The sequence below is a fragment of the Anthonomus grandis genome, chromosome 17, assembly GCF_022605725.1.
Source record: "Anthonomus grandis grandis chromosome 17, icAntGran1.3, whole genome shotgun sequence".
NCBI lineage: Eukaryota > Metazoa > Arthropoda > Insecta > Coleoptera > Curculionidae > Anthonomus > Anthonomus grandis.
Window position 1 is genome coordinate 709,270 of NC_065562.1, and position 72,089 is coordinate 781,358.

General features: G+C 32.0%; 3 protein-coding genes across 3 annotated transcripts; 2 read left to right on the plus strand and 1 right to left on the minus strand.

Moving 5' to 3' along the window:
• The first annotated feature begins 6,956 nt into the window (after window positions 1-6,956).
• Window positions 6,957-7,647, plus strand: LOC126746422 (uncharacterized). Its single transcript, XM_050454681.1, has 2 exons — window positions 6,957-7,099; window positions 7,219-7,647. Exons 1-2 carry the CDS (start codon window positions 7,008-7,010, stop codon window positions 7,631-7,633), a joined length of 507 nt encoding a protein of 168 aa, XP_050310638.1. The 5' UTR covers window positions 6,957-7,007; the 3' UTR covers window positions 7,634-7,647.
• Window positions 7,648-7,921: 274 nt separating this feature from the next.
• Window positions 7,922-11,105, minus strand: LOC126746417 (uncharacterized). Its single transcript, XM_050454677.1, has one exon. It carries the CDS (start codon window positions 10,287-10,289, stop codon window positions 9,048-9,050), a length of 1,242 nt encoding a protein of 413 aa, XP_050310634.1. The 5' UTR covers window positions 10,290-11,105; the 3' UTR covers window positions 7,922-9,047.
• A 1-nt stretch (window position 11,106) lies between these two features.
• LOC126746568 (uncharacterized) lies at window positions 11,107-14,285 on the plus strand. Its single transcript, XM_050454872.1, has one exon. The coding sequence runs from the start codon at window positions 13,131-13,133 to the stop codon at window positions 14,283-14,285; it is 1,155 nt and encodes a 384-aa protein (XP_050310829.1). The 5' UTR covers window positions 11,107-13,130.
• Window positions 14,286-72,089: the final 57,804 nt, after the last annotated feature.

Genomic DNA, 72,089 nt, shown 5'->3' on the forward strand with positions numbered 1-72,089 from the left:
ATTTCATAGAAAAGATCGGTTTAAAAGTCATGTTAAATGTATCCATAATGAAATATTCCTTACTCAATCCTGTTCTAATATAAAAGAGAACAATAATTTAAACGAAACAACTGACAATTTATCTACCTATAATACACACAACGTGGACAACCTCGACAATAGCGAAGTTCTGTCGAATCCAAATAATAATTTCAATTCACAAGTAGTACAGTCAATCTGTAATTTTTTTTAAAACTATCCAAGTCGCTAATTTTTTGAGGGTCGATTCTATTTCCGAAGAAAAGCTTAAGTCCTCGGAATTGAGAGTCTCACCCGCCCCCTTTTTTGGGAAACTCAAAAAGTTTTTCAAATCGATTTTCCAGCTAAACAGCGAGTCATACAGAAAAACTTATTGAACATAAAATGTAGAGCTTTTTGTGCTCTACAATTCATCTCATGGGCCCGAAGCTGTAGAACCAAAATTCGAAAATTAGAGGGCGCCAAAGTCACCAAAAATTACTTTTTTCATTTTTTCACTGAGAAACAATTTTTTTTTTACTATCGCAACGATTGCAAAAATGTAGAGGACAAAAATACCTACAAAATGCCTTTTTTTTTTCGATTTACCGTTTTCGAGATACAAGGATTAAAATGTCGTGTAGTGCTTCGCGAGGATGAAAAAAAAGCAGCTGCTTGCTGGACCGCTGTCCCCCTTTCCACTCCCACTCTCCCCGCATCTACTCTCCTCCATCAGCTGATCCGGCAGTGGCTAATTTACAGTTTTTAAGAAACGAAAAGTTTATCCGGAAGACATAGAAAATGCAGGACAAATAATTTTTGTGGGTCTGTATCTTGGGAATACTCAAACAGATAAGCTGTCAGAGTTACGCTACAAGAAATTTGTGCAGGCAAAAACTAAGAGCAAGGTAAATCTATGTGCGCTACCACCATCCGTCGAAGCGGCAAACCTCCACAGTCGCAGAGCCTACTTGCAGGTGCAGTCGTGGTTGGGCCACACTATGGATCCACTGGAATGGGGGTGGGAGAAGACAAATCAAGGACTGAAACCGGCAGCGAATTCGAAAGATCCAGCGCCAGAATCGATACTTAAAGAAAATTTCTTGTGGATGCAAGACGAATGACTGCGGGGCAGCCTGCGGATGTCGCAAAGCAGGTCTTATATGCTCTGTTGCTTGTAAGTACTGTGCAGGAGAAAACTGCAGCAACGTTGCCCCAATATATTTGGAAGAGAATGACGTTGATGATTTACCTTCACAAGTTTTCAAATTGCCAAAATACCCAAGCCCATCAGAGAACCGAAATGCAATGGACGAAGAAGGAACATCACTGTCGGATACATCTTCCAACTGCTCTTTAGAATTAGATGAAGTTAAAGAACCACCAAAAAAGAAATCAAAAAGAAGAGGAAGACCGAAAAAAAATTTAAACGAATTTTGTATGCTTTCGAACTATTTATTGTAGTAGTTATCTTACCACGTTTCTGTGACACATGCCATCCACATCTGAAGAAGTTGATGACACATGCCATCCGCATCTGAAGAAGTGGATGGTATTTGTTCTTGAGCTGTGCCGTCGAGGTCATGCAGATCTGAAGAAGACACAATATGTCGTCGACAGAAGTGCCCTTTAGGTGTAGCCGAAGAAGTGATGACGTAACGCTGAAGAAGTAGTAATAAGAAGAAGAAGAAGTTATGACTAATTGCCAAAGAAGTAATTATCTAAAGAAGTCATCAGCGTGTCTCATCAATTTCTTCAGATGTGGATGGCGTTCCGTAGCCGAAGAAGTTATGACGCAACGCCGAAGAAGTAATTAGCATAGGGTGTGGTCGGTGAGGGTGCCTGAGGCAACATATCACCTAACTTAATATGAAAACTCTTTGTGGCAAAGCCACTTTTTTTACTATTTGCGCATATTTCTGTTAATTGCCAAGGTTAAAAAAACCAATTTTGGTCTACCGCGCACCTACCAAAACGTCCGTACCGTTTTAGTATAATATTATTACAATCATATTTTACCGTCGAGTGCGAGCAACAAAGCGGTATCGGTAACCGAGACGACGACGACCTTGCTTAAATGTTAATTACTAATTTATATATGTGAATAGTAATACTACTAATAGGTACATACTTATTTATTGATGAACACGTTTAATAAAACACATTGTTGTAGAAATAAATATATTTTTATTTAATTTAAGTAAAAGAATTTAGATATTTAAAAAATATATTTTTAAGTTATATCTATAATTTTAAATAAAATAATAATAACAACAATTTTATTTACTTTTATAAAAATCATTTCTTAAAAATTAAAACAAATCACTTTATTTGTTTTACATATTTTTTTCTGTGGAGCCGAATCCTTTTTCTCCACGTTCTGTGCTGGACATGTTGTTGACTTCTTGAAGTTCTGGATAGAAGATCCTTTCACATATTATTTGAGCTATCATGTCGCCAGTTCTAACGTGAAAATCCTCATCCGAGTGATTGAACAGTAGGATCTTAATTTCACCTCGATAGTCCTCATCGATAACGCCAGCTAATTAAAAAAAATTTCATTATTACAATATATTTTTGTAAAAAAAAAAAAAATAAAACTTACCGCCTACATCAATAAAGTGGTTTACAGCTAAACCAGACCTTGGAGCAATCCTGCCATAGCAGTTTTTCGGTAGCTCAAATTTAAGTCCAGTTGATATTAGAGTTTTTCCTTTAGTTGGTATTATTGTGTCATGATTACTTTTTAAATCATATCCAGCAGCCAGTCTACTACCCTTTTCGGGTGTATATGCGTGAGGTGTGATTTTTGTATATTTTAAAATTGGACTTACTTCTTGATCGGCTTAAATGTATAAAAAAATTTTATTGAAAATGGATAAAATAAATTTATTGATTATAACCCCAAGGTAGTGTATCGGTATATATATAATTAATAATTCTTTTATCATCGTATGGAGTAAGAGCAACTTTTCTCTGGTTTATTGTGTAGACCTCATGTTTTTTACTTCGAATTAAATGTTCTTGTGTATAAAATGTGTCTTTATGAAATAAACAGTTATAATAGTCATCAAATGTTATTGTTTTCATTGAAGTATTAGTAATACCTTTAGCCTTTTTAACAACTTTATCTGAATCAAACAGTTTTAATGCATACATTTTTGATTTAAGACCTACAAATTCACTCATAATTTTGCCATTATTCTCATCTTTCATTAATCCTAATACTTTCTTATTAACTAAAGGAATATTATAAATGTTGTCTACAGGATAATCAGAAGTGTCAAATCTATCTGTATCATTTCTAATAAATTCATAGATATCTTCCACGTGAAAATGGTAAATTAAAGAATCAGTGTCAGTATATAATAGTTTGGCATCTGTATTAAATTTAGGTTTAATATAATTATAATGAAAATCATATAAAAAAAGTTTAGAAATTTCTAAAATACTAAAACCCGCATATATAGGTTTATTAAATTTAATATTTAACCTTGACATTTCAATTATAACCATGTCATCATCAAAAATGGTTAAACTATGGAAATTAGGTTTTGAAATGTAATTTTTTGCTCCATATCGACCGAGCCAAGTAGTTACTACTTTAACATCTTTGTATTTCCTCACGTTTTCCATAGTTTTTCCGAAAACTGCATTATTCATTAACTTAAAAAAGTTTTTTTCAAATTCATTTTGGCTTTGTTTTCTCAAATTTGTATTTAAATCAATGTAAGTTTTTAGCCAAGGTGATTGTTTAAATTTTAAAATTTTATAAACTTTAGTAAGTTGTAAACCAAGAGATAAAGCTTGTTTTAAACTTCTGTAATGAATAACATAGTTTTTCTTATTAAAAAGTGTTGTCAATAATTTAGGTTGTTTTGATGATGTGACAGGTGGTATTAAGCGTTCTGGACATAGAGGTAAATCCTTGTGTAGATCGTGGAGTTCCTTAGGATATTCCAAATCTACTTCAAGTATATACCCTACATCTGAATCGTCTGGTGTATTAATAATATTTTCCGAATAGTAGACACTTATGTCAACCCACTTAAAATCACCAGTAGGAAGCGATTCACTCATTGCTGTTCCATATAAATTGTTAATGTCAAAGTACATTAAATATGATGATGGCAGATCGGGGTTAAACTCATTCTCCATATATTTATTGTTAGCTTTACCATAACGATTACTACACTGAGATACTCCACCTCTAATTCCGCTTTCAATCATCATTATTTGATCAATATCGGTAATTAATTCTAATGTAACTTTTGAAATTAAAAGGCAAGAATCGTAGGCCAATCCAGGGGCAGTAAAATATTTTAGACATTCTAAACCATATGTTTTATAACAAACTTTTCGGAAATTTTCAAAAACATCTGCCAAAAGTAAAATATCAGTCTTTAAGTATAACTCTAAATATTCTTGTAAATTTTGAATTTGAAATGATTCCCAAATTTTAACAGCAAAGTTATAATCAGTCTGTGTTACATTAGATTTTTTAAGTTTGGAGTAAAAAGCATCAATCGATGGTAAGCTATTTTCCTTTAGTTTTTCCCAACAATCAAGATAATCATATGGAAATATACCTTTTCTTAATATAAGATTAAATTCAGTCTCATTTTTGCAAAAACTTTTAGTAATATATTTTTCAGAAGAACTTAGGTAGGAACTCAATCGATCTAAGCTGCTAGACATAAATCGAAAAGAATCCAAAAATCTAAATTGAATACTTGTATTTTCTATATATTTTGAAAAAGATATAAATTTTTCCTTGTTAACAGGTAATAAGGTAACCGAGCCCGGTATTTCGGTTGTCAATTTCCGTATAATAAAGTGACTATCGTAGCCAGAAAGGTTGTGAAATATTACAGGTATAATATGATCATCTTTATAATTGAGATTACATAAAAAGTGAGCACTACCCCTATATTTACCCGTAAAATGACAATGATCTTTAACTTTTATATCATCTTCACTAAAAGGCTTTTGACAAATATGACACATAGTAGATGTGTTAAATGATTCTTGCTCTGATGTCGACAAGGGTAACATTGAAACAATATTATAAAATATAGGATTTAATTGATGTGCTAATTTTTGTAGTTTTAAGCAAAACCAACTTATACAGTCTTGCCCCGTATATAGCTCAAATTTTGATAGAGAATTATCATAGCTACATAATAAATAATAAGCAATACTGCATGGAATATGTTTTTGATATTTATTTACATTAACATTTAAATCCTCATATTTTTCTAATATACTCTCAATATCGGCATAAATGACAAATGGAACTTTTTCTTTATTTTTAAAATGTGAAAATGATATATTCTTTTCCCTTTCAGATGGAAGTGATACTTTAATTTTATTCATTTTTTTACAGGCAAACATATGCTTATTTAAAACTTGTTCAGAATAGAAATAATTTAAACATCTGTCACAATAAACTTTTTTATTAGTAATATCACCAATTTGCTTATTTAATAATCTTGATAAATTTTTAATTAATACAAAATTATATGTTCTATGAAATTGTAAGATATGCTGACCTAAACCATTATTATCATCATCATCATCGTCATCTGTATTAAAATTATCCTCTTGATTTATAGAAAGTATTAATAAATTAACCTTAACTAAAAAGTCATATTGACTCAGACATACAGGTACAACTTCTTTTTTCTCCAAACTAAATACATTCACTCCGATATTATTCATTTTCTCAAATTTACTTATATCTTTTATTCTAATTGGAAAACTAATATTGTCATATTTTAAAATTTCACTAAAATGAGGATATGAAGATGTTCTACATGGATTTTGATTTGTATTACAGGGATTAAGAGCGGCCACAATACACCAGAGAAAACAGTATTTATCATTATTTTTAATATTAAGAACCCCCTTAGTATTTTGAATAAATTTCGGCACCGTAATGTAAGTAGAATAGCCAATATTTATAGGGGTATAATTATTAAAATTAATTTTTAATTGTAAAATTTCATACAGTGCCCAACCGGAATCTCTCTCTTGAAACTCCTCTAACTTTGTTAAAATATTAGTTTTTATGTAATCATTATAAAATTTTCTCAAATCGGTGTTACGATCAACTATTTGATTTTTGGTGGTAAAATGTTTTAATTCAATTTCACCAGTTTGAGGTTTAATAAAATTACATAAAAATATAACATTTATTTTTAACAAAGATTTTTTGAGTTCCTTTCGTACTTGACATAAAAATGATCTAAGAGCTTTTTTGAAAAATATCAGCGGGTCCTTAATATTAAAGTTAACAATTGCTCCAGTTCTTATACGATTATTAAAACATGATTCCAATGCAGTCCAAACTAATTGTTTCCCCTTTTTATTATTATTCTTTTTGTATTTAAATTGTTATCGATAATTTTTAAAAATACTTAAATTTGATTCTAATTTAATCATAGATTTTCTATCTATTTTTTCCTGACTTCTTAAAAATTTTTTTAAAATTAAAATATTTTTATTTAAAAATTTTATCCACTTGCAATAATCATTTTTATTTTTTATAAGCTTACCAAGTTCGCCAATTTTTAACAACATTTTTTCACTCAACTCGCTAACTTCTTTTGTAGTAGACATTATGATGAGAATAAGTGTTATAAGTTTACGTTGTAGAATTAAATTGAATCAGATATTTTCATATGTCTCGTATAAATATACTAATATCATGTATTCCATTTACATTTTTTTTTCGCATTTAACAAGACGGGTATTATTTTATTACACACCTATTATAATAATTGCATCACGTTGCTAAATGTTAAGGTCATTTTGCAAACATAAATAAATCTGCAATAATTATAAATTCCAATTATCTTTAAGATGCATAAATGTTGTTTAACATGTAAAACCTTATTAGAATAATTACCAATTACTCGCTTAGGCAAATTTTCTAGTATAAAAGCACCATCGTCTTATACATAAAGTTAATCTTAACAACTCATCAACTTCATCAACTAACTACTACAATGAATGTAGAATCAACCTTCATTTTCGAATCTGTTGATCGAAAAAAGTTATCCAATAAACTATTAGTGGTGATGTTAAAAAATTTGTTCAAGTAAGTATTTTTTTAATTTAAAATTTCGAAAATGTTTAGCCATTATTATTATTATTATTATTATTGAAAGTTAATATTTTTATTTTTGTAAATAAAAATTTTGATTTTTTTTTTCATAGATTTGGAAAGAAGGATATTAAAATAGTACAGGGTAGAGTTCACCTCTACCTCTCTTACTCGCCCCGCAACGAAACAGTTGCACAAAAAGTGAAGGGCTTACCCGTAAAATATTTACGGGTGGCAGCTAGTGATGAAGAGGAGCTACAACTGTTCCTCAAGGCTATGCGGGAGTTTACAGAGGTAAACTTTTACCGAGCTGTGGAACTGGAAGAGGATGAACGTCACGCTTTAACGGACGGTAGAGATAAAGAGGAACCGAATAAAAAAAAAATTAAAATTTTGGAAAACCGAACATTCCGAGACTCTACTACTACTACAGCTGGACCATCCCAATTAATTGAAATACCTGATGAAGGTGCAGATGAGTTTGAGACGCAAAAATACTCTGTATTTGACTTAAATGAATATAAATAAAATATATTTTAAAATCAGTTTTTTATTTTAAATGGTTGAGTTTCTAAAAATAAATTCTTATTAATCTAACTAGTAAAGATATCCAATATCGAGATATTAAATTCATTGTTTTATTTTTTTAAAATGGCTTGACGTAAAACCAATAAAAAAAAAAAAACAAAAATTTTCTTATGTACTTATTTGATTAGTAATAAAACAAGTGTACCTATATTAACTATTATTTTAAACAGCAAGTGATTAAAAACGTTTTTAATTTTACATTTAAAATTAATAAATAAAACAAGTATATAATTGAAATTTAATCAATTTTATTCATATACCAATCCCTTAAAATATAAACATTTTCCTTGGCGCACCTTAAATTATTATAAATATGTTTTTTGCAGTGGTATTTACGACCACTTTGACTAATAAGACAATTTAAATTTAAACAACCCAACTCTAACAAGTCTATAATATTATTTGGAATTATACTACTTAACCACATTTTTTTTGTCAAACCTTTAACATTCACTGTCCTATTTGGTTTAATAGTGTCTTTTAAAAATGCATAAAGACCTTCCAAGGGTAAATAGTTGACGTCAGTAAAGTCCCAAGGCAATCCATGTAGATTTCTTGTTATCCAATCCATTTGTTTCCCTTCAAAACTGGCATTATCATCAAACCGTTGAAACCAGTGAAATGGAAATGGAAATTTAACAAAATGATGAAAAACGTCACCATTTTCCATATCAATTATAGCAATCTCCTTACAAAGAAATGGACTTTTTTTATATTGAAATCCTTGAACGTCTAAAATATACATGATGCTAGTTGTTTACCTTGGACAACGTGCGTGTATCTTTCACTATAACTTTTAGCAAACTAAAGTTAGAAATTATACAACATGCATTATTTAAATCATAAAATCTATTTTTAATAACACATAGGCTTTAGTTTGTTATATAAAGAATATACATTAACAAGTGCACAAAAACAATGTGATCGAGAGTGATAAAAGCATAGAGGTTCAGTTTTTTCCATCTCCACTTCTTTTTCCTTCTCCTCGACATTCTCTTTAATTTCGATAACAGGTTTCAGTGAATACTTTTCTACATATTTGCATGCATCTTTTCCTTTTACATATATCCTATGTATATTTTCTTTATCTGTAAGATTTTTCAATATTTCAGAAAATTCATAAACTGGGGTATATCCTTCGTACCAAGGAATGCAGTGTTGATTTATCATTGCCCATTTGGCTTCTTTAATAATTTCATTTGATAATTGATCCAATGCAAATGGTGGCTTAAACACAAAATGGCTTATTTTTTCTCCATCATAGACAGCCAATTCTTTAGGAAGAAACTTTTGGTTTTCAAGTTTAAAACCTTGAACATCCACTATTAAAAAATTCATATTTTTTTTTAAACAATTATATTTGCCTCACTATTTTTGTAAGAGGGTTATAGGTAAATACGCGATCGTATATCACCAAACAGTAAGCTGAAGTATCTTTGTCTAAATCACTATTTAACTCAAACTCGACTCGCATAACTACCGGACCTGACTGAAGCAATTCTTTTTGATGAATACAATTTATATAAGAGATTGGTGCTATGGTTTTAAACTGTTCGGGATTAAACATCGGTTCATCGGTCTTTGAATAATAGGTGGATTGAAATTGTGAATACATTTCATAGAGGGTTGCAAATTTGTTTTGTTTGATATCTAAATTAAGGTCTATATAAGGGTACCGTTCAGAGTTTAGAAATACTCTTATAGACCTTAAATTAATATCATGAAATTTACTCATATCTTCCTTAAGCTGATCTCGTTTACCACTTTGGAATGCAATAATTACGTGACGGGGTGTTTCTATCTTAGTTGATGTTTTCACTGGCCAATTATGTCTATTAGTTTTAAGAAGCTCTGGGTATTCAATTAATTCCCAACATCTAAACCCAACTTCGATGTCGACATTCTTATCAATAATTTTTGTAAGAAGCAATTCTTGTGATATTCCTACAGAAATATGAGGTACATTCCAGGATACCTTACTCAGGGTTACCTTTAATGATTCATTTGCTTCCGTAGTCGTAACAGCATTATTATCAGTATGATCTCTAACTAGAATCAGTTCTTGTTTAGAATTTATTATCACTTTTTTATAATCTTCAAAAAATCCCATGAGAGTTTTTAATGGAATGCTTACATTAAAAAAACCCGTTTTTTCATCCACTATTGATTTTTTTTCAGTAGTAGTAGTAGTAGTAGTAGTTGTTGGCAAATACCATCCGGCATTTTCAAGCTTATTTACTTCATTATTATTGTATGATAGGTATCCTTTTAGTGTTGATGTCATACCTACATCTCGCACGGAATCAATTGTTACACCATTGAGCTGATACCTCATTTCTTTAAATAGAAAAGCTACTCCATTGTTGATAAATGATGCTTTTTTTGAAACTGTTCCATCACTCTTGGTTAATTTTCCCTCTATATAGAGTGAACTTTCTCCAGGTAAAGTATACTTTTCAACTTCATTAACGGGAATCACTATTTCATCGTTATTTCCCAGTTTTGTTGGTAGGTATGGTTCATAGGAATGTGTTTCATAATGTGTAATAGAATTATCCATTATGAGCTTTTCCGTAACATTAAGAATTGAGGACATTTTTTTTTTTAATTTACGTTTTACAATATGATAAATCCAAGTGATTTTAAAAAGTTTCTATTAGACTTACTTAACGGTTTCAAATTAAAGTTATAACTAAATTTATTTTTTTTATGTTTAACTTTATATACTTTATTTGTAAACATTCCATTTTCCTTTTTATTATATAAGATAGCCATTATTCCAATTTTTTAATGTGTAGCCTAATGGTAACGGTTTCGTTTCTAAAGTTGATTACGTCTCCCTCTTGATCTATAATTTTTACAATAATTTTATCTATCACCTTTACAACGACTGGAAAATAAATGATATTTTGTGGACTTTCAATAATTTTATATCCAGGTGGAACATTGGGAAAGAATTGATGAATAATGTGAACGGGTTGTCCGTTCAGGTATGATCCTTCGGCTATACTACAATCCACACAAAGAGAATTTACTTTTATTATCTCTGCTGGAAAATCTGACTCATGATATTTCTTATCACCCTTAATTGTTTGGTCACTTTTAAAGCCTAAAAGCTCTCCAATAGTTCCCTTTTTAAAAACGATATCTGTAGATGATTTAATTTTACACTTTAGGGTATTATTGTTTGCACGTAAAAGAAAGGATATTTCCCTTTCTTCAAATTTCTCCTGTAGTAGTTGATTTAAATCTTCAATTTCATAGCTTCCCAGAGGTATTTCTATGAAATCTCCTTTACTTCCATAATAAACCCTATTATTTGAATAATCAATATTGGGAATTGTATAAAATGTCTCAAAATTTATCAAACCCACAACATAATCTGAATTATCATCTAAATAAATAGGTGGATTAAAATTTGCCGAAAGTATGCTACTTTTAGCTGAAAGTGTTATGGTAAACGATGACATGCTTCTTGATAACTGTTTATTTTTTATCTGGATTAAACAATTTGGTTACCTATTATTATAAAGGAAATGTAGACATAGCTGTCCACAGTTAGATTTATCATATGTTTGATACGGATCATGGTTATAGCTAATTAAATTTTTATTACCATCACTTAAAAAATATGCAATAACTTCTTTAGGGGGCCTTAGATTACCGAAGCTATCAAAATAACTTATTTTTTTATTTTTTTTAACGTATGCCGTCCAATGTGTACCTGGACCAGAATTACTATCCAAGTTTATAATTCCACTTTCAATTTTTCTAATTACTTTTGGTAATTTATCTCGCATGAAGATGCCTCTAAAATGAGAAATGTTTAATTTTTTAATATACCTATTTATATCTAGGTTTGTTAACGGCTTATTGTGAGGTAATATATTTAATAGTTTTTTGGTTTTAGATATAACCCATAACCATTTTTATATGGTTTTAAGTAAAGACCACTTCCTTTTTTCCCAATAGCTATCTCTTCCATGACACGATTATGTCTTTTATTTTCTTCTAATTTTTGTTGTGCTGCCTTTGTATCATTAATGGCTTTAGCAATGCTTGCTGCCCCTCCTCCTAAAGCGCCTAAGGCAGATAGCCCTGCAAATATTGGAATTAAAGGAAGGACACCACCTTTGATTTTTGGAATAGGAATTATTCTTTTTGAAGAAATTTTCCTTTTTTTAAGACGTTTTAAGGCACCATTGGTTGTAACGTTTAACTTTTTATAAGACTTTCCGATTATACCTTTTTTTCTTTTACTTGCAGACGCTTTTTTTCTATTTTTCTTTTTTGTTAAACCCATCCCCAATTTGGATTTTGCTTTCATTATACCTGCAATTCCTAGGGCGCTTAAACGTTCACCCACACCTGCATCACTTGACCTAAACCGATTGATTGCTTGGTCAGCCAATATCCTATCGGCCTTGTTACGACTTTTTACGCTAGAAAATTTACTGTATGCAATGTCGTGATTTTTACACGCTTCGTCAAGTTTATTTACGCCTTGATGACCGGCAGCTAAACGTTTTTCCAATCTTGTACCGGGCCCACAAAAATTATAACCAGGAATGTGTAATTCAAATGGTAATTTATTAATTACAGTATTTAAGGAGCCACCTTTCGGTGTGAACTTTAGTGTCATAATAGATTTTTATATAATAGTTAATACCCTTTTATACTTCGAATATGTGGTTGGAAAAACAAAAGTTTTCGTTACCAGTGAAAAATTATGACCTAAATATCAGTAATGGGCAGATATTTAAGAAACATGGGGAGTTGTTTGGAGGTGAATCAAAACGGGGAATCATAGTGGGTCCATCTGGCTGTGGAAAAACTAATGTAATGATTACATTATTAACACACCCCAACGGATTACGATTTGAAAATGTTTATGTGTATTCTAAATCATTATATCAACCAAAATATGAATTTCTAAGAAAATTATTAAAACCACTTAGGGGAATAGGTTATTTTGAGTCGTGTTTTGAGCAGGATATTGTACCACCAGTTGACGTTAAACCTAATTCAGTAATAATATTTGATGATATTGTGTGCTGTAATCAAAGTATTATGCGAGATTATTTTTGTTTTGGTAGACATAAATATACGGACTGTTTTTACCTATGTCAAACGTACTCATCGATTCCTAAACAATTAATCAGAGATAATGCAAACCTACTAATTATATTTAAACAAGACGGAACCAATTTAAAACATATCTATGATGATCATGTAAATATGGACATGTCATTTCAACAGTTTAAAGATCTCTGTTCCACTTGCTGGCGATCCGATTTTGATTTTATTGTTATTGATAAAGATTGTGGTGTTGAGACTGGAAGGTATCGAAATAAATTTGACCAGTTTATTCATTTAAATAAATAAGATATATCACTAAGGAGTTAATTAGTTTAAAGCCTATAGTTTGGAAGCGAACATGAATGAAAAGTTAGTAAAAGAATTAATACAAGCCCGTCAAGCTGTAAAACGAAAACTAAAATCTTTAAAAACAGATGTGGCCAAGTCTCAGTTTCGACAAGAAAAAGAATTTAAACCAATTACAGAACCCTTTAAAGAATTAATTAAAGCTGTAAAAGCGGAGGAAAAAATTAAAACAGAACCCTTAACACCGCCAGCATTTTCTACTCCTCAAAAATTTAAAACCGATTTATCACCGCAAAAAAGACGTCAAACAAATATTTATAACAAATATCTACCTTCGGAATTACCATCATTTTTAACAAGAGAAGATACATTTGAAATAAACGATGAGAATGACGATGATGTATTTTTTAATCAACAATCATCTTTAAGGGAGCCTCGTCTAAGTTCTACGAGACGAGATAATTTAGATGAATCTACCATTACTGAACCAACAACAAAAGAAATTAGACAGAGTATTTTTGAGTTAACCAGAAGTCCGGCATACGAACAATATCTTGAAGCATTTCATCCGCTTGTAAGAGGTTTTGTTGATGCATCTTTAAAAAGTGAACGAGATTTAGATAATACGCATGGCCTATTTCATGATGCAGAAAATGAAAAGTGGAAAATTGGCGACAGTGAAGCTGACTTTGTGCAACAAAATTTTAAGATTCAGGATTTAATCTATGAGGGTACACCCGGTCTCTATGAACTTTTATTTTTTCAAGAACCTCGCGGTTATACCTCAAAAGATCTTGACAATTACATGGATATATTGCAAAGAAGCAATGCTTATAGAAGAAACTATGATCCAAAGGCACAGATTCAAGGCACTACCGACCCAAAATACTTAACAATAATAAAACCGTACTTGATAAAAAAGGGAATTTTAAGATCTACTTCCACATCTAGTGCCATTCCTTTTTCTAAGCCTAAACCACCGTCAGAAACACGCCCGAGAAGTACTAGAATAACCTCGAAAAAGGGGGGAGGAATGATGATGAATTTAACAAATAAAAAAACTGATTATGTCTATTATGATGATCCTAATGAGTTAGTGGAACGGTTAAAATTACTTATATCATCACAAATGGCAGGGCATACCGGACATAATAATGAAATAGTCTCCATTATTGAAGAGCTAAAGGAAGCAAAAGTTATTTTATAGACTGTTTAAAACCACTATATGGTATTTTAAAAATGTCTTTGAACAAGTTCGGTTCTCATCTTCACTTAAATAGGAAAAACTATAGTAAAACTGATACAATTACTTTTATTCAATTAACGCCCCTAAAGTTGTTTTACAACATATCATTAACATTTATGGGAAACTGCTTTCCAAACGATGAGAAATTTACTTTGATATTTGATAAAAAAAACATTTTTTAAATTTCCATTAAGTTCTGGTGTTATTATAGGGGCTGAATATCCAAAGAAAGAAATATTCTTATTAATTAATGGTAAAAAAGGAAAATTAGAGGGAAGAGAAATAAAAGAAGGAGATCTAATTGAGTTTGGTAAAGAGCCAAAATCCTCAATTGACTTTTTTTATGGAGAATTAATAATAAAATGTCACTCTCACGAGATGTGTAACAATAAATAAGTACAAATAAAGTTTATTTCAAAGATGACTTTAGACAAGTTTGGATCTCACATATTTCATAAATATTCCAGAATTGATGATGATAATCAAGTTAATTTAGTCAACATTGCAAATTTAAAATTATTTTACCATATAACATTGCCATTTCTTGGTCACCATGACCCAAGTGAAAAAAATTTTGTTTTAACCCAAGATAAACGAGTTTCCTATCGATTTCCAACTGACTCTGGTGTTATTATAGCCGGCGAATTTCCAAAACAACATGTAAATTTATTAATAAATGGTAAACAAGGTGGAGTGGAAGGAAGAGAACTAAAGGCAGGTGATTTAATTGCATTTCGACGGGATTCAAAATCTCAGATAGACCAATTTTATGGAGAATTAATAATAAAATGTCCTATTTTAATAGAACAATAAACATTAACCATGAGCAAGATAAAAGAAGATGTTGTTAATGAGCTGCATAGATTAAGTAGGAAAAAATATCCAAGAAGACGTGTTATAGTTAAAGGACTTAATGATTTATGGCAGGCAGATTTAGTGGAAATGATTCCATATCATAAGCTCAATAAAGGTTATCGATATATACTTGTAGTTATTAATGTTTTTTCAAAATACGTATGGACAAAACCCATAAAGTCAAAAACTGCTAAATATGTGGCTGATGCAATGGCAAATATTCTTAGCAATGTTAAAACACCACCAAACAACCTACATACCGACAGAGGATCGGAATTTTACGGTAAACATTTTCAGGAATTAATGAAAAAATTTAAAATAAATCATTATAGTACATTTTCAAATGTAAAAGCTAGTGTTGTGGAACGAGTAAATCGAACTTTAAAAACTTTAATGTGGAAAAAATTTAGTTTGAGAGGAAATTATAAGTGGATCGATATCTTGGATGATATTGTGCAAAAATATAATAATACAAGACATTCTAGCATTGGAAAAAAACCAAATGAAGTAAACGAAAAAAATGAACAAGACATTTTAAAGTTTCACTTTAACCATATAAAAATGGTTGATCCAAAAATTCCTAAATTTAAAATTGGTGATCATGTACGTATAAGTAAACAAAGAGAAGCATTCACAAAAGGATATACACCCAATTGGTCAAATGAAATCTTTCAAGTGAAAAAAATTAATCTAACAAATCCTACAACCTATTTACTACAAGATGAAAATAATGTGGAAATTCAAGGTGGTTTTTATGGGGCTGAGTTGCAAAAAGTAAAACATCCTGACGTTTATTTGGTTGAAAAAATTCTACGGCGTAAAGGGAACCAAGTTTACGTAAAATGGTTGGGAATGGATAAGACACATAATTCTTGGATTCTAAAAAAAGATGTTTTGTAAAATGTTAGTTAAGTTAAATATATTTTTTATTATTAAATTTTTAATTTTAAACCAAACCATGTACATAGTAGAAGATTATGTAATAAAATCTGTTAAAAGCAAAATTATTCTTTGGTTTTGAGTAGATCAACTATAACCACAAAAGATGTTGAATCAAATATTAAATTCATTAAAATATTTATTTGGAATAAAGTGTGTAGTGAAAAATAATAGTGATAGTGTGACAAACATTTATAATGAAGAAAAACATAATATATTATGTGAACAATTATTACAAATTATAGGTGGAAAGAAAAATGTGCGAGAATTGAATGCAAAGGAATTAGAAAATCTACCAATGGATTTCTTTTTAAAATATGTAGATCCCATGACTTTATTATTTATTTGGAACAAACTACCTGCTAACTATAGACAAGAGTTTGATTTACAAATAAAATTACCATGTTTTATTCACTATAATAGACCAGATTGGCGAACACACGTAGATGGACCTCCTTCACCACAAAATAAATGTTGTTTTTGTATTAAAGCTCTTGCTAAACAAAATTAACCAATATTCAACAATAAACCATGATTTGGTTAAGTCCTACATTTATAACACTAGTTGCAGTAGTACAAAATGTTTTCTACGTTCATAAACCTCCGGAAATAGTGTCTGCATTTGTTCAACTGAAAGGTGAAAATTTTTCAAGTGATAATTCATGGATACCCTTACTATACAAACGCATTCATAATGAATCAGTTCCAATATTTTTTACATGGATTCCAACTACCATCTCAATGACCTCTAGACATAGACTTCACTATAGGTTAAGATTTCGATTCATTAATGGAACAATACTTGAAAGTAGGGACTGGACAACTTTTAGTAAAGGATTAAATACAGAAAATTCTATAATTATTAATCTAAATTCTAATACTAGTGGTAATTACTTAGAGTTAAATACTTTAAGATCAAATTTCCATGTCTTTATGTATGTAACACAGACCATTTTTATAATTACTATACTAATTTTAGGTAATATAATATGTAAAATGTTGTATAATTTAGGAGAACAACAACAACAAAAACAATTACAAAATGTACACCGTTTAATTTAAGAGAATAATAAATATCATGTGTATTTATCAATAAATAAGTATGTACCTATTAGTAGTATTACTATTCTCATATAAATTAGTAATTAACATTTAAGCAAGGTCGCGATACCGCTTTGTTGCTCGCACTCGACGGTAAAATATGATTGTAATAATATTATACTAAAACGGTACGGACGTTTTGGTAGGTGCGCGGTAGACCAAAATTGGTTTTTTTAACCTTGGCAATTAACAGAAATATGCGCAAATAGTAAAAAAAGTGGCTTTGCCACAAAGAGTTTTCATATTAAGTTAGGTGATATGTTGCCTCAGGCACCCTCACCGACCACACCCTATGCTAATTACTTCTTCGGCGTTGCGTCATAACTTCTTCGGCTACGGAACGCCATCCACATCTGAAGAAATTGATGAGACACGCTGATGACTTCTTTAGATAATTACTTCTTTGGCAATTAGTCATAACTTCTTCTTCTTCTTATTACTACTTCTTCAGCGTTACGTCATCACTTCTTCGGCTACACCTAAAGGGCACTTCTGTCGACGACATATTGTGTCTTCTTCAGATCTGCATGACCTCGACGGCACAGCTCAAGAACAAATACCATCCACTTCTTCAGATGCGGATGGCATGTGTCATCAACTTCTTCAGATGTGGATGGCATGTGTCACAGAAACGTGGTAAGATAACTACTTATTGTATAATAAATTTTTCGTAAACTACCTTGTCCCACTGTATTCTCGTTATGCTTTAAAATTTAAAAATTCAATGCGTGGACGAAATGTTGTGTCGAGTGGTCGCAGGCGACCATAAACGATGTTTCAAGTTAAATATTCACATTCAGGTAAGTGTTCAAATAAATATATAGTAATATGGTAATGATGGAATAGCAGTAAAAAAGGGGGGAATGGGATTTTGCAAAAGTAATGCTATCAACATGTACTATGCAATTATTCAGTAATCAATTATCATTACATGCATTACGCAACCATAATTATTGAGGCACGTCACTTTCACAACTGCAACGCCCTCTGCTTTTGTTGTAATTGGTGCTCCATAAACCATCTACCAATTTCTCTTATCCCTTTCTACTAAATCACTTCAATTATTCATTTTGTGCAAGTTAAAGAACATTTAATCTATGCAAATTTCATTTTCGTGGACTTACAGCGCCATCTGCATGGCTTTTTTCAATTTGTCAAGAAGGGTAAAAGAAATTTTGTTCAGGTTCTACTTTAATTTCATGATGCGCAAACGTTGGGCGACGAAAAACAGCTTTCGCCAAACATCTGAGGCAGGCTACATACACGAAAGTAAACATTTCGGTATTAAATGCATTATATCTCAAAAACGGTAAATCGAAAAAAAAAGTAAGACATGCATTTTGTAGGTATTTTTGTCCTCTACATTTTTGCAATCCTTGCGATGGTAAATAAAAAAATTGTTTCTCAGTGAAAAAATGAAAAAAGTCATTTTTGGTGACTTTGGCGCCCTCTAACTTTTCGAATTTTGGTTCTACAGCTTTGGGCCCATAAGATGAATTGTAGAACACAAAAAGCTCTACATTTTATGTTCAATAAGTTTTTCTGCATGACTCACTGTTTAGCCGAAAAATCGATTTGAAAAACTTTTTGAGTTTCCCAAAAAAAGGGGGGGGGGGTTGACTCTCAATTCCGAGGACTTAAGCTTTTTTTCGGGAATACAATCGATCCTCAAAAAATTAGCGACTTGGATAGTTTTTAAAAGTTCTGGCCTTTTTTAATTACAGATTGACTGTACTAAAGTACTTCTTGACAAATTCAAAATTCTTTTAACATCATTAGTAGAATCATTTATCAGCAAATTTTATGATATTACTGATTTATCTAGAACAGTGGTTCAATTAATAATTGATTCAATTTCAAACTATTTATCTTCAGGTCTCATAACTATTATCAAAGAGAGTATAGGACTATATATATAAACAAAAATTATATAAAAAGTGACTTAAAAAATATTTTTCACATGCTTGATTGTTTCTCCTGTTCATTTGTTAATTTAAATACGGAATATAAACGTTTCAAATATTTTGAAAACAAAAATACTCTGCTAAAACCTACACCACATATTTTAGGAGTCGGACACGATCAGAAACGTCAAGATGGAACTGTTATATTAGAATTAAAAAATGCATTCGCCTACACTATATCTATGCGAACAACGTTAAAACGTTTCTTTGAAATACCAAATGTTTTTGAAACAATTAATAATTACTAAAAAAATTTAGAAGAACAAACAGATGATGACATTATGTGCAATATAATTCATGGCGAGTTATGGCGTGATTTAAGAAGTAAGTTTCCTACTAACGATATTGTATTTCCATTATTAATGTATTTTGATGATTTCGAAACCCTCAACCCGTTAGGTTCACATGCTGGGTGCTATAAAATTGGAAATTTATACTACAGTAGCTACCATATCTCAAGATTACGCAAGTAGACTAGAAAATATATTTTTGGCAGAAATTTTTTACAGTAACGATAGATCAAAATTTGGTAAGAAAAAAACGTTTGACCGATAATAAACGAACTTAAATTCCTTGAAACTGAAGGTATAAATATAAAAGTAGCATCAGGAAATAATTATAATATAAAATTTTATTTAGCAGTGCTATGTGGTGATAACTAAGGCATACATTAACTTTATGGGTTAAATGAATCATTCTCTTCTATATATTATTGTCGATTTTGTACCCAAACTAAAGACTTAATGAAATATCAAACTCGGGAGATTGCTACTACTATACGAAAAAAAAATGATTACCAATAACATGTTTTAGATAATATAGGTATTAAAGAGGTACGTGCCTGGAATGACTTATCCTATTTTCATATTTACGAAAATTTAACGTGTGACATAATGCACGACCTTTATGAAGGAGTCTTAAGATACGATATGGCTGTAATAATTAAAAATCTTATTGATAAAAAACATTACTCTAGCTAATCTTAACTCGCGAATTAAATATTATACTTATGAGCCAGGTGAAAAAAATATTCCTCCAGTCGTTAACAATGACCACCTATTAAACAAATGTATAATTATGTCCGCTTCATAAATGTTATGCTTTGCAGAAATTTTAGATTTATCGCTGGAGATCTAGTTCCTGAAAATGACGAGATTTGGTAATTTTATTTACTTATTCTTGAAATCGTTAATATACTCAGTTCACAGACGATTGCAAATAAATCAATAGAATTAATAACAACTCTTATAGAAGAGCATAATGAATTGTACCTTAAATTTAGCAAATAAGCATTAAAACCAAAATTTCATTGGCTACTGCATTAACCTAGAATAATAAAAAAGGTGGGTCCACCAAAATTAATATCTTGTATGAGATCCGAAGCTAAGCATAAGGAGTATAAAAACGTGGCTCAAAGTATTCGTTGTAGAAAAAATCTGCATTTTTCCTTGGCTACGAAAATTCAATTGAAAACATGTCATCGGTTAAATGAACAAAGCGGTTTTTGTGATAATATCTCTATGGGACTTGCAACTCTCTCTTTGACGAGCAACTTATTAATATTAAAGAGTTTTTTAAGTCCAGCAGGTATGAGATTAATAGTTTTAAATACGATCATAATAGCGTGCTTTTACTTGACGTTTCTGCAGATATACCAACGTTTTTTTCTATAAAAGATACCTATATTAAACAAAGTAATTCAAAAACAGTATATTTTTATGGTTTTATTTTTAAAACAATTAATTACAGTAATCATTACAATGCCTTTAAAATCGAAAGAACATCTCAATATAAGTTAATTGCCATCAATGATTTTTTTTCAAATATACCAATGATAATTCGAAATGTGAATCATTCAGTCTATGTACATATAAAAGAAATATAAAAAGTAAATTTAAAAACATTCAGTTTCTTGCTGTAGTATGTAGTGATTTTTTTTGTAGTGATCATAATTCAAAAGAAGATTCTTTTAAAGTTTTATTTTTTGAAATATGTACTACATAATAATATTATTATAATTTTTTTGTAAGTATTTAGTAGGATTGTTTAAAAAAGCTACATGCATAGATGTGGTTGGTTTGGTTTTCTAAATAATCCTATTGTTACATTATAACGGGTTACGTAGCTACCTACATATTTGTTTTTATGTAGATACTTACCTATTTGTTTTTAGGAAATAAACTTGTTCACATTTTTATTTTCTATGAGTACCTACTTTGTACTTTGTGGTAAATATGTACCTATATTTAAAAAACATACACAAAATGTGTGTTTCTTTTAGTTTGCTGTTGTTGCAATGCAAAGTGATATTTGTTCCTAATAATGTATGTAGGTTTTTGTTTTTGGATAATAAACATATGTTTGCGTAGAACCTGTTCTATTAGTTTATTACCAGAATTTAACCGAAAAATAATTAGATAAATACATAGTAATTTATTGCAATACCTAAATCATAAAATATAAAACGGTTGATTTTTTAATACGTTATAGCAATTCTTACACTTAGTTGAAATAATAATTGACAGTTTTATGTTATTTAGTGTTGTGGTAATTTATAGGGTTCTTTTGCTATCAAAATAAAACTACCAGAAAGTGTGTGCCTTTTAGTATTTTTATTTTGATTCAAAAAGAACCCAATAAATACCACAGCACTTAATACTATAAAACTATTAATTTATTTCAACTGAGTGTAAATATTACTCATTTCAAATATTTAACCTATTTAAATCGAATAAAAAAAATATTAATAACAAGGCATAAACATTTTAATTTAATACTATTTAATATTCAATTTAATTTGCTAGGCGGTTTAAAGCAATTCTTTACATCCTTAAGTTGAATTTATAACTCATTGTAGCTAGTCTTAAATATTTTTGGTTTGATGAAACAATTCGTCAAAACGATATGTTCATAGATTTATTATTAACAGTAGAATTACTTAAATTAAGAATATGACCATTTCAATACAAATTACCAAAATGGTTCAATGTAAGAATTAAATAATTAAATTTCATCGCTATAAAGAAAAAATATTCCTTGCAAGAATATGATATTCTCAAATGAAATTTCAATATATTCTCACAATAAGTTATTTGTCGACTTAAATCAATTCTATAAACATCTTGAAATTGAAAATATAATATTCTTAAATTAAACTTTTATCTTCTTGCGGATATATAATCCTTAGATTTTCTCAAATAAAGTGTCTAATTCTCATTTTAAGTACCCTTTTTTTTCTGTGTATTATGTTTAGGTAAAAGGGTATTTTCAAGTTCCATTTTCTCAACAAAGTTTATATCGAAAATCTCGATGGGTTCTATATCTAAGGGTTTTGTTAAATGTAGGGTTATGGGGATGTCCTGAGAATTAGTAATTGTTGTTATAGCAAAATATTTTGAAATATTGACTAGAGAATTAGGAATTTCCAGATTATCATTAAATTTATGATAACTCAAAAATCCGGTGCCGTTTTCGATTTTTACTGGGACTTTAACAACTTGCTGTGATCTAGGAGAAACTGTTATTGAGAAATTATAGTTTTGAGATTTTTTATTTGGGATTGTATTTTGGACGTTTTCATAAATAATTGGAATTTCCGCGTAAGGAGTTTTTATTTTTCTTTCATTAATGTTTATGTTTGCATTTAACTGGCTTAATAAATCTGCACCAATTGAACCGTCATATTTTTGTGAAAAATCGAAAAGATAAAATTTATGATAACCTTTAGTATAAAATAAGCTAAAAATGGGCATGTCTGCAACTCTGCCGTTTGAATATTAAATAGTTCTTTTTTGATAAAATATTTATAAAATTTATGTGCAATTATTGGTTTCATTAAACTTCTAGAACTCCCTGTATCAATTAAAAAATAAGATGCAATTTCAGGAATATAAACGAAGGGTAAATCAGAGCGGATCGTATTTAGTGAGATTATTATGTGGGATATTGTTTCTGCTGGGTGAGTAGAAAATTTACATATGGTTTCATATTTTCACTTGAGGTGCAATGACCAGTTATTATTTGAGAATTGTGTGAGTCATTGTATTCTGCATTTTTATGGGAATTCTGATTTTAATAAATATTTGTGTTGTCTGCGTAAAAATCGTGAGGACTATGTAAATCAGAGTAATTTTGATTTTCTGGGAAATCATAATATTCGTCTTCATATTGATAATTGTTATAATCGGTAGTTGGATTATAATCATTGATTTGTTGGCTATAAAGCTCTTGGAAATTTAATTGGTGGGGTCTTGATGGATGGTGAATAATGGCTGTGCCTGAACTTGTATCCATTGGCGTTGGCCTATCTAAGTTACTTTGAGTACTACGACTTCGAATAGATGGGTTTTGGTTATAATTCGGCTTATAATTTGGATTTATTGGAAATCTTTGGCTCGAATGTTGAAAGTTTGGTCTTGGTTCGAATGGCTTTCGCACGAAATTATTTGGTGATTGTGCTGGTGGGGGTTGGAATTGATTAGGCCTTGGGTTAAAAGCATTATCGATAGGGGTTTGCCTGAACTTGTATCCATTGGCGTTGGCCTATCTAAGTTACTTTGAGTACTACGACTTCGAATAGATGGGTTTTGGTTATAATTCGGCTTATAATTTGGATTTATTGGAAATCTTTGGCTCGAATGTTGAAAGTTTGGTCTTGGTTCGAATGGCTTTCGCACGAAATTATTTGGTGATTGTGCTGGTGGGGGTTGGAATTGATTAGGCCTTGGGTTAAAAGCATTATCGATAGTTGGAGCAAAAATATTGCTAGTTACGGGTGGTGGGCGGAAAAAATTGTTTTCCGGAGGTGGTACGTTATAAAATGATGCTTGTCGATTAGGGATGTTTGTTCGTTGTGTTCTGATTTGTGGTGGGTAAGGTATCGAGTTTAAATGTTGATTCCGGCTAAAATTAATAAAATTTTCTTCTTCCGCAGTAAAAGCTAGCGCTTGTTCTAAATTAATTGGATTTTTAAGTCTAACAATTAGCTGCATGTGATATTTTAAACCAACTAAAAATGTCTTTAACGCGAAATCATCATAATGAGCAATTTTTATTTTTCTTTCAATATCGTCAACAATTAATGTGCCTAACTTGGCAAACAAAAGACTTCTAGCATCTTGGATTCTCATTCCAAACTGTAATGGCTGTTCATTTTTAAATGGTCTTATAGAAATGAGGTCTTGGATCAGACAGTCAATATACCTCTTTTATCCGCGAAAGTTAAATTAAGAGTGTCTTTAATTAAAGTCCAAGTATTAACTTCTGATCTTTAGCCAATCAGCTCAGCTGCTCTACCTCTTAATTTACTAAGAATAGTGTCAATTAAAATTAGGTTTACGGGATCTTCACAATTTTGAGCATTCTGGAAATTTTTTATAAAATTTTCGCAAGCCGTTATGAACCTTTGAAGTAGTTTAGGGTTTCCATCAAAGTGCGGGATATTATCCGCCTGGTACTTTAAAAGATGCATATCAGTCATGTTTTTAGACTCTGTATTTTCAGAAATATCCTCTGGTAAAGGAGGTAGATTATTGGTATCAATGGGGTTAAGAGTTTGATGGATATTAGAAACGGTTAGGTCGGAAGATACTCTTAATTGTTCTAGTTTAGCAAGAAGTTCGTCAATAACTTCAGATAAAAAATCATTAGGAGATAAGATATTAAAATTACGCAAAATTTCACTAGAGCAATTCAGTAAAATAATAATATATACATTTAACCTAGATTTATAATAATCTGAATAAAATATACCAATTGCCAATCGTAAAGAAAAATAAGTTTTTTAAATGTTTTGCGATATGCAAAATTGGAACAATGGGCAGTCGGATTGAAAAAATGGTAAAAATTAAATGTAAATATAAGGATAAATTTAAGGAAAATGAGCACTTACAGCAACAGCAGCGATGAGGAGCTGCATACTCTTAGTCTAACGTATTCTATATTATCAAACCGCTTAGTCTATGGTGGTCGAGGTTGGACCATTGCTAAACGTTCGATTCCCAATAGATTAGGTCGAAGTGTGACTGCCTCCTGGGGTGCCTTTCGTAGATTCGGTAGTAGATGAGGTTCGATGCCGATAAACAGTTAAAACAGACCGATTCCGCGATTTATGTCGGATATCGTTCAACAAAGTTCCGTACGACTGCGCCAGTTATGATAGCGAACCACGAAAAAGGCGTTTTAAACATTTTTATTTCTAACGTTACAGCGTGACTTATGACTAACTTATTTAACGTCTAAAATGTAACTGGTTATATTTTGTGTAACTGCTCCTATAAGTAAACTAATATTATTTTTGAAATAAGCAGATAATCATATTATGCAGAATAAAGGAATATATACATTAGTAAGGGGTTCTATGGTCCATAACTTATTGGGTTCTTTTTTGCTGCATTTACGAGTTTTTGTCGAACTTTTTAAAATGTAACCATTCTCAATTAAATGTAGCAGCTAGTATAAAACATTGTCACTGTCAAAGTTATGTACAAAAAACTTATATAATTATTTTATTGTAAAGAAAGTAATTTAAAAATATATAAAGTTATTAATAATATCGGAATTTACAGAAAATTGTTATATTTGGTGCAGAAAATGTTCATTGTGCAATCGTATGGTAGTGGAAATAGCATGTAGTTAAACTACGTTTTGAATCGCACTGTTTATTATTTTCTGCTTGGTTAGGCAATAATATTCTCGGACGAATCTACTTTCAGGACAAATGGTGTAATGGTGTAATGTCATCCCAAAATTGTCGGTTTTGGTCCAATTAAACGCCAAACTTGGGGTAATCCATGGCACGAGGCAATATTTTCAAAAAGTCAACGTATGGTGCGCCATATCTGACCATTTAGGTATTATTGGACCATAGTTTATTAAAGGATCTCTTAATCAAGAAAAATATCTTCAAATTTTGAAAAAAACTTAGAACCTTTACCAGTTGATCAAAGAATAAATCTTTATTTTCAGCACGACGGTTGTCCAGCGCACTCCACACTATTCGAGTAGCAGAATGGTTGAATAGAACTTTTCCAAATCAATGGATTGGAAGACGCGGCCCAATTGGGTGGCCGCCAAGGTCACCTGATTTAACCATTTTTGATTCCTATTTTATGGGGCCGGCTCAGGCAAATTGTTTATTCCGAGCCATTAGCAAATGACAGGGAATTACTAAAACAAAGAATTAGAGACCCTTGTAATTAAATTTCCATTGAACAAATTAGAAATTCTTTTAAAATGTTTGGGAAAGATATTGAAAAATGCTTCAAAAAGTCTCGTTTGAAAAATCTTTTGAGGTAGCTACATTCAGTAAATTTAGAATAAGTAAATAAAATCATTTTTCTGGTTAAATTAGACGTACTATGTACATTTTATTACAAACTTATTTTTGAGGATGGTTTTTAACTCTTAGATCAGTTATTTAACTATTAGGTAATAAATTAGTTCTCTAATAATTAAATATGAATAAAAAAATTAATTGGTACACAAAACGTAAAAATCAAATTAGACCTATGGGTATGAAATTCGGTATTCGGTCATAATTTTGCAATCTAAAGAACTTTTTCTTATAAACTTTTTTTATATCTTGCCTAGAAATACTACTTTACCTACTTATAAAATTTAAAACATGCTCGCACGAAGGCATATTTTCAAAAAAAATAAAAATATGCTAAATTTTATTTTTTAATCAAGCAGGGCTGGATGCCAATTGGTCAAATGTCTACTACAAAATTGTTGTTGAAATTTGAACTTGTAATTTTTACATATAAATTCCCTCATTCTGGGACACACTATATAGTTGTCAAATTCATTAGTGCAGAGTGCACTTATGGTGCACCATGTTTTAATGAAATGTTCAACATGTGACAAAAAACTTTAGATATTGTTGGAATGCAAATTTTGATAATACTCGCTGATATGTCATTTCCCTGGCTCAATTTATCTTTTACTTTTTTAAGAGTACTTAAAAATTCGTCTGGGCTTTATAGGCCATAACAAGGAACTTCTAGGGTTAGCTGCTGTCATCTCACTCTGTTTTTACAATTTTGTATCTATCTGCATACATTGGAAAAATCATCAAATAAACATCTAATTGATCCTTTACTTCCCTAACTTCCTTATTATATTTATAGAGATCTTTTTTATTTTTCTGACATAGTTTCTTTGAAAAACTTTGATTAAAATTTTAAAAATTGGTTTAAATATATTTGTAAAAGCACCCCATTAGCTATTTGCATCACAATCATTCTGACCAAAAACGTTAGCCCAGTTCTCTTCTTTTAGCTGTTGAATAAAAATAGGTTTCTTTCAGGAAAAAATCGTTTATATTGATACACAAGATCCCATGAAATTAATGGCTGCTCATATTTATCCAGAATTCATACATTTATATTGGATTAAAACTGATGGAAACAGAGTAAAATTCCATGATCTTTATAAAAACCTGAAATACTACGTTACAAATTAGATAAGATTTCACTCTTATTATAAAAGAACATTTTAATTATCGTTTTAAATACTGATTTTTATTTATATTAGAGAATGTGAAAACACCTTGTTAGCGTTATTTGCTTATGAAAAACGAATTCAAAATAGTATTAGAGAAATAAACGCAAATATACATATTGAAAAACAAAAAAAAATGTATCTGCAAATCAATATATTCTAAACGGTTGCATATTACAATTAAAAAAGTATCACTCAATCAATCAAATAGTTATCAATATCTTTAACTACATTTGTTACAGGATTAGTTACGCTTTAGACGGGATCTGGAGAATCCTAACTTTTATTCATTTGATTAAAATATTTAAAAATGACTTTGTTCTAAATTTTTGTTTCAAAACTTTATAAGTACGAGAATGCTGATTGAGACACCCACCGTAATTACAATTGCCTTCGACTCTTAATGGAATTCGCATGGAGAAGATTTCACGGCAATTGAATTGGTCAACCGGTTTACTAAAGCGGACGCCAGTGGCGCCGCGTGTCGAATTATTACGATTTGGCCCGTATTTGTACTTTCTACTAGGCACTCTATGGTTTGCTTATTAGTGATCTATGTATGGGTTTTGGTTGAGCCCATGACAGCTAAACCCATAAAGTAACGAGCGAAGTTCCTCAATCTCCGATCTTGCGCCCAGGACGGCTATTCTGTAAACGCGTGAAACAACATTCACACGAGAAGTGGGCGGAGCTCACTCGAAAATTACTAAAAGTTTATTCTGTAAACAGGGGAGCGCTCACATCGTGCGAAAAATGCGTGATCACACTTCTACTGCTAAATTGTGAGGGAGAAGAATATCCTAACCTAACTTCCGAGACAGGTGACAGAAATACGCGTGGGCGATGAAAAAAAAATGGCGATGTTTTGTTTGGTTTGTTGGTTCTGATTATAAAATAATCCCTCCGATTATTATTATTGTGTATAATAATAACCATAATATGGATTTTGCTGAGCTGCTAATCGCTAATGAGGTAGGTATTAATAATAGGTAACATTATTGTTTATTAATTTGCAGAAAATCACTATTCTGACTATTCTTTTCTGTAACTAAATTTAAGGTATTGGAGAACCTCCGTGATGCTGAAGAAAATTTGGAAGGAGAAAGGCAAGTTTTCCAAAGGATTGATCCCTTTGCATCATTAACTGACCAAGCTTTTATAAAAAGATTCAGGGTAAACAAAAAACTTGCCCGTGATATAATTGAAGTGGTAACTCCATATATGCAAGCATTTTATTAAAATATTTTTTGAAGCAGGATGGTTTTTAGTGGTTTAATGCCTCTCGAAACTTCGTAAGTAGTTTTCACCGTTGGTGACATTTTATTTGGTGTTCCGTGTTTCCATTGAGAAATCTCTCTTATAGGGCTCCTTAAATATGAAGTTTTGAATCGCCAGCCATGACCCAGCAGTGATGAGGATTTCGCCCTGAAGCCTTAAAGCAGATGATTTTGCCGCCCTTAGCCCCGTCAACCTACATCATGCCTTAAGCCCTATGTGGTGAAAAATAGCCCATCGCGGGCTCTCGCCCCCGAAAGAAGTACACCATGGGACTTGACCAGTAAGCTTACTAGTCTTTTTCTTTTCCTCTTTAATTGATCTTAACCATATTCTTTTGATTTCTTTGTATGATTTAACATGAATTTATTATCTTATCACCTTCTCATTCTAATCTTTAAAACTTAAGTAACTATATTTATCTTATAACTATGTAAATTAAAACACTTCAATGTTACGCCTTATTATGTCATGCTTCCGAAGTGATCACTGACGAATTCAGGTATCTTTGGGTATAAACTTATATATATATATACACATCAAAATGATCTAAGGAACACTTAGAAAAATAGTTTTTTTCGCCTTATAAATTTTTTTAAAAGTGTTATTGATAATAGAGGTGGACTATCTGGCCACTAGTTTAATTTGTATTTGGTAAATTTTTATTTTTATAATTTTTTTTAATAAACGGTAATAAATGGGATTTTGATCTTTATTTTTATTTGGGCCCTAAATTATGAGTAAATTATAATCTACAAAAAAAAGTTAATAATTATATTGTTATTTTATTCGAATAATGTAAAAAAATTGCAATAATTAACTTTTTTCCAATCTTCTCAGAAATATTAACATATTTGTATGTGTTCCCTAGACCATTTTGATGTGTGTATATATCTTTTATTTATTTTTGTTTACACGTTTTTAAGACCATTATGTATATTTACTTGTATTTACTTACCATGTAGACTTTGTTTGCCTTACAACTTTAACTCATTGTCTCTGATGAAGTAAGACATTAATTTTAATAAACACTCTATTTAAATTAAATTAAGGTGTTTTACTACTGAGTGAGTGAGTGTGACTGAGGCAACTGACCATACAGAGAACCCACGAAGCCGGCCTGATAGGTTCTTTTTTTTTCATCATTTAAATTTAACAGGGTTTCTGGAACCTATCAGATCTAGGGAGTTGTTCTTGTTGTTTAGAACTTTTAAATCAAGACTGTCGAACAAACTCAACTCCCTAGAAATAGTCCCTGTAAACCGGTTAGTCTTGCCTGACTATTATTTATAGCATAACACATTTTATAATCAATTAAATATCAATGATATATCAAATCATTTATAATTATTATAATATAATTGGAAAAGTTGAACACATTACATAATTCAATAATTGATCCAACTGGATTAATAAAAGAACTAAATATGTTAAAAAATTAATTAACAATAATTGCAAAAAACCCTTTGAGTGCAAATAAAAAAAAAGAGAATTCAAAAGTAACACAGTATTTTCCCAAACCAATTAGCACTAAAAAAACAAATGAATTTAACGAGTTGTTAGTGAGAACAATTGTGAAAGATTATCTGCCGTTTCAAATAGCGGAAAGTCAAAATGTTTAAAAATTCGTAACAGGTACAGCTCATGGAATAAATGAGGATCATGAAAATGTAACATTTCTGTTAGAATGCTACAATTATTCTGATAGTCATACAGCAGACAATTTGGCAAGCCAGCTTCAAACAATAGCTCGAAAATGGGAAATTTTTGAAAAAAATTGAAGCAGTTACTAGTGACAATGCTGCCAATATAGTTGCCGCCATAAGACAGACACCATGGAGACACGTACCCTGTTTTGCTCACACACTAAATTTGATGGTTCAAACTGCAATGGAAGAAATAAAGGAAATCCAAACCAAAGTGAAGAAGATAGTAGAATTTTTCAAAAGAAGTCCAAAGGCAACTGCTCTCCTAAAATCAATGCAGGAACAAATGGGAAATTCAGTATTAAATCTCAAACAGGATGTAATTACCAGATGGAACTCAACATATGATATGTTTAAGAGAATTTTGGAGACTAGAGAATCTTTAATTTCAACAATTGCCATTAACTATCCAACCTTAGCAAATTTGAACAACGAAAAGTACACTGTTTTGGAGAAGTGTTGTGACCTTTTGGGTGTCTTCAAAGATGTCACAGAAGAAATTAGTAGTGAAAAGAAAGTTACAGCATGCAAAATAATTTTGCTTAGTTCCGGTCTAAAAAAGTATTGTGCAAACTATTTAAACAGCAATCCGGATTTACCAGAATTAGTTCGTCGTTTGGGCCAGTCGCTGTTAGCATCCCTTAATAAGAGATTTAGCAATATAGAACAAAACAAAGTTTTTTCCGAAGCTACTTTTCTGAATCCTAGATTCAAAAATCATGGATTTACCAGCAAAACCTGTTTTGAGGCTACAAAAGAGAATATAATACGTTATATTACAAACTTGCCCAAAGAAACGGAAGATAAAAATACAAATATAGAACCCAATGAAACTTGTGCCGAGGAACCTAAACCATCATCTAAAATATGGGAAGATTTCGATCAAAACGTATCAAAACTGGTTGGTGGTAGTAATCCAAAAGTTTCCAGTCTCATTAAAGTTGAAAAATATATGCAGGAACCACTTTTATTGAGAACCGCAGACCCACTCATATGGTGGAAAGAACGCAAATCTGTTTATCCACGTCTCTACGACCTAGCCATGAGAAAACTGTGCGTTGTTGGGACATCCGTTCCAAGTGAAAGAGTATTCTCTACAACTGGGCAAATCATTACTGATCGACGAAACAGACTAAAAGGTGAAAAAGTAAATCAAATTGTTTTTTTAAACGTAAATTTATGAATCCATTTTTATGTTATTTTCATTTTCTTTAGTATTATGTAGTTACTTTCGTTTTCATATATTATTACATTAATGTTAATTTATTATATTATTAATAAGAATAAAACATTTATTTTTTACATTTATGCTATAGGTATAAGGAATTACATAAGGTTTCTTCCAAATTTTCTTTATTATTTCGTTTTCTTTATTTTTATGTTACTCATAAATATCTAATATTTTTTGATACAAATAAAAATTATTTTGAACAAATTAAAAGTATTGTGTTTTTTGGTTTAACTTTATATTTAGATTCCTCAAATATCACATCAGTAGGTATCAGTAAACAAAAAAGTTTATATTTTTTCGTTTAATTTTTCCGTTAACTAACTCTTAAGCTAATTAAGAAATTATGAATTATTTTTACTAAATGTTCCTCAAAAATTTACTTACAACTATGCGATTGTGATTTGTAATAATTCACAGAACGTACGTTGTACGTCACCTCAACCTCACTAGTACGTACGTATTTTCAAATTTAATCAACAGTTCCCTAGTGCGTTGTCTGTTGCCGGTTGGTTGCTCGCAACAAGCAAAGGCTCAAAGGCATAAAGGCAAAGAGGAAAATGATTATAAAGTATCGCCACGCCACAGCGCGGACTGACCGCGAGCGAGATCGAGAGTAATAATTGTACTGTCAGTACAATAAAATTGTACACCGTACATTAAAGTGAATCGTACATTTTGTACGACACGCACACGTACTTCCCATCTCTAAAACATTAGTTCACACCATAGAGTAATTAAAAGTATAAGAGGGTTCAATCCCATAGTAACAAGTAGGCACCATCTTTACCCTAAACTCGATTGCAGCATCACGGATGCGGTCTAACCGAACTAAAATAATTGACATTTGTCACAGCCGGTAAAATAGTCTACTGTAATACCGATCCGTCACAGAAATGAGACGTGCTATTCAAAATTTTAGAATGTCGCGAAATTTTAAATTATTGACCCATTAAATCAATTTTTAACAGCGTAAAGGCTGTGAATCTCGATCACAAACTCTAAAAAATTATGAAATAGCGCAAGTGTATTAATTTAATTTTTGAAGAGGCTAAGAGTGATAATGTATGTAATTTAAGTTTATTTTTAAAATTTTTTAATTGAATTCGTTAGTTTTTTGACATTAAATTCATCAAATTTGATTTTAAGCTGTTGAGTTAATGCATTAAGGCCCATCAAAAAAATTGTTAATAATGCACTTTTTCATTGATTTTTAGAGAATGCGAAAGAGATTTTACAGCCCAATACGCTATCAAAAAAAGATTTAATGGGTCAATTTTATTATGTAAGACAATATTTTAGAGATTTAAGTATAATATATTAAGTCCTATTTTGAGAATTAAATGCTTGATACTAACAATGTTAATTTCACTGTTATCAACAAATTAACAAGGGTAGGGGTAGAATTAAAGTCAATTGTAAAGTAAGTTTATAATTTATTGTCTTAAAAGGGATCCTGATACAATTTGTTTTTGTGCTGCTTTAGCACAACACTGTCCATCGTATGTATTTTGCTTATTCTACATTTTGAGGATATGAAACAAAAATTACAATTTATCAAATTTATAAATTAATTATTTATAGACATAAGAACTATATTTCTCAAAAATATGCCCTAAAAATTTTACGTTAACTACCTACTTTTTTGTACAGAGGGTACCCAAAAATGTTAGGGGAGTGGTAATATATAAAAACTAACCCTGTAATTAAAATATTCTTTATGGAGAGTATGATATTAAAAATTAGTTGACAATGATGTATACTTTAAATTCTAGATGTCACCGGTCCTTTTTCTTAAATATCGAGGAGAATCCCTGGATCTTACTCCCATCTTATCGAGGTGAGGTACCTCCTTGAGTAGTGACCTGGTAGAATGGAAATTGTTTCACTTATTGTGCCATTGGTAGTTCCTAGCAGCAAAGCACTGATGATACCTTTCGTCAGACCTAGTAAAATGTGGCCTAGCATAATTATGTTCATTCTGAACATTATATTGAGATTGCTGGGTTATGACAGCAAATAATAAAGTCAATGTATCTTCCCAAGGTACTTGTGCCTCAACCAGTACTGGGGCATTTTGTATAATACTTGGGCCAGCAACTGGGAGAGCACACTTTCTTGAACGAGTATGTATAGTACTAGTAAATGAAATATCATCAAAATGGTCTTGACATAAATAACACCTTGTTGAGGTTGGGCTTAAACCAAGTATTTTAAACCATTCGGACTTCCTAATAATGTCACTTTCAGGAAATTTAAAGAAAATTTTATTTTTGTATGAATCCTCAATAGGCCAATAGTATGTATTAGAATAAGTAGGTGCCTTGCATTTAAAAATGAATGTTCCTGGTGATAACATTATTAGGACAGTTTTAAAATGGTAAACAACAATTTTAGGAGACCTACAACATGGTGAAAACCATTAGATAAAAAAAATTGCACTTACCCCATCCTAGGGATCTGAAACCACACAATAAAACAACAAAAAAGCTTCTATATGATGAAATTACACTTTAATGACTTTAAGCTACATTTTTAACTATTTTTTGTTGAGAAAAAAACAAAAGGACACACCCAGTGGACGCCAAAATAAAAAGGAATAAGCAATGGCGACGATCGATGATGCGAAGGTGGGTGGTGGCAAGGAACGAAAGAACATCGATAATCTAATGACAATTATGACAGAAGTTGGCCCTCGATGCGGTCTAACCGAACTAAATTTTGATGATCAGGTTAGGAATCTACCTTTCGAACACTCTTTTAATATTCATTTCATTATGGTTCACACTTCACACTGCTTTGGTCGACGAGTCGACTGCTTTCGGCTTCACAGTTCACACGGCCTCTGTCGCGGTTGCCAATGCCAACTTTTATGACGTGATTTCACGTTTAGTACAAAACTGCTTTTTCGAGAAGCAGTTTTTTTTAATTATTAAAAAGCAGGGTGAAGCTGCTACTGTTAAGAAGCAGCTTATGAAAAAGCAACCCATCTCTAAGTTAGAGTGGTTAACATTAAAACCTCTACTGGTACATACAAGCGTGCAGCTGGACGTGTATGTGTTCTACCCATCAATGACTCAGTGTTAAGCGAGACTGTGAAATGCCAAAATGAATCGGGTGTTTAAAACAATTAGCAGTATTAATAGGCTAAATGTCTAGTTTTTTTTTGTAATTAAGATGGTGTTAGTAATCTAAATAATTAGTAAAATACAATGTGGTTGTTTTCTAATATTTTGTTAGCAATTGTATTGTTTAAGTTTGTTTATTTGAGTTAGATGTTAAGAGTATGTTACTTTCGAGGTATTTTATGTACTTGTATTGAAGGGCAGGTGCCTTCAAGGGGAGCGGCATGTTTAAGCCAATATTGGATTAATTATTAGCATTATTCGGTTTAATGCCTCTGCGTAAACGCGGTATACTAAGCAACGTGAAGGTCATTTTCTGTCACAAAGTCACGAAAAAAGAATTTATTTTTTAGTTCGACGTCCGCTTTTCGTCTCGTCATTTGTCGCTTCATTTTGACGCTACACAACAATGTTGTCGAATATTTAGATTCATTTTCTATTAAAGGCGTATCAAAAGGCATGTTGGCTTTTATTAATGTGCCCAAACCTACATATGAGAAAGCACCCTACACCTCTTGAGCTTATAAACGCTTGTAAATCAGTTAGAAAAATGTGTTTATTATGTATTCGAGAAGGAGGTGTTCAGTTTGAACACCTACTTTGAAAAAAATGGTTCTAGTTTGTAATATTAGTTTATATTTATTATTAAACTCTGTAAATATGCCTAGAAATTATTGTTAATTGCTTTATTTTTTTATAATCTGTCGAAAAATATTAAGTTTATAATCTATGTGAAGTAAATTTTTCCATAGCCTACTTCTATAAAAATTAAGACTTGGAAAATGGAAAAATGACAATGTAATATTGGAAATATCGGAAACAGCTAAAATGAGATATATGGTGTTATATATTTTTGAAAAGAGGATTTCAAGGGCTTTAAGAATTTATGAAAAAATAATATGTGTTCCATAAAAAAAAATTTTTTTTGGAATATCAACTTTATGAAACACCCCGTATAAAAATATATAACATAAAAATATTTATCATTAAAAAGTACTTTGAGAAAGTGTTTTCAGAAGTCAATTATTTTTAATAGCAAAAAAGTTATGGCTAATTACCGAAATCGACCAAATTCAAGAAATGCCCCCTAGGGGCTAAACAGTTTGACATAGTAAAATTATGATAACTTTAAAATTTTTTTTACAAAATTTGAGCTCATGACATCTAAGTCAATTTTTTTCTATTTGTTTGAAAAATACGAGTTTTCTGTTAAAACAGTCGAAATCGCACCACCCTGTACAGGGTGACCCAATAAGACTGTTCCTCGGCCATATCTCGGGAACTGTTCGTAAAAAAAATTAAAAAAAAAAAATTATTAGGTAAATCGGTCATGAAAAATCGTTGGAAAATATTTTCAAGTTCTAAAAATTACCACCAGAGGGCGTAATTGCCATCTTAAATTTTAAAATTGCATTTTTCTTTAAATTTCGCATAACAACCAAATTTTTTTTTTTTTACATTTTTAAAGAGAACCAGGTTATCTATGATTTTCGTAAAATAAAAAAATCAGCCATTTCAAAAACAAAGATGGTGGAGCACGTTCAGTCGTTTTTGCAATAACTTGCTTTAACTTCTTAACGGTTTGACCGATTTTAACAAATTTGGTATCGTTGAAAAGAGCATTCCTTGGGCAATAAGAATCAACTAAAATATACTTGATTTAGTTGAATCCTTTTCCGCCTGGGGGCTAGCTTTGACACCATCACCCAAAATCCTAAAAAAATCAAAAAAATCTAATGGAATGATATGACTTTTTCTTTATGAAAAAGTAGCCAAATAACATCCAAAGGCCAGTGAAAACCGTTTGTCAAAATGTCTTTCCTAACCGCAAATATTGGGAAAATAAGGAAAAAAAACGCATCCCGAACGTAATAAGTCACTTTAATATTATAGGTAGGCCTTGGAAAATGAAACAAATGAAACATGATGCATTATAAAATAATAACAGCTGTCATTTGCTGTGTTGTTCTCATTGTTATTGTCATTATTCTGCTGTGTTACATTCAGAAAGTGTAGTTATTTGAATTTTGAATCTTTTCTGCAATGCCGATTTCTAACCAAGAAGCGTTTAATATACTGGCGATATATTTTGAGTGTTTGCAAAATGCGACCATCGCTGCCCGCACCTTCTATTTGCGCTATCCGAATCGACCACGATACCATCGCCGCGTGTTTGTGCGTTTGGCCCAGCGCCTGTTAACAACAGGTAGCATCCATAGACCTGCCATGATTAGAAATAGGCAAAATAACGAACAAAATGTAGTTAATGTCCTGGCATCTGTAGAAATCAATCCCCAAATTAGTACTAGAGAGATTTCTCGAGACTTGGGTATTCCTCAAAGTACGGTTCACCGCATTCTTCGAACCCATAGGTATGTAACCTGCTAAATATCATATCTTAGGGTTTTTTCTTACATTTCTTGCTATTTTAGGCTACATCCCTACCATATCAACTTACACCAAGCCCTTTCTCCTCCGGATTTCGACCAAAGGCTAGATTTTTGCCACTGGCTATTAAGCATGATAGCAGAAAATCCTCAATTTCTTTCAACTGTGTTGTGGACTGACGAAGCCACCTTCAATAGCAATGGGCACTTAAACTTACATAATATGCACTTTTGGGCCCGAAATAATCCGCGCTGGCTTGGACAAGTTCAGCATCAAGGAAGATATAGTGTAAATGTTTGGTGTGGGATAATTGGAGGGCGGGTTGTTGGTCCATATATTTTGGTCGGCGCATTAAATGGTCTAACATACCTACATTTCTTGGAAAATGTTCTTCCAATTTTAATGGAAGATATTGCGCTGAACGTCCGCCAAAATATGTTTTTCCAGCATGATGGTTGCCCCGCCCATTATGCTCTTGCTGTTCGCCAGTATTTAGATGCCACCTTCCCTGACCGTTAGATCGGAAGAGGAAGCCTATTCCCTTGGGCGCCAAGGCAAGTATTTAACACAAGAATCTTTAGACGTTGCCTATTTGGAATGATTCTGTTTATAATTGCACACGTATTAAAACTTAATGAATATTTCTAGGTCTCCCGATTTAACCTGCCTTGATTTTTATCTCTGGGGAAGGATTAAGGATATAGTCTATGCAACAAGGCCAACTTCCCGCGAAGATATGATTGCAAGAATTAGGAATGCCATCTTAAATATCCCAATAGCTGAAATTGAAACTGCTGTTTCTTCAACTCATCCGCGTCTTCAGATGTGCGTCCAAAATGACGGAGGCCATTTTGAACACCTGGGTCGCCATTAGATCACTTTCTTGTTCCTTTCATGTTTCATTTGTTTCATTTTCCAAGGCCTACCTATAATATTAAAGTGACTTATTACGTTCGGGATGCGCAATGCATTTTTTTTCCTTATTTTCCCAATATTTGCGGTTAGGAAAGACATTTTGACAAACGGTTTTCACTGGCCTCTTTGGATGTTATTTGGCTACTTTTTCATAAAGAAAAAGTCATATCATTCCATTTGATTTTTTTGATTTTTTTAGGATTTTGGGTGATGGTGTTAAAGCTAGCCCCCAGGCGGAAAAGGATTCAACTAAATCAAGTATATTTTGGTTGATTCTTATTGCCCAAGGAATGCTCTTTTCAACGATACCAAATTTGTTAAAATCGGTCAAACCGTTAAGAAGTTAAAGCAAGTTATTGCAAAAACAACTGAACGCGCTCCACCATCTTTGTTTTTGAAATGGCTGATTTTTTTATTTTACGAAAATCATAGATAACCTGGTTCTTTTAAAAAATGTAAAAAAAAAAATTGGTTGTTATGCGAAATTTAAAGAAAAATGCAATTTTAAAATTTAAGATGGCAATTACGCCCTCTGGTGGTAATTTTTAGAACTTGAAAATATTTTCCAACGATTTTTCATGACCGATTTACCTAATAATTTTTTTTTTTTTAATTTTTTTTACGAACAGTTCTCGAGATATGGCCGAGGAACAGTCTTATTGGGTCACCCTGTACATAAATGGGGCCTTACAAATAAAGTTTCCTGCATTATATCAGATAATGCTGCAAATATCACTGCTGCAATAAGGATTACTAACTGGCGTTTTTCCCTTGTTTTGCACATACTCTTAATTTAGTGTTACAGAATGCCATAATAGAACTCCAAGAGAAAATCCATAAAGTTAAAAAAATTGTGCAATATTTTAAGCAAAGTTCCAGTGCATTGGTGAAATTAGAAAGTATGGAATCACAAATGGGATTCCCACATTTAAAACTAAAACAAGATGTGGTAACACGGTGGAATTCCACGTACGATATGCTTAGTCGGATAATTTTAATTAAAAACGCCGTCGTGACTGTGTTAGCACTGGAGGAACCACGGCTAAATACACGATCACTAACTGATTGGTACATTTTAGAAAGATCTGTAGAAGTTTTAAAACTATTTAATGAAGTTACAGTTGAGATTAGTGCCGAAAATTCAGTCACAATATCTAAAGTAATTTTGTTAGTGAATTCCATAAAAAGGCACATTCAAACATTTTTAGACCTTCAACAAAACCCTCCTGATATATCTTCACTGATATATAAATTGCAAAGCGGTTTCAAAGAAAGGTTTAAGGAGGTTGAAGCTAACGAGCTAACGACGCAAGCAACATTTCTAGACCCACGATTAAATAAATATGGATTTTCATCAGAAAAAATATATGAAAATACATTTAAAAATATCAAGGTCAAAATTACATCTTTTGAAGTCAATAATGCAACTCAACCCCACTCAGCGCAGCAACCTTCTGAACCTGAACTTCTAATTGATAAAACTAAAAGTTCACTTTGGAACTATTTTGATGACTCGGTCAGGAATATTTTGTCAGTGACAAATCCCCTATCAGCTAGTATTATAGAAATAGATAAATACGTTAACGAGCCACTCATCAGAAGAACTGAAGATCCACTGCATTGGTGGGAAGAAAGGAAGCATATACAAGGTGTTTCAGAGTTGTGGTGCCAAAAACTTAGGGGAGATTCCGCTCAGCAAAATAAGAAAAAAAGTTTATATGAACATGGGTCCGGAAATGTTTCGTTTCCGAGATACAGGGTGTCAACTTTTTTCCAAAAATTAAGTTTTTTATTAATAACTTAGAAATGCGTTAGTCGATTTCATTGAATTTTTTACAGTTTATTTAAACCATTATCAGACATCTACTGAAGCAATTAAATTCGATCCGAAATTTCCAGGGGCGTACCAATAGAGCAAGTATTTTGTCTTTTTGTAGAAAAAAATATCACCCTACAACTTTTTTGCGGTTTTTATTTACTTATTTTAAAAAACCCACTAAAATACAACTTTTTGGTCTCTTGACTTTTTTTAGTGTCTTGCTTCGTTTTTGAGAAAAAATTACAATACGGCACCACGGCACGTCTCTGAACTCCATAAGGAAAAATAAAAATGCTTAGGAATTATCCAAAAATGTATCGCAGTGTGTTTGAAAACTAAAAAAAACATTACCACGTAGATAACATCGAAATAACATCGAAATCGTAAATAATCGTAACCACAGTATAAAGAACAAGACAGTAGGTTCACTCTCTTGCGGCCGTTTGAAGTAGGGACTTCTAAACAGTGCCGACTTTTTTTACGCGGTCGTAAATCATTATTTAGTTTCGACGGCAATCCTTTACGATACGGGGGGTGTTTGAAACATTTTTAATAAGGAATATTTTCGTACATCGCGGCGGGCAGGGTGTAATATATGGAATTTTTTGAAATTAAAGGCACTTTGTATTATTGTTAAAATGAAATTGAAAGAATATTATTAAGAATCTCTTTTGAACAAATAACTGTAAGAAAAACACTTGGTAGATAGCTTTAAAATTAAGTTTATTAGAATGTACATAATTAAATCTTAGCTTTACGTTCCTTTCATGCTCTTTTCTTAACTGACCAAGAAACTACCTACCTAATATTACATACACTTAATTAATAATAACTTCGTTAATATACCATTTTTTAAATATTTAATAAAATTTACATAATAATGTGATAACAACACTCAGCATATGGAACTCGGTAACAGTGAAATATAAAAAGGCAGTTAAATAAAAAAAACTTATTAAATGCCTAATTATTTGCTTTTTAAATAGGGAATAAAAGAACAAACCACTAAAATTAAAATAAAACGAAAATAGGTGTTTTACAACCTAGAATTTATATAAATATGCAAAATAAATATAGTTTTACATTGGGGATTATAGTACACATCAATATTTTGAAACTTAAACCCTTAAAAACCACCCTTAATGACAAAAAAAATGCAGTTTTAAGTATGGTTAGACGGTATAAGTGGCTAAAATTTATATCATTCAAATGATTGCAATGCAACTAATAATAAATCGGATAGCTTTCACTATTAAAAACCACCACTAATAACAGAATATTACCAAAAATTTTGCATTTTTTTAGATTAAAATCACGATTTAAAAAAAAATATGTACTCTAAATCGCTGACACTTTTTGAACATATTATTGGTACCTATATATAGTCCATTATAGAAGGCTACGCTTTAATTTTTGAAATAAATACATAATTTTTTATGATAAATTTTTTTAAAACTGCAATTATTTTTATTTTATTCCTAACTTTTTGAATTTTTATGCTAATGACTTACAATCAAGTTTATTTTTAAAGTTTTTGATAGTACATACTTGAAAAAATGTGCTAGATATTTGTCTAAAAAACGTTTTTTTTTTTTAAATTATTTCACGTTATTATTTTACGTCATTATATTTTGTTATCTAAAAAAAGGGGTTATGTTCACACAGTTGTATCTTAGCGTCTATAGCACCTAGATAAATCAAACAAAAGCCAATCTTTTGTTTTTAAACTAAATTTTGTTTATTAGATTTTTTTGTAGGATCTCAATTTTCCGAGATATTCAAGAAATACTGAAGAAAAGCGTGTATTTTTTTCTGTAAACTAATCCATTTTTATTTAAAAAAAAATGTATATCCCCTTTTACTCCTGCAGCCATCTACGCAACATATCGCCGGCATTTTTAAAGTACAAAATTTCCGCACAACGCTATTATAGTTCTAATATTGAAGACGCCCCTGTATAACGCAGTCGCCACCGGGCAGCAAAAAAGAGTAGCATCAGAAAGCGAGTGAGAAAGGCAACATTTTGGGCGGCGCTTAGAGTGATCCTTCTATTCTAGTTTATGTTCGGTGTCGTAACTAACATCGAAAATACCGAAATTACATTCCTATCCATTCTAAAGATTATTTTTGTATCAAAGTAAGTGTTTTTGTTTACAACGCTTTGCATTTGTTAAAGTTTAAATTTAACAGTGTTAGTTCCAAAATACCTATCTTGGTAGTTGGTGGTGAAAAAAAATGGAATACACTTTTGCTGACCTAACAGATATGCTTCTTGTGTATGGTGAGGGCCGTTGCAATTCTCGAGAACTGGTACATTGAGTGTAACACGGCCTGATGTTGCTCCCAGAAGAACTGCCCGAACTGTGGCTGCCGAGGAGGAAATTTTGGAAAGAGTGGAAAATGCACCATTCATTAGCACTCGTGAAATAGCTAATGCTATGGGAATTGGACACAGTTCAGTCTGGAGAATATTGCATGAGCAGCTGCTGCATCCCTACCATTTGCAAAAAGTCCATGCATTGATTCCAGCCGACTATCCACTCTGTGTTTTTTTCTGCCAGTGGTATCTTCGTAGCCTTATAAACAATCCACAGTTTAATAGGAACATTTTATTTTCCGATGAAGCGTTGTTTACCAGAATGGATATTTTAATAGCCATAATTATCATGTTTGGCATGAAGAAAATCCTCATGCAACGCACGTTACAGGCCACCAGCAGCGTTTTCATCTAAATATCTGGGCAGGAATTGTAGCTGATCAATTGATTGGCCCATTTGTATTACCACCGCGCTTAAATGGAGATGTTTACTTAGATTTTTTACGCAATACTCTTCCAGGACTCCTAGAAGAAGTTCCATTAAATAGCAGGCAGCAAATGATATTTCAGCATGACGGTGCACCGGCTTATTTTTACCGAGAAGTAAGAAACTATTTGGATGAAACGTCCTATTACCATGGACGATGGATAGGTAGAGGAGGACCCATTGCATGGCCTCCTCGCTCACCAGATCTTACATCTTTAGATTTTTTCCTTTGGGGTTACCTAAAAAACCTTGTTTATGCTACCCCCGTGGAAACAGTGGAACAATTACAGTAAAGAATTTTCGATTCTTGTCGGACTATTCAGAACACTGCAGGTATTTTCGAACGAGTACGACAAAGTATGGTGAGACGGTGCAATGCTTGCATCGAAGCAGGAGGTTGTCAGTTTGAAAATTTATTGTAATTTTGTTATCAGTGATTACTTTAACAAAAATGTATTCTCGTACCTACTAAGAAAATTGAGAAATAATGTATTATTTTAGAAAAAATTTTATTTGATGTTTTTTTTTAGTTTTCAAAAATAAACACACTGCGATACATTTTTGGATAATTCCTAAGCATTTTTATTTTTCCTTATGGAGTTCAGAGACGTGCCGTGGTGCCGTATTGTAATTTTTTCTCAAAAACGAAGCGAGACACTAAAAAAAGTCAAGAGACCAAAAAGTTGTATTTTAGTGGGTTTTTTAAAATAAGTAAATAAAAACCGCAAAAAAGTTGCAGGGTGATATTTTTTTCTACAAAAAGACAAAATACTTGCTCTATTGGTACGCCCCTGGAAATTTCGGATCGAATTTAATTGCTTCAGTAGATGTCTGATAATGGTTTAAATAAACTGTAAAAAATTCAATGAAATCGACTAACGCATTTCTAAGTTATTAATAAAAAACTTAATTTTTGGAAAAAAGTTGACACCCTGTATCTCGGAAACGAAACATTTCCGGACCCATGTTCATATAAACTTTTTTTCTTATTTTGCTGAGCGGAATCTCCCCTAAGGTTTTGGCACTACAACTCTGAAACACCCTGTATATCCACGTCTCTACACATTAGCCATTTACCTTGTTTTTATCAATCTTCAATAAAGCTTGCTTTTTTACAAAACAGTGCAGTTTGTGTTATAAAATTGTGTTCAGGAGAGCAGCAGGCATGTTATTCACGATTGTAATAAAAGAAACTGAATAATGTGAGGGCTAAATAATGTGAGCAATTTTTACAAAAAATAGATTTTTTGTTTTGTTGCCGTTTGGCAACATTATGCATTGTGTGCATTTTTTTTGGGTACATTTTGTAATATTTATAATTGACAATATATACTCAAAAAAAGTGATGTTGGCAAAATTTGTATTGACTTGGAGGAGGGGAGGGGATGCTGTTTCCTGCTTCTAGAAATTCCAAATTTCTAAAGTTCATAAATTTTAGAAATTTAGAAGGATGCAATGCTAAGGATTTATTTTTGTTTTTGACTAACGCCGATCTGCAGGAGTATTGGGAACATTTTACAGGACTCAGTGATGATGGATGTGAAGATAGCGACACAGATAGTATTGCAGATCCTTCTTTTCTACCAGAAGAAGAATGTATTGGCAACAACGAGAGCGATCTTCCATCGGCAGTAGAAGAAAATGGCAACGATACTCAATTTGATGATGATGATGATCTTCCACTTTTGTCATTTCTGATTCCAAAAGCAGGTGAGGGACCTATGACCAAAAATTTCGAATGGAAATCAAGGGTGTCTAATCTCATATTAGACATAAAATCGGGATAACTATACAAAATAGTTCAATAATATGTTTTAACATAATTATTATTTGAACTTGAAAAATAGAGCCACCTATAACATAGCAAACCGAACGAGGCCAGGTACGCAGTCCGCAGCAGTCAGCAGTTTTTATCTATTGCATTATAATCATTGTCACTAATTATATTTCAGCCTCGTCTTTCGTAAATAAGTTAGTTGTAGTATCTCCATTCTTGCATCAAACATCATCCATATGAGGGAATGAGTTATGGAATAAAATGAAAATTAGGCTTATCTTTTTCGGATTTGACTTTTTAATATTGTTCTGCAATATTTTAGTCTTTTTTGTTAAGTAATAGATAGAGGCTGATAAGAAAATAAATGCCTACACATTAAAGGTTGAATTTTTTTTATTTCAAATTTTTTTTTGCAATTCAATAATAAATTATTAACTACACATCTTGATCCAAAACAGCGCGCAAGGCGATATTTTTCTTTTCTTCTATAGTAGGTGTAGTAAGACCCACAACCTTGTTTTTTCTTTTTTTTTCTTGTTGAGACTAATTTACCTCTTTGCGGTATTATTTTTCTATTACGAGGACCAAACAAATTATCTGAAGGAGCTGGTTTTTTAATCTCTTCATGCCTACTTGCAATCGCTGAAAGACTGGAGCAAGTCGGATATGTTTATATAGGATATATTTTCAACAACTTTTAATAGACTGGGTAATAAATTTGTTTTTATCTTCTCCTTTTCTTTTATAATCTCTTACTCGTCTTCTGTTTCTTTTTCTGGCATTCTAGAATTGCATCCATCAAGACCAGTTAATATACCATTCACTTCATCAGATGCCGAATTCGTATCAATAAATGGGCTATGGCCAGAAATGTCAGTATCTAAAATAACAAGAAAAAAAAGAGATAAGTAATAATGTCAATTAATTGGTCTGTGATAGATATGGTTCATTTAAAATAAGGAACAGCAATTGACATTTGTTTCATATTTCAAAATATACATCTGAAATGTCAAGTGCTCTTTCTTATTTCCAATGAACCATATAACAATAAGTAGGTACCACCACTACACCATTACTTTTTAAATAGAATAATTTTAGTAAGTAGAACAACAATAATATACCTTTTCCCATTTAAACATTTTAATTTGTACAGCTATGTAAACATGGTTTTTGCAATATCTTAATACGGACTAGTATCTCAAAAACAGCTACATATTTGCCGCCTATGCAATGGCAGCGAAAAATTGTCAAAAGCTATACAGAATTTAGTGTTATAGTGACCCGTATTCAGACTTTTTGGAAACCATGTATAATGTATTGTACTGCATTCCAGCGCTATACCAATATTAATATACAAATTTCCCATCACCTTTTTGTACCTACAAATATAAAAGATACCTACAAAAAACAACATCACCTATTAAAATGTAGGTAGGTGAAATTTTATATTTCTTTCAGATCTTTGTATTCTGAGGCTAATTCCTGTAATTTTTTTATAACATATAAATAATTATAATTTATACTATTATCAAAAATATATAATGTATATTGTATATTACCTGCATAATTTGAAGGTATTTCTAGTAGATCAGGATTTTCTCGTATGTATCTACACAATAAGTGCACATGCTTGCACATTTAATACAGGAGTCAATACATGTACATGAATATTTATGAATGCAGGTATTACATTCTATGCACTTTAAATTGCACTTACATTGAACAGTGTTATCATTCTCTTCAATTAAATATGTTTCGTAACAATTGGGTCTTGTTGAAGAAATATCCCAATAAACTCCGTTTTTAGCTACTAAGTTTGTAGAGAGCTTTTCACTTTTTTTATGACATATACGTAGTTCTTTAAATTTATTGGACAATTTTCCCTTATGAAGAACTATCAAACGATTAAACAATCTATCTTTAATAAATTTTTGAATTCTATTTATAGCCTTGTCCAGTCGCTTTATTTTACGTCCTTGGAAATAAATATACTTTATGGTCCTATGCATCCTTTCAATACTCATGTTGGTATTTAAACCACTATTTATCCTATAGCAATAGGCCCACGATTGTACATTATTTAAATAATTATCTTTAAAATATTTGCCAAACTTTTGTGTAACCGGGTCGCTCATCATTAAAGATATAAAATGTTCTAGCATGGAGTCAAATAAGCTCCCATTCATCTCTTGAAGTAGAGTTCGCAGATATTTGTATGCCATGATCTAAAACAAATACAGATTAATGGAAAAGGAAGACATTCTTCAGTTTTTAAAAGCCTATTAAGGAACTGCATGTGTTTCTATTTACTAAACATGTTTTTTGTAGAAAAAAAGAATAAAAAAATATATCCTGCATCATAAACAAAATAGTTTAGAGAATTAAAACCTCTCATGACTATATGTATGTTATCTGCTTTTCCTTGTCTTTTATCTTTGGCAAATTTTTGCGCCAGCTTCTATCTGTGTGTCAAGTACAAAATAATCTAAAAAAAAATTTTTATAAATAAACATGTATTATTTGGTATTTACTTATTTAACAAACCTAAATTGTGCAGGTTCACTAACTTCCATGCATTGTAATAAGTTTCAGCCATGTCTGACATAAACACTTTACAGCTTATTTGATAACCAATTCTTTGCCTTATGTAATGAAAGAAAATTTCTAAAACTATTCCATCTGATCTGTTAGAAATAAGAAAAGCGCATAGGAACCCCTCTCTAAGTTCATCTAGAACAAGCAAAGTATGCAATTCAAAATCATATTGATTTAGGCCATGGGTTCCATCTAAGCACACACAGTCCGAAGAGTATTTCTTAAGTACTTCTTCTTGACCTGGGTTCATAATTATTAAAACAAAATCATCTTTTTTTAGGTCCTTATAATCTATTGAATCCACCCCTTGACCTTTATAAAACAAAACACAGCCCTTAGTCTCCATTTCGGCTACCCATGCTTCTACGCTTATTGCATCATTTTGGTGTCGCACTACAGTGGAGTTTAAATTAAAGCTTCTTTCAATATTATATAGGTCTCTTCTAGTGAGCAGGTGAATCCTCTCTAATTGAGAACCTGAAAATTGGTTACTTATTTGTTAATTTACTTTATTTATATTCTCAACTACATATATTGAACAAAATATATACATAAAAAGATAACTTAAATAGTTGACAAAACTCTATATAAAATAATTATACCTACTAAGAAATAAAATACAAATTTTTACCTTGTACAGTATCCCGTGTACAATATCCGTATCAAAAATTCGGCTTTCACAGCATTAATTTGGCAAAGGGGATTTTTAAGCTTTGCAACTAATTTTTTCGGAGCCATTTCTGTAGAATGACTTTTCTTATGGAAACTAAAATCTCTTAGAAGATTGAAATTTCTTTTGCGCATCTCACATCTGTATGTGTTTTTTGGGAGCAATATCATTAACTCTATCTGTAAACAAAAATATATACCACTGAATATAATAATTCTCTAGGTTAGATTTACTAAATCTAATAAATTAAGTATTATATCCTACCTGGGTGAAATTTTTTTGCGTGTTTCCTTAAGTTGGAAAGGGTACTAAACGTTTTATCGTACTCGGAGCACTTCATAATAACAACAAAAAAAAACTATTAACAATTCAAAACATCCATCGGTATCAGAACCACACATGTAAATAGCTCCGCAAGATGTAAATAGTGCATAGCTATTTACACCTGTGATCAGAACAATAAGAAAATTCCCGCCGAATATCACCTGTTACAGCTGACAGCACTGCAGCCTGCACGCCACCTGGTATTCGGATTTATCGGATCGCAACCTTCAAACTAGGAATCGTTCTCGCATACTGTCTTTAACCGCTAGTCTGGCGAGCTTCATTTCATTCTTTTTTCACGCGTCAAATCGTACGCATCGCGTTCAACTTGACTTGTGTTTTGTTTGCAATTTATTGCGTTTTTGTGGATTTTGAGACGGGACTCTTGTATAGGTCTAGAGAGAGATCTTGCGAAAATTAGGCAGTCTTTGAGGGATTTAGGGGAAAAAACCAGTGCTCTATGTGAAGAAGTAAATCGACACACCTGGAAAAAACCCTAAGGGCCCAGGCAGTCACGTTCACACAATCGCCGCCGCCGTGCGCGGGCGCCCTCACCATCGTCGTCTTCGTCTTCCTCCTCATCCCCTGTTTCTTCGCCCGCTAGATCTCGTTCGAGATTGCGAAGCCCGTTGCACACGGCAAATAAAAGACGGCGTATTAGAAGAATAGCAGAAACAAGCAGCGAAAGTGAAAGTGGAAATGATGGGGTCGACAACCCCACCACTGACACTTTGGATTTGCTAATTTCTGATGGTAAGGGATGATTATATATTATGATTGGGTTACAATTAACGAAATTTTTGGTTCTCACTGCTTACTGTTTGTGAACACAGTGCCCTATACCTACTATTTGTGAATATAGTATGTATATAATATGTACTCTTTCCTACTGTTTGTGAACACAGTACTGGGATTAGGCTTTATAAACAGGTTTTAAACTGTTTGTGAACACAGTTTTGCTAAATCTGTAGGCCGTAAGACGAAATAGAACTGTTGGTATTGTTTGTGAATATAATACCATTTTTTGGCATACTTACAAGCTATTTTTTCTTCATAAAAAAAAAAAAATCTTTTTCCTTGTTCACAAAAAGAACCGTTAACAATACAACTGCATTAGATACCCTTCTAACAGAGTCTATATTTGGTGAAAGTGTATCAAAAATAAAAACACGTTGGAGCCCAAGCCTACAAGAAAATATGGCAAAAACTAGGACCAGTATTATTGAGAATGGTCTAGAGGATGAGGAAAGGACATCACTAATTAAAAAGGACCCACCTCCTGATAATGTTCCACTTCTTTTACCACCCAAACTGAATGGAATTATTGGTAAAGCTGTATCTGACTCGGTAGTTAAAAGGGATGACCGCCTAAGTCGAGTTCAGTTACAATTGGGAACCAGCATAACTGCCATAGGAACAGCAAAAAATTTTAAATACAGAAGGGGGGGAGGACCAGCCGTTCCTCCAACCATTATGTTGGAGGAACGTAATGGTGATGCTGGTCGATTACTTAATGATGTCCTTAACATGGAGACAACGTCACGCAGAGATCTTGTCTCGTATAACCTTGACAAAGGTGTCAAGGAGGCCCTGAAAACCTGTCCAACAGGTGAATTCCTATTTGGTACAGAGGTCGAGAAAACAGTTGAAGCCTCTAAAAATTTGGAACGTTCCATTAAAGCTTTGCAACCTGCAAAGAGGGCACCATTAACCAGCTATAACAGCAACAAAAAGAAGATCCCTTTAAACTCCTAAGAGTCTGCCCCGACTAGGGGGGTATCGAGGTGGACGAAAACAGCAGACATACAGCCTCCATCAGCCTCTAAACCGACGGAAGTATTACCAGGATCAAAGACAAGTAGAGAAGCCTCGGGTCTACAGGATGAGCACAGAGAGGCGCCGAATTTAACAGAAGAGGTAGGTAAATATGCTGGCCAATTAAAATATTATTATAACAATTGGAGACACATCACTAATAATCCATATATTTTGTCCTGTATTAAAGGTTTTAGAATTCCTTTTATTAAAAAACCTAAACAGAAAACCATGCCAAAATATCAAAAATGCTCATCGTCAGAAAGCAAAGAAATGTCTAAAACAATTAAAAAACTACTTCAATCAGGCGCCCTAAAAATAGTCCAACCCTGTAAAGATCAGTTCTTATCGAATATTTTTTTACGACAAAAACCTGATGGTTCTATGAGGTTAATTATTAATCTTAAATGTCTTAATAAATATATTAAATGTAGTCATTTTAAAATAGAAGACCACAAAATTGTCAGACAAATTATTTCAGAAAATTGTTTTATGGCAACTATTGATCTGAAAGATGCTTATAACCTAGTTCCGATTTCTAAATCTCATCAAAAGTTTTTAAGATTTGTATTTCAAAATAAAATTTATCAATATACATGCCTTCCATTTGGCCTCAACTGTGCCCCCCAATTTTTCACAAAAATTATGAAACCTGTTGTAGAACATTTAAGAAATCGTAACTGGGTTTCAGTAATCTACCTGGACGACACATTTTTACTAGGGAAATCGTTTGAAGAGTGCAAAAATAATATTTTAGCAACAATTTCTCTTTTAGAATCTTTAGGTTTCATAATAAGAATGCCAATATCTAGGGTTTCAGTATAATTCTTCAAATATGACATTGACACTTTCACAAGAAAAAAGGCACAAGTTTTATAAAATGACAGACAAATATAAATCTCTTAAATCGTGTAAAATTAGAAATTTTTCACAATTCATTGGCACTTTAACATCTTATTGCCCTGCCGTTAAATACAGTTGGTTATACACTAAAAGTTTTGAAAGATAAAAATTTTTGGCTCTTTAAAAATCGGGGGGAAATTACAACTCAAAAATGCACATTTCAGACAAATTATTAAATGATTTTAACTGGTGGTTAAACCATATAAATAATGCATACAACGCCATTGAGATTTAACATGGAGATTTTCTCTGATGCATATTCTTCAGGGTGGGGAATTTATTGCAATGGAGAAAAATCTCATAGTGTTTGAAGCAAATCTGAAATCAATCTTCATATTAATTATCTGGAACTTTTGGCTTTATTTTTCAGTCTGCAATGCTTTGCGAAACAAAAATCAAATATTAATATTTTGTGTCGAGTAGACAATACCACAGCACTTGCTTATGGTAACAAAATGGGTAGTGTCCAACACCAGAATCTTAATTCTTTAGCGAGAAATATATGGCAATGGTGTGAGAAGAGGAACCTTTTTATCTTTGCCGCATATATTAAATCCTCAGATAATGTTGAAGCCGATAGGGAATCAAGGCTGCTAAATATTGAAACACAGTGGGAATTGAGTAATAAAGCTTTTAAAATAATTTGTCAACATTTTAAAACTATTCCAGAAATTGATCTCTTTGCTAGCAGAACTAACAAAAAATGCAATAAATATGTCTCCTGGTTTAAAGATCCAGGATCTTGTGCGGTTGACGCATTTACCCTCAATTGGGAAAATTTAAAATTTTATGCATTCCCACCATTTAGTATGATTTTGCGCACACTACAAAAAATTAAAGATGACAATGCTGAAGGAATACTTGTGGTTCCAAACTGGCCCTCACAACCTTGGTTCCCTATATTTTCTTCTATGCTAATAGATGAGCCAATATATTTTAAACCAACAAAAATCCTTCTTTCTTCCTTCAACAGAATCCCACATCCACTTTGGAGGAACCTTACCCTGGTGGCAGGAATTTTATCCTGGTGGACATTTTGTAGATGTAATCATATAGACCCATTTAATATATAAATTCCTACAGTTCTTCAGTTTTTGTCCAACCAGTTCGATAAAGGGGCCTCTTACGGCACTTTAAATAGCTATAGGTCAGCTCTTGCTCAAATAGCTACTCCAGACCTAGCTAATGATCATCGGATAAAAAGGTTTTTTAAAGGGTTATATAATCTCAGACCAAGCCTGCCTAAATATAATAATACTTGGGATCCAGCAATAGTCATTAATCACATAAACACCAATCTAGCAGAAAATAATATTTTAAATCAAAAGATCTGTCTTAGAAGTTATCAGTTTTATTAGCTTTAACAACTGGTCAAAGAGTTCAAATTATATGCAGCATTAAATTAACTAACGTAATTATTTCAGACAACGAAATTATTGTAAAAATTCCTGAAAGAATTAAAACACCCGGTCTAAATAGGTTTCTTTAAACAAAACTTAAAGATTTGTGTTGCTACAACTATGATTCACTATTTAAAAGTAACAAAGAAGATTCGACCTAACTCCTCAAAAAACCTTTTTATTACCTATAAAAAACCATTTCACGATGCTACCTCGCAATTTATCAGCCGGTGGATAAAAAATATCCTCCACAAAAGTGGTCTTGATACGTCTATGTTTACTACCCACAGTACTAGGCACGCATCAACATCAGCTGCCCGCAAGGGTTTTGATATTATTAGGCGTGCAGCTGGTTGGATAGAAACCTCGAAGGCGTTTGCAAACTTTTACCAAAGGCCTCTTACCAAAGAGAACAACTTTTCTCTAACCATCTTAAGTGGCTAGTAAAAAGTATATGATATTATAAAATTATATCAATTTTGAATTTCATTAATATTTAGCATTAGAATTAAGAATACAATATATATTATTAATAAGTTTTTGTTATTATAGAGTTCCAATTATGTTAAAAATTGAATATTATGTTTATTACTAGTTGGGTGTTAAGTGTTATTCAAAAACGTATAAGTATACAAAAAACGTTTCATCTTTTTTTGGTAATAAATCACAAACGAATGATTGTTGCATATAATTCTTTAAACAACTACAACCAACTTATTTACGAAAGACGAGGCTGAAATATAATTAAAAGATTAAACGAACTTACCTGTAAGTGAAGTTCAATCTTAATTATATGAAGGCCTCGTCCGAGTAAATAAGTCCCACCCTACCCATTCCCATAAAATATGCAACAAATACATATCTTTAAACAGAATGAAATGAAGCTCGCCAGCCGATGAGTGTAAAGGGGTCGGGGGTGAGCAGGTAGATGTTTTGTTTCTCTGTCTTTAAATGCATGTGGTTTGATGCAAGGATGGAGATACTACAACCAACTTATTTACTCGGACGAGGCCTTCATATAATTAAGATTGAACTTCACTTACAGGTAAGTTCGTTTAATCTTTTAATTATGTCACATATTGTATATAGTTAAGTTTGTATAAATAGGAGAAAATTACGTTATTAAAGACAGTACTAAACTGACCGCAGTAGTATTCATCTAAATATCCTTAAGGGCTAAAACCCCCTATAAGTTAATCGACTAGAAGTGCTTCACAACAGTTAAAGAGTTTGTCAAGAAATAATCTAGCAATTTTTTTTCTCTTCATGGTCCTTCGAGCCTAAAAAAAAAACAACCAGCGACCGAAAACTCCAAGCAACTTCATCAACTTTAGTAACTCAAGCAATTTAAGTACCATAAAAAAAATCATTGGTTTGGCGTAAGCTTATTTTCTGACCTCACGGCTAACAGGGGATAAGTTAAGCGTAAAATAATTATTTTGTGCGACCAGTCTTACGGGTAACCACAAAATAATTGTACCAAAAAACTTTCTTATTTCACTTAATTTATTTTCTGAACAGTCTCACGGCTAACAGGGAATAGGTTAAGTGGGAAATAGTTATTTTCTACGACCAGTCTCACGGCTAACGTAGGAAATATCTATTACTCACATTTATAAAATAATTACCTACTCTCGCGACCAGTACCCTAACAGGCGCTAACGCAAGGTAGTAAAATGTCAAAAATTAATACATTTTGGTATTTTTTTTATGGCACGAAAACAGCTGAATAGAAAACAAAGACAACAAAGAAGACTTATAAAATTAGCCAAACTGAACTTTATTGACACAGAGATAAAAATAAAGTTACATCCATCAGGACTCCCTGTAACACCATCCATAGAAGAAACATTAGTACTCCCTGTAACACCAGCCATAAAAGAAAAACCTAGTGAAAACAAACAACAACAACCGTCACAATTTGCAGAAGATATTGAGTTAGAGCTACACATCGATAGCCAAATAGTAGAAGACATAGAGATTCAATTACAACCTTCAGGGTTACTCGAAACTCCCACGATTACACCTTTGAAAAATAAATTCCGTTTTCCTTAATTTCCATTTCCTGAAGGATATAATAATATTTAAAAAAAAAAATATATATATATATATATATATATATATATATATTTATATATAAAAAAATATATATTTATATATATATATATATATATATATATATATATATATATATATATAAAAAGCAAGACAAAAAAAATAAGAAAAGCTAAATCCAAAAGGAACCAATCAAGGGAACAATCAATCGATCAAAAAGCAAGCAATCAACCTGTCAGTCAAGCAAGCAAACAACCAATCAAATAATCCAGCAGTCAATTAATCTTCAATCGAAAAATCATCAACAATCAATAGGGAAGATTTAAACAAGTTAGCAACCGAGCAGCAGAATCGAGGGCAAGAAATCTTATGAATCATAAACAAAACAAAAAAGGACCCACTAGATAGAAAAACTGAAAAATACTTTAGTTCTAAAAAGACACAGATCAACAAAATATGGAGAGAAATTCTAAAAACACATCAAGAAATCGAAGAGACAGACTGTAAAGAACACAATCATCATAAAACAAATTACTTTGAACAGCTGTCAAAAGTTTACAATGATGCGATAAAAACTCTTAAGGACATGCAACAAAAAATTATTCAACCAAGCCTATCAGCAAACCAGCAACAACAATCAGCATTATGTCAAGCTCAAATCAAACCAGTACCAAACCGTCTGAAAGAAGAACAAATTTTCTTAAGACAAATGACAGAACTATTGAATAAAAGCAGCATCGAAATAGCTTCAAACACATTGTCAATTAACAGGCGCCAGCAACTAATCTCAAAAATCCCCAAAAAAATGGGAATTAATATCAGAAATATTCTTGGAACTAGAAGTTCAAGATCTTCAGTCTTCAGTGGAAGACTGTACGTATACAGAATTAGAAGAACACCATGAAAAGGTGATACTTGAGCTTGAGTCATCGTCAACTGTATCAAAAACAAGCAACATTATGCTACCAAAAGTAAAATTACCATTTTTTGACGGGCGATATGATGAGTGGACAACATTTAAGGATATATTTACCAAAGTGATACATGAAAGCGACTTATCAAACACAGAGAAAATGCAATATCTCAAAACTCTCCTTAGAGGAGAAGCCAGCCGCCGCATTCAGCCTCTCCAAATAAATGAAAATAATAACAATACTAGCTGGAACCTTTTAAATGACAGATATAACAATAAGCGACTTACAGCAACTAATAAAATACGGGAATTTCCGGCGTTCCAACAAGAATCAGCATACCAATTAAAAAAGTTACATGATACAGTAACTGAATGCCTAAAGGCATTAGACAATTTGAACATTGAAACTTCCTTATGGGATCCAATAGTAAACGTCATCATAATTAAAAAATGGGATGCCGAGACAAACAGACTATACGAACAATTTCTTGAAAATCCAAAATACACATAAACTGATAAATTCCTACAAACAAGAATTTAGTCTCTTGAAGCTGTAGGACAAAACAAAAATAAAATAGAATACCCAGCCAATAAGAGGTGGACATCACCTAAATCAGGGTGTAAATACTGCAAAGAACAACATTCTCTACAAGTATGCCCAAAATTTCAAGCACTACAACCACAAGCCAGATCCAAATTTATAAAAGAAGAAAAAATATGTGCAAATTGCCCTAACCATACAGCTGAAATCAGATGCACTTCAGCATATAGATGCCTGAAATGTAAAAAATTTCATCATACACTGCTACATATTGATGCATATCAAACCCAAACAAATAATAGACATCAAGCATTCCGTCAAGAAGCATATCAAAACCAATCAATAGACAGCAACAATCAACAATTCGTCAGATCAACAGAAGAGACAATTATCAAGCGAATCAACAATCAACAACAAGCCACGTAGGGAGACAAAAGAAGATGGTTATCTTAGCAACAACAATTATAAGAGCTCAAAATGCACATGGCTGCGATAAACTATTGCGAGTATTAATTGATCCAGGCTCTCAATCAACATTCATAACTGAAGAGGCATCAGCCCTATTAAATCTCCCACGACAAAGAATATCGGCAGAAGTATCTGGAGTAGGAGCAGAAACTACACAAACATCAAAATGGATGATAAAAATAACAATTAAACCACGGTGGTCAAGCATATTTTCTATTACGGCTCCATGCCTTGTTTTACCCAAACTAACTCGCACACTCCCAAATGAAATCTTTCAAATCGATATTAAGGAAATGCAAAATATAATGTTGGCTGATCCCAATTTCTACCGGCCAGGGCCAATAGACATCATATTGGGAGCAAAAGAATATGGTGAAATCATCTTAGATGGATAAGAAAAACAGATGATGGACTCCTTGGTCAAAACACAGAACTGGGACGGATCATGTTGGGAAACATACATAAACAACAAAAACGAGAAGTAGGTACAAGTTCTCAGCTTGACAACATGTATTGACGAAGATGAACAATTAACAAAATTCTGGGAAATAGAAGAAGTTAGTCAGAAGCAAACATTGTCGGAGGAGGAACAATTTTGTGAACGACATTATAATAAAAATACTGTAAGAAACCCAGATGGAACATATACCGTCCTTTTAACCTTATAACCTAACCGATTTTAACCTTATTGTAATTACAGAGTCATGGCTGACTCGCGATATTGATAGTGATGCTGTACGCATCCCTAATTACAAACTAATAAGAAATGATCGACAAAATTATAGAGGTGGTGGTATTGTTGCCTTTGTTCAGAGCAGATTAACTTATGAAATTCTTTTGTCTGAAATGTATGAAATACCTCCAAATTCTAATATTCAAAGTTTTTTCTTAACATTAGAGGAAACACTAATTGATATGTTTTCTAGTTTTAACCATATAACCTGCCTCGGGGACTTTAATATTGATGTTTCCAAAGCTTATGACAATCATGCACGCCAATTAATCTCTTTGTGTGAGACTTTTAATCTAAAGCAGGTTATAGCTGAGCCGACTCGTATTTTTAATGGCACCAGCTCTATTATCGACCTTATTTTTACTAATCAGCTAAATATTTTAGAGAGTGGCATTATTAACTCTACGTTTTCCGATCACTTTGGCATTTTCTTTGAATTTAGTGGTATGGTGCCGGAAGTGCTTTCTAAAGTCGTGACCTATAGACCCCTAAAAAATATAAACTTAGATAACTTCCAGGCCGATCTAGAGGCCATTCTATTTCATCTTATATATGATTATCAATCTATTGACGACAAAGCAAAATTTTTAAATACCAGCCTAATAAAATTGTTTGATACCCATGCTCCTGTTAAAACATTTACAGTGCGAAAAAAGAGAAACTCTTCTTGGTTGACAGACAATATAAAACTTCTTCAAAAACTGAGAGATAAAGCGCTAAAAGATTTCAAAACAAGTAAATTGCCTGCAAAGTGGGAGTATTACAAGCAACTTAGGAACTATACCACCACAGCCGTTAGAGCAGAAAAAAAAGCTTTTTATAGAAATAAATTTAGGAACTGTACATATGGGAAAAAATGGAGTGAATTAAGAAAAATATTACCTTGTAAGCAAAAACAGATTCCTGGAGCTTTTAAGAATCCCGATAATTTCAACAATTATTTTGTTGACAGCAGTAAGGTACCTAGCAGCGATAATAGTCAGGAAATAATTAATTTTTATAAAAATAATTCCTTGCCCGTTTCAAGTTTATTTTTATTTCGCACAGTGAGTTATAATGATATATGTTCTATTTTATTTAGCATTAAATCCAAAGTATTTGGTATCGACAATCTTAATATAACATTATTTCATATGTGCTGCCCTTTTATAATACCTTTTATATTGCATATAATTAATAAATGCATTGAAAGCAGCTATTTTCCCAAATGTTGGAAAGAGGCCTTTGTGATGCCATTGCCAAAGGTAAATAATCCAACAAATTTTAATCAGTTTAGATCCATTAGTATTCTGCCTATATTTTCAACAATTCTTGAAAGAATCTTAGACACTCAAATTCGAAATTTTTTAAATGCTAATGATATCTTGCCCCCTAAACAGTCTAGGTTTAGTAAGAACTTCAGTTGTGCTTCAGCAATGGCGGATGTTATTGATGACATCATAAGATCTAGGGATGGTGGTATGATTTTCTGCCCTTGTTCTATTGGACTATACGAAAGCCTTTGATTTTGTTAATCACAAAATTTTAAAGTCTATATTTCACTATATAGGTTTTTCTGATAAAGCTATTAATTTCATTAATTCTTATTTAAGCGGTAGGGTGCAGCGAGTCAAGGTAGAGGAAAATGTATCTGAACCCTTGGAAGTTGATAATGGCGTGCCTCAGGGTGGTAAAGTCATCCATAGTCCCGCATTCATAAAATCTTTCGAACACTGCAAACATCTTCTAATGAATGCCCCTATCTTACAATATCCTGTTACAGGTTAAAATTGGCATTTTGTGCTCATTGTTGGAAGCACTGATTATGGTTATATTTTCAAAATAGATATTTTACAAATATTACTGATTGGTACTAGTGATGCCCTCTCTGTAATAGCCTCCCAAGTAACCCATAGTTCTGTTCTCTAGCCATTTCAAATTACAGTATTCTTTTTTTTTTAATGACACAATTAGTCTTGTACATTCCAACTTTCTATTGTACTGGTTGTTAATGAAATGTTATTTATACTCTTATAAAACCCGGTTCTGGACTAAAGAAATATTTTAGAATTTAAATTATATCCAATATTGATTATTCCATACTTTATTTATTTCTTTTATAATGAATAATGATTAATTGGGCATGTACAATTGTGTATGTTGTACTATCCATAGTACAATAGCTGATTTTGGCTTGACCATACCAGATATGCTGTTTGATTTTACTCGGACTGACCTATCTAATTTTTGTCTCTTTTTATCTTATGTAAATATTAGTTTTCTTGGAAGATGGCAAGAAGTTACTGGTCTAGGGAAAATCGAAATTGAGTGTCATAGTGACACATATTTTCATTGCCAACTTCCTTGGGCCATAAATTTAGTTATTTATTTTTTTATAAAGGGTTTTATGGTACTTATAAAAAAAGTTAAGTTATTTTCGATTGGCAATACATTTTGTGCGTGATTGCTTAAATACGGGTTTGACCTCTGCGGTCGTTCTCTTTTTCCAGACCGCCATCATGAAGTGAAGAGTGCTTTAGTTCTTTTTGAAATTCGTGTGAATTTTACCCATATGGGGATATAATTGACTAAATGTGGTGATAGTAAATCAACTTTTTGGGCGTAATGCTATAATTTGTTTTTTTGTTGAATTTACTCGCCTTTATGGCGATTTAAAACCTAATAATTTTTCACGTGCCCTCGAACATCGGCAAAATGGCGGTCCGTCCTGATTGGCATTGGCAGGGGATAATTTAATTAACAAAGCTACAAAACATGGATTTTGGACGGATTTTTTTTTGTACGGACCTGATTTCTTCATGCCACATGGTACTTTTGTTTTGGGGTTATGTACTCTACTGGCTCTAATCTAGAGGAGATTTTAAACAACTTTGAGCTAACTTCTAACCTGGACCACTACCAGAGCTTGGCGTATTGTGAGGTGGAAGAGGTGAAGCTTGGAAGCCTGCAGTTTTTCTTCAACTGGGAATTGGATGTCTGGGAGAGTCTCGAATCTGAAGTAGTCTACTGTGTGTGAAGCTAAGTGACACAACACAACATTTTTTTTTATTCACTTATTTTATTTAATTTTTTTTATCACAACTTTTATCTATTAAGTTGAGATACATACATATATGACTTTACAATCTGAGCGCAGTGAAGCCGAATTGTGGTGGTTATTTATTTATTTTCTACTCCTAAGATGTCAAATTTTCTCAGATTAGCTAGTAAATATTAGAGTAAAATAATAAAAGGGTAATTTTGATTGGGGAAGCTTTAACAGTTAGGGTTTTCTTTTTTTTTTGCTTAGGTCAATGTCCGTGGCGGGATATACCGGGCCACGTAAATTGTTAGTTTAATTCGAATTGAAGCTTCATTCCCCAAAAGGTTCGGGTGTAACATAATTTATTTTATTTTGACAACCACACTTTTGATTGCGTTTTTCTTTTTTAGATATATTTCTTATAGACCATGCTTATAAGAAATATATATAAGCATGGTCACGAATGACAGTGCGCGATTTTGGAAAATTTAATTTTATGGCACGTTATCTGTTGACAACTTTGTTTTTCTTTTAATTAGAAACTTAAACGTTGTGGTTCCTTATTACCAACTTAAATAATTATTCCTCTTTAAGATAAATAAAATAACATAACATAATTTGCTGTGATAATCAAGACTTAAATAAATTGTTATTTTCTGTTGTTATTTTGTTTTTCACTTGATTTGAGTAAGTTAGAATATTATAGGTAATTTGAAAACAATAGTGTATACCGACTTGACCTTGATTTTGTTTTCCAAGTTTCGTTTTGAACTTGTCTAAATAAATTTTGATAAATATTGGGCGTCCATTGGGATTATATAAAATCCAAAACTTGGTGGCGCCATACTGACTTTGACATTTATTTGGGTAAATCTTGGGTAGTTACTACCTTAGAAATTTTGGTTCATTTGGTTGAGAAACAAGCTAGAACCGACATCGGCTTGAGCTAGCAGCATTATGGAGGATTCCTTCTCTGGGCGTTTCAGGTAAGAGGGGTTAGGTTCCTCCGGGCATCAAACAACTTTTGGAGACCCTCTTAAAGCCATAAACCATTCACTATTTTTAGTACTTCTTTTATTTTGATTAACTTGGGCATTCATCGGTTCCCCCATTTCATTTAATTGGGAAAAAAAAAGTATAACAATCCTGATTTCGAAAAGCCATTCATTCTAACTACCTACGCTAGTAATTTTGCCATAGGTGCCGTATTATCACAAGGTGACGTCCCTAACGATAAGCCTGTTGCTTATGCAAGCCGAACCCTTAACGATAGCGAATGCAAATACTCCACTATTGAGAAGGAACTCCTAGCGATCGTCTGGGCATGTAAATATTTTCGCCCATATCTTTTTGGGAAAAAGTTTAAAATATATAGCGACCACAGACCCCTTGTCTGGTTATTCAGTCTAAAAGAACCTAACAGTAAATTAGTTAGATGGTGTCTTCGTTTAGAAGAGTTCGATTATGAAATTATCTATAAAAAGGGCCCCCAAAATACAAATGCTGATGCCCTCTCTCGCATTCAAATCAATGCTTGTGAAAACGAAAGTATTGTAAACAACCCTGGTAAACAAGATATAGATGAATTCTTAAATGACCTTTGCAACGAAGCATTAAAAAACATGAATCTTGAACATCCTACCCACCATAACATCATACCCCCACAAAGTTCTAATACAGTATTACCCAAAATAAATATAATAGAAAATATTCAAACCAGACCACCCCAAACCAAACTTCGTAAAAGACTTGAAGAAGCACAAAACACCTTAGCCCCACCACACTCTTCTAGCGATCCCAACATAATAAACGAAGGCATTACAATTTTGGAAGACATAATTAACAACAAATCCCACCAAATAATAATTTCTAAAAATCCCTATAATAAATTAAACATTAAACAAGAACAGTTTGGAAATAATAAAATACTTCATGTAAAAATTCCTAACTCTAACTCTAATGATTCTCTTATCATTGATTTATTAAAAAATTACACTAAGGAAAACAAAATATTTTATCTTTACTTCTATGATGATTCGATGTACGAGTCATGCTAATCAAATATCAGCACGAAGGCAAATGCAACCATCGTGGCATTAATGAGACATTAGAAAAACTTAAACGTAATTATTACTGGCCGTCAATGAAAGCAGATGTAACAAAATATATAAATGATTGTGATATTTGCCAAACCAGCAAATATGCAAGAAAAAATCCAATCCCGTCCCTCTGGTATTAACAGAAACTGTCGGAAAACCTTTTCAACTAATTAACATTGACATTTTTAAATTTGATAACCAAGATTTTTTAACTATTATAGACGCTTTTACAAAATTAGGATAGGCTTTCCCTATCCAAGGAAAAACAGCTATTGAAATCGCTAATGCCCTTATTCAGTACTTTTCCTTTTATGGTATTCCTGACAAACTTACCATGGACAATGGCACATAATTTAAAAACGATACTGTTAAAGAGCTTCTGCGTGCTCATAAAATTAATGTACATTTTACCACTCCACCACGAATCGCCATTGGCCATACAAATTCTAGAGATCCAAGTAATCTTTTAGAATCGACATTTTATAACGAGTATGTTATAAATCATAAAGATAGAGTTAAACATCTTTACGAAAATATAACACAAAATTTATTAGATAAAAAACAAAAAGTCATAGGAAAAAACAATAAACTAGGTCCCAATCAAACTCAATTCAAAAAAGGAGATAATGTTTACAAAGTTAATAATTCTAGAAATAAAAAATATAACAAATTTAAAGGCCCCTTTCAGATTTTAGAGCTCCTTAACAGAAATAAAGTTAAGATTAAAAACCTTATTAACAACAAAATATTAACAATTCACATAAAAGAATTGAAATTACCCCCTGTTGTTACAGAATCTTCCAGCTCGCAGGTGCCGAACTAGCAACCCCTAACTTCCATAAAATTAATCAAAATCCAGGACTCCTTCCCCTAAAAATTGGTAATGCTCAAAACATAGCTGACTATTGGTCTTTTGTTGAAATATTAGACGTAAGTGACATCATTAAAGAATTTAACTCCCCCGAAAATCATTATTTCCAATTACAATCTTCCATAAAAAACACATCCCCTAATTATAATCATTTTCTAAACTCTTTTAATTTGATCGCGTCTCTAAAAAACAAAATCAATATACAGATAACACAAATCAACCCTTTCTATTCATTTTCACGTACCAAGAGAGGTCTCATTAACGGTTTAGGATCTATAGTCAAATCCTTGACTGGAAACTTAGATCAAAACGATGCTGAAAGATATGACAACGCTATTAATACTATAACAAATAATGAGAATAAAGTTAAAACACTTCTCAAAGAGCAAATTACTCATAGAAATCATTAATAAATTTTATAAATATTAGCAAGAATTTAACATAAAACCAACAAATTTTAGAAAAACATATTAGGCAGATAGACACGATTATTAAACAAATTCAAAACAATAACACAATTTCTTATGGTTACTTTACAAGCCAAATAATTTTATCTTAAGTAATCAATGCTTTTCAAAACATCTACGATATTCTAGAAAATGTCGGTATAGCCATCACATTTTCAAAATTAAATATATTTCATCCTTCCATAGTAAACCCTAATGACCTTTTAAATGAAATCATATCTATAACACCACACTTAACATACAATAAACTTCCTTTCACTGCCACATTGGAAAATTTATTGCTTTTTGAAAAAATTATTGAAATTAAAAGTTACGTAAAAGAAAACAAAATTACATTCATCATACAAGTACCTATAGTCGAAATAAAAAACTATGTATTGTATCGTCTATATCCCCTCCCAGTTCCCTTTAAAAATACCTTTCAAATCATCATTCCACCTCATTTTAAATGAAGTTAGCTATATTGCATTTGACACAAAGTGCCAAGAAATAACGCCACAACACTTTATATGCAAAGAAAGCAGCCCTATGAGCATAGGAATTAATCCTCCATGCGAAGTAAACCTACTATCGGATGCAAAAAAAAACATAAATTGCCAAATTGTCGAGACAAAAATTAATAACCTAAAAATCCAAAAGTTAGAAGAAGAAAAATGGATGTTGATAACACCTAACGAAACAATCGCAAACCAACAATGTGGAGCTAACAAAGAAAACATACCTTTAAAAGGAACCTATGTATTAGAATTCCCGCCTAACTGTACCATTCAAATAGAAGACCACCTCCTTAGGAACTACCACCTGAAAGAACAAACAAAATTCCAGAACATTCAGCTGCCTAAACTCATTTTTAAAGCCAACCTGAATCCTAATTATATAGAAATCCCGCCCTTTAAAATGGATTAACTAAACCTTGAGGACATTGAAAATATACCCAGTATCATTGCCCAAGAAAAGGAACAACTGAAGGAAGCCCTACTCTTTGACGGACCTCTTCATATACAGCCCATCTGCATTTGGACCCTGTTAATATATATTATTATTCTCAGCTTCATAGGATACCAAGTCAGAAATACTCCAAGATGCTACCCAAACTTCTAGAAGATGCCAACCGCTCTCCTTCACCCGAAGCCACAACCAGTCAGCCTCAAATCATCATCTAAGTTCCCCTGCATCCCCAGGTTCACCTCTACGAAGGAAGGAGTTACACGCTACCAATCTGCCTATCCATTTACCTATTGATTTACTTATTTGATTACTAAGCAAACCAACACTATAAATATATGTAATGCCTTGTCATTAAGAACATAATTACATTACTATTAAGTTACTGTTCAAGTTAAGCTAGATTATAAGTTGTAATTTCCGCTCTTGAATAAATAATTTTTGAAAAAAGTTATTTTCGTGTTGACTACATTTAACTAGGAGAAAAAGGCAAACCTGTGCACAAACTGCTTGAGGCCAGGACACCGCACTGTAGAATGTCGATCGCTTCATACCTGTAGAAAATCCAACGCAAACACCATTCCCTCTTGCATAATGATAACCCCGTTTCCTGTTTTAATTCCCCTCAACAAAAATCAGCTCCTCGCTTAATAAATACCCAAGAAAATAATTCCTAATCTTGCTCAATTGCCAATTTTAACCCAGGTAATTGTAGTAATAAAGTAATAGTTTCTTTTATTCCTTATTCTCCTCCTGGCAATTCTTATGATATTTTATTACTTTTGGCTTTCAAAAATAAAACAAAAAAAATGAAAAAAATCCACGAAAAAACCCGGTTCTTATTCCCATACATGAATTTTTATGGGATCCGATATTTTCCTTTATATTGTGGCACTCGTATAAATCGTGGAAAATTTTATCATAAAGCTTTTTTACTAGTTTTTGAATGGTCTTTAACCAGAAGAAAGAAATTTTAAACTCGGTGCATATTTTGAAAAAATGTTCATTTTGACCCTGGGTTTTGTTCGAAAATCGAAAAATGCAAAGAAGTAGGTTTTCTGTTCATTTTAGAGTCGAATTGGTAATAATCTTTTTTAAAGGTATTTTGAAGTAGTACAGGATTGAAAAATAAAAAAATTTAAATTTTTCCATAGGGCTCTTGATAATTCGATATTTATGTCTAATAGTTTTTCCCAATTTTCTCCGATTCTATAATAGCTCGATTCTATAATATAATAACCGATTCGTTTAGACAGACCGATAGCTCTTAATATTCCCAAGGACCTTTTATTTTATACAAAAAGTTGTCAGAGTTATAGTTTATTTATAAAAAAAATAAAAACCATTTTTTCGAAATTTTTCGTGACCCTTTCGATTTTCTACCAAAAAAAAATTTTTTTTCTTGGGTTTTTTTACTGGAAATTGTTAGCTTAGGAATTACTTTAAAATTTGCCAATAATCATTTTTAGAAAAAAAATGGTACTACGAAAAAACATGTTTTCTTTTCTTCTTTCCACATTTTTACTAATATCTCGGCTGCTATAACTTCGATTCAATTCGTTGATGGTATCTTTTATTCCTGTTTCTTCTCCTGGCAATTCCTTTTATATTTCATTACAATAGGCTTTTAAAAATAATACTGAAGAATCAAAAAAATCTACCTAAAAACCCTTTTGCCCTATCTCAATACATAGATTCCTATGGGATCTAATGTTTTCTTTTTATTTTGTGTCACTTTTATCAATCTTGGAAAATTTTTTCATAAAGTTTTTTCACTAGTTTTGGAATGATCTTTAAGCAAAAAAAAATAAATTTTGAATTCTGAAAATATTTTGAAAAAATGCTCATTTTGGTCCCTGATTTTGCTTCAAAATCGAAAAATGCAAAGAAATAGGTTATACGTTCATTTTAGAGAAAAATTAGTAATAAACTTTTTTAAAGGTAGTCTGAACTGGTACAGTATAGAAAAATAAAAAATTTAATAAATAATAATAAAATAAAAATATTTTTCATAGGGCTCTTGATAATTCGATATTTATATGTATAGTGGTTTTTTCAAATTTTCTCCGATTCTGTGATAGATAGAGTCAATTCGTTTTCACACGCGGATACCTCGTAATATTCCCAAGAACTTTTATTATAAAAACAAAAAGTTTTCAGAGTTATAGTTTATTTATAAAAAAATAAAACCATTTTTTCGAAATTTTTCGTGGATACCCCTTTCTATTTTCGACCAAAAAAAATAATTTTTTTTCTTGGGTTTTTTTAGTGAAAATTAGGGCTAACATTAAAATTTGTCAATAATCATTTAAAAAAAAATTGTACCGTGGGAAAAAAACAGTTTTCTTTTGTTTTCCCACATTTTTACTAATATCTCCGCTTCTATAGCTTCGATTCAATTCGTTAAAAGTTTCTTTTTTTACTAATTCTTTTCCTGTTAATTCTTTTCAAATTTTATTACAATTGCTTTTTAAAATAAAAATCGAAAATAAAAAGAATCGACATAAAAACCCGGTTGTCTTATCCCAATATCCTAATAAATGGGACCCTCTTTTTCCTTTATCTTGTGGAAAATCTACTTAATAAACTTTTCTACTTTTGAAGGCCTAGTTTTGAATGGCCTTTAAGGTAAAAAAAGGAATTTTGAATTTGGAGCATAATTTGAAAACTTAAATGAAATTACTTTGAATACAGCGATTATCTGCATACTTTGGTCAATACGCCATAACTTTCACCAGTACAGTGAATTAATTGATGAGTCTGATTCAGCATATCCACCCTAGATGTCGCTAGAGAATTAACATTAATATTTTTAGCATATTTTTTTATATTGGATGGCCTTTTTAACAGAAAGGTTTACTTTACTTTCACTCATGAGACCTAAACTTTTTTGCTCTTGGTTTGACCTGGCTTCTTAGGGCAGAGCATATTTTCTTCACCAAAAATGTAGGAAATAGAGAAAATAATATTGTCATTTGCCAATAACAACCTTTATTCTCCTTAATGTTTTAAGGCTCTAATGCTACATAACATACAATCATAATTTTTAATAAAGATATTACCTGGGTGTCTATGATATGTGTTATGCTGTAATACGTACATGTTGTCCTTATCTTAATAAATAATTTTATATAAGTACATATAACTTCTGCCTATTCTATGTGAACTATACAATTGTTATTTAAATAATGTATAAAACTAATTAACTTAATAATGTTACAAAAATATTTATTAGATGTCAAACCTGCAACAAACTTTGTCATGACTATTTTTTATATTTTTAGGGTTTAATGACTTATTTTCTTAATAATTATTATTGGGAAAGTCTTTATTCTTCTTTTAGTTGTAATTAGGTTAGTATGTTTTAACGGTCTGAGCAGCACATGCGCGCTAGCTCGTGTATGTGTTATCGGTTGTTTTTATAATCGCAGTTCAGTCCGCATTACTCTTAGCATTGTGTAAATTCTTGTAATAAAAAAATGTAATTTTCTATGTACAATGTTTCAGTGGTAATAAAAGTCTTTTGAATTTGAATTTGAATATGGAAAACTTAATTTTAACTTCTGCACTTTTTTTTCACATCCTCCAACTTTTTGCAGCAAAATGAATTTCAGGTTCTGCTGTTGGTGCAAAATTGAAATCATGTCCCTTACTGGAATTTGACACCGACTCACCTACCAAATCGTTGACAGTTTCTCTGTTTGAAGTACCATGCTTCAAAGAAGTGGACGAACTTGTACTGGGTATAGATAAGTTTGTACTAAGCAATTTTGTATTAACCTTGAAAAAAATCAAGCTTCAAAATAAATAAAGATAAATTGGAAGTATAGACCTACCTAAGTTTTTATTAAAGTCTTCAGTTTCTCCTCGCTTAAGGCCCATTCATTCAATTTTTGTTAACAAAATGACAATTACATTCCAATGCATGGACCTTCAGGTTTTTTATCTATTTGCCTACAAGGAACAAAATTTATAGAATATCTCACTTAGATATAAAAAAAAATTAAAGATTTTGTAGAAATACCTTAGTATTCCTTAGCAGAGATATTCATTTCAGTTTTTCCAGGGGCTCTTTTGAAAATTTAAAAAAATGACAGGTCCGTTTTGTGCTATGATGTTTTCAATCTGGTGCAAAACACATAACCTTTATTGGTGTACTCTACTAAAATAACAAAAACAAAATCAAATATAACAATCAAAACATTATGACATAACCTTAAAAGTTATGCATTTTCATAAATTTAACTAAACTATTGATTGGCTACACTAAAAATTGGTAATTATATATCTGAATTAAAAAAAAAAACCGTTGTATGAGTATAATTATGATACTTACATTTTATTTTCATATAGAAAAATAAGATGTGGAGATTTAAAATATTTTCCAACATTTGTTTGGATGTTGGAAACTCCCGAGTCCCGTTGCCGGTGGCGTTTATGCTTGTGGGCCGGAAAGTGACAGTGAAATGACAAGTGAAAGTGGGCCGTCTCCTTTTTTTCTTCGATTTTTATGGCTTAAGCCCAGGGCCGGATGCTCCGGTGTGCGAGTTCTCGTCTGCCTCGCGCAATGACGTCACTCAAGACGTGATTTGTATTGCTGAGATAGCCGGTTTTTATGTTTTTCTCTATTTACGTGTTTATTTGATTACAGTATAATTCCTCTTAACCGGCTTCGCATTAATCGGTCGACGGATTAACCGGCGTGTTTACAACAGCCGAACGCAACGCAATATTTTCCAAGAAATTCACCGGCGAGACGATTCGGCTAGGATTTCCGTTATTACGGGGAGATCCCTGTGAACTGAACTATAAACGATGTTGGATAGGATTATTTTGTCGTTTTGATCAGTTTGGTTTGTTCTTGCTGTGGGTACGTACAAAACATAACTATTTCCTTAACAATGAGTGCAAAGCGCAAAAGAATTGTGGTTTCGATGGATACACGTTTAGAAGTGTTAAAGCGGATTGATAATGGTGAATATGTGGCGGAAATCTGTGCAGAATTTAATGTTGGAAATGTTGGATAATGAAGCACTGTAAATGACTGGCGAAGAGATAGGCATTCGATTTTGTTCGAAAATGGAATCTGATAAGAATCTGGGCAGCCGTTGTACGAGAAAAAAAAACCGGTTTGCGAGGTCGTCGATGAAGCTTTGTGGATCTGGTTTCTTCAGGAACGTCGAAGAGGTACACCGATTGGCGCCCCAATTTTGAAAGAAAAAGCTCTGGCTATCCACCAGAAGATTAATAATGGAGGCGAATTTGTGGCAAGTGATGTTGGCTTAATCGATGAAAAAAGCGACACGGAATTCATTTCGCGTGGAGAAAAACTATCTGCTGATACTTCAGGTGCGATAGAATTCAAGACTAAGTTTGGTGAAATGGTTAAAACAGAGGAATTATCTTCAGAACAAGTTTATAGTATGGACGAGACCGGGCTAAACATTAAAATGTTACCAGAAAAAACTTTTCTAGGCACTCATGAACAGTCTGCCTCTGGCTTTAAAAAGAACAAAGAACGTATTACAGTGGCCGTTTGTTCGAATGCAGCGGGAACTCATAAAATTCATCTTTTCGTTATTGGCATTTCGTTATTCAAAAACTTGAATCCATCGTCCCTTCCGGTCTATTATAAGTCACAAAAATCAGCGTGGATGAATTCAGACCTGTTTAAAGAGTGGTTTAATTTAGAGTTTGTTCAAAGAGTTAAAAAACATTTAAAAAGTGTTAACTTGCCTATCAAAGCAGTTCTAGTGTTAGATAATGCTCCAACCCATCCTCATGACTGCGATGTAGATGACATAAAATTAGTTTATCTTCCTCCTAATGTGACAAGCTTAGTGCAACCAATGGACCAAGGAGTGATCGAAAGCTTAAAAAGACGATACAGGCGTAAACTTGTTTCTGAAATTCTGCAACACTCGCAGAGTGAAGACAAAGGTCTTTTAGAAGTCATCAAAAAGATCAATATCAAGGACGTTATCTATATGTTAGCTAGAGCATTTCAAGAAATGCCCTCTTCAACGTTTATTAAATCTTGGAGAAAACTTTGGCCAGATGTTGAGAATCTAGTTGCGATCTCGAATATTGCAGGGACTGAAGAAGAAGAAAACAAATCTACTCTACAAGACCTTCAAAAGTTAACGGGTAACGAAGCATTGCAACCAGAAGATGTGGAAACTTGGATGATAAGTTGTGACGATCACCTTGAAAATGAATTTTTGAATGATGAAAAAATCATAGATTTACCAACCAAAGAACCAGAGGAATATTATGAGAGTAGTGACATTGAAGAGGAAAAAACGATTTCTCATGAAGAAGCCAAAAATGTAATGGAACTTGCATTAAAATACATTGAGCAGCAATATGAGTCAACAGCATTAGACATTTTGGTGATTAGAAAATGGAGGGATATGGCATTCAGAAATTCACTGAAGGTTAAAAAACAGAAGAAAATCACAGACTTTTTCAAAAAATAATTACACACAAACTTACATACATATGTATATTTGTTGAAGTAGTATTTACATACCTTCATGTATGTAAATAGTATATACATAACTATATAAAGAATATTTCTACATTATTTTATATTTATTATGTTGATATATATGTGTAATACTTTCTTCAATACATATACATATGTACATAACATAGATAATGAACATAATATAATATGTATTATGTACACATATATAAGTACACTTCGGATTAACCGGCCAGAATCTTTAAGTTTGTGGCAAACAAAACCAGCTAAATTTTCGAGTCCATCGTAGGCCAACTCATTCAATTCCTCTCTTAAGGCAGAAATGTCTTCATTTGAATCTGCTACAGAAGGAATAATATTCAATTTTTCAACGAGTACTCCGCTGAGTGGGATGTCTGGGGTATCATCTGCTTCCACGTTTGAAAACTTGTTTCAAAACACGTTTGAAATTTCGTTTTGTAATAGTGCGCAAAAGTTGCCTTTTATTATTCCAAGAAAAATGTTTATGAACAATTTTTCGATTGTAATGCGTCTTCTGCCCCCTACCGGAAACCAAAAATTTCAAAATCAAAATTTGGAATTTCGATTTGGAATAGCAGCAGTTAGTTTCCTTTTCTTATTTCGTCCAAAATATTTATCTACAGTTTTTTTATTGCATCAAGTCTTCTGCCCCTTACCGAGCCTTAAATGTGCGATAACCCACATCCTAAATGTTCTTTTCTGACAAAAGTAAACATTCAAAGCAAAGTTTTCATAATCTGTCCACTTTTAATGGCAAATTATAAAACTTACGTAATACATTATTATTATTAGGTATTAAGTTACTGGGCTGAATACTGTCCTGTCTATTATTTTATGTGCACCTGACCCAGGAAGCCAGAGGTGGGACTCTGTAACGCAAATAGCGATAGATAAACTCTTTACAGAGACAATCAAAGAGACCTGCAACTAGATATGCATTATTATCCTATTTTTGTTACATTTTGCTACTCTCTTTAATCTGTCTGTACTGTATTTCGTCGTCTCTCTCTTGCCTTATTAAAGATGGAACTAAGGTGG

Excerpts from the sequence above, each read along its gene's own strand:
- LOC126746422 (XM_050454681.1), top strand. The coding sequence starts at position 7,008 with ATGAATGTAGAATCAACCTTCATTTTCGAATCTGTTGATCGAAAAAAG. Across the intron at positions 7,100-7,218 it reads ATGTTAAAAAATTTGTTCAA|ATTTGGAAAGAAGGATATTA; the intron begins GTAAGTATTTTT and ends TTTTTTTCATAG.
- LOC126746568 (XM_050454872.1), top strand. The coding sequence starts at position 13,131 with ATGAATGAAAAGTTAGTAAAAGAATTAATACAAGCCCGTCAAGCTGTA.
- LOC126746417 (XM_050454677.1), bottom strand. The coding sequence starts at position 10,289 with ATGTCCTCAATTCTTAATGTTACGGAAAAGCTCATAATGGATAATTCT.